At 40.7% G+C, this 72,089-nt stretch overlaps 2 protein-coding genes across 2 annotated transcripts; both read right to left on the bottom strand.

Annotated features, from left to right (window-relative positions):
* Positions 1-19,177: 19,177 nt before the first annotated feature.
* On the bottom strand, positions 19,178-32,901 carry socs5b (suppressor of cytokine signaling 5b). Its single transcript, XM_034122618.1, is given in 3 exon segments — positions 19,178-25,946; positions 25,948-26,968; positions 32,500-32,901. Coding segments are annotated over 2 exon segments (1,698 nt in total). The 5' UTR covers positions 26,950-26,968; positions 32,500-32,901; the 3' UTR covers positions 19,178-25,250.
* A 9,083-nt stretch (positions 32,902-41,984) lies between these two features.
* On the bottom strand, positions 41,985-60,551 carry LOC117476234 (rho-related GTP-binding protein RhoQ). The gene is made up of 5 exons (XM_034122621.1): positions 59,893-60,551; positions 59,529-59,587; positions 50,549-50,713; positions 46,824-46,919; positions 41,985-45,085 (listed from the first exon to the last, which is right to left on the bottom strand). Exons 1-5 carry the CDS (start codon positions 60,032-60,034, stop codon positions 44,924-44,926), a joined length of 624 nt encoding a protein of 207 aa, XP_033978512.1. The 5' UTR covers positions 60,035-60,551; the 3' UTR covers positions 41,985-44,923.
* Positions 60,552-72,089: the final 11,538 nt, after the last annotated feature.

Below are 72,089 nucleotides of genomic sequence, written 5' to 3'. Positions count from 1 at the left end.
CGTTGTTTTGATATTCCGCTGAAGTATACGCTGAGACGTAATAACTCTTCTTTTTTTTCGAGGGAAGGGGGGGGGGGGTCAGAGGGCCTAGGTATAAAAGTCACGGCTCGCCACTGGTGGAAAGTCAGTGTAAGTGCATGATGATACATGGACGTCATGCATCACTGGCTATATTTCGACTACAATTCATACTGTTACTGCTACTGTTCTTCTTGAAAATACTTCATTTGCAATATCTTTTTGGGCTTTAAATCAAATTCAGTTCAAACTTTATCGCATACTGTCCACCTGAGTGGACATATAAAACATTTTTTTTCTAAATTTGAAAAAGCTAGATAAAAATAAACTAAAGTTAAAATCATTTTTTTCATGCCCCAAGAGCAATAAAAACACTTGGTAAAAAAATCCTGAGTGAGGCTTTCATAATTCATGCATGAAAGGGTGATGAATTGGGCTGTAAGAGAGGTTGGTTGAAGGTTTCATTGTTTTCTAATCCCTAATTACCAGAGCAAAGGTGTAAGAAATGTAATAAACCTGTTTATCTGCTCTAATTTTAAAAGTTGAAGTTAAAAATACAAACACTAAAGTAAAATGATATTCTATTTCTTGTTCATGTAGCTTATGCCCAACCAACACAGTCTCACGGCATTTCGTGTTATAGTCACGAAATTAATCTATTGATTCGTGTTCACCAACACAATTTCGCAATTTTTTCCTGTCACACAGAACGATTTTAAAAGCAATGTAAATAATAGCAAATTAAAAGGAAAAACAGATTTAAAAAAATACAGATTTAAGTATTCTGACACAGAACGATTTTAGAAGCAATGTATTTATATTGGTAGTATGTTTCGTGCCTGCACCAAATAATAACAAATTAGAAGGAAAAAAAGATGACAAAAAATACAGATTTCAGTATTCTGAGGCTCTGAGCCATTTCTTTTCCTCGCGGACGGCAAAAAAACTCTGACATTATACAATTTAAAATAAAAAGGATAGGGTTAGGCTTAGGGTAAGATATTGAGTAAGAACATGTTTTTATGAACCACACAGCTTCTGGTATTCCAAGACCCGACTGGACAAAAAGACGTGGTGCAGGCACGAAACATACTACCAATATAAATACATTGCTTTTAAAATCGTTCTGTGTGACACGAAAAAAATGCGAAGATCGGGTTGGTGAACACGAATCGATAGATTAAATTAATTTCGTGACTACAACACGAAATGCCGTGAGACTGGGTTGGCCCAACAACTTAATCATTATAACAAACAGTTATAATCTTATATGTCTTATAAGATCTTATATTGTTCCTTATCATGCCTATAATCAAGCAAAATGTTACTAATGAGTTCATGGTATGATTGCTAGTAGGCCTAGATATCTTTCAATACAGTATAATGTTCATTTTTTTCACCACATCACAAATAACGTTCGTCCACAAGCCTCTCCTGCATGTCTGTACTAGACTCTTGCTGCTTTATCATGGTCATCTGTGCTAAGCCCCGCTCTGACCCCCGGCACGCTACGCTAACCCCATGGAGCAGATGCATGTTCAGCACCAGCCAATCACTGTAAGGTGACACACACACATACTTAGACTCATGTAGACATGCATGCTCTCCAACTTAAGACACATGCATACTATATTTTGCTTAGCAACCTCCTATGTGCTGTCTCGACTCAGATCAGCATTTGCATTCACACTTAATAACCTCGAGACTGGTATAGGTTTTCTACTGCTATTACTGTGCATATTGTAGCCTAGTCTGCAGGCTATTCTTAGGCTATCTATAAGTGAAAACATGAAGAGGAAAGCTGGAAGGATTTTAAAGTCTTTCTATACACTGCGTACTCCAGCAAAACATTAACTTAAATATGTATTGCAGCAAGACAGAAATATTCCTATGCAATCTTATTCTGTTTCTGTTTGTTTTTGACAAAGAGTCTGAGGGTTTGCAAAATGTAAACGTATGTAATTCCAAGTCAAAGGCTGTCATAACGTGGTTTTCCACAATGAATTCTAGCCTCCTTTAATGTCATTTGTCATTATAGCACAACAAGTCTAACTAGCTACATTGCACATCAAACCAAAACCAAAAGCTCTGTTGGGGACATATATGATACAAAATGTAGTGGCAGAGGGAGAGCCTTAGCAATGTTTGCAACACAGGTTAAGCTTTCTTTACCCATCAAAATTCAAAGTAGCCTTATTTTTGAAAAAATGTACCCTTGCTAGCTAGCTAATTAAGCTAATGCTATGAGTTGGTTTGAAACACATTCTCTGCTGTGTTTCAAACCAATGTTTTTTCAACTCAGTTGTTCGTCTTTAAATGAGAAACCTTTAAAGGGGTCCTAAATACACTTAATGGCTACAGCACATAATTAAAAACACAAGTTGTGGCCAACCATGATGTAAAAAGTAGTGGCCTTGTAAGTGGAAGTTTGCAGTATGAAGAGTATTGGAAGTTTCCAAGCCAATCCACAAATAAAACAAGAACACAAAAAAAGAACATCCAATAATGACATTTATCTGCCCCTGTATCAAAACTGACTCTAAACCATTCCACTATTCAATTTGACATTGCCTCTTTAACTCTGCCAAAAGACAATCATATAAAACTGCATGAGGTATTTAGCTTCTAGCATTTTGGACTCAATTCGACTCATAATGTGACCACCCATTATGTGGTCAACAAGGCAGCTTTGCTATCGGTCAACAGTATGCACTTGTATGTAAGAAGTTGAACTCAACATCAAAGCACTGCTACAGGTCCATTAAATGTGAAATATGGCTGTCATAAATGCTGGTATGATTGGTCCTATATATAATCTGCTGTCCCCGTTTAACCCTGCGACCACTGCCGCGGCTATGTTTGGCGGGCAATGAATGGTTCCAATCACTTACAATCAAATAAGTAAACTATGTATTAAATAATACTTTTGGGATCAAATAAAAAATGTTCCCTTTCAGTATCAGAAACTGGAAGTATCAAAAGTTGATAGCAAGGAAAGTGGAGGATTCGCCACATGTTCCATATATAGCAATGAATGGAGACCACTGAAAAACTCAAAGTACCATTACATTACATTACATTTAGCTGACGCTTTTATCCAAAGTGACTTACAATTACCAATTACAGGGACATTCTCCCTGGAGTAACTAAGGACTAAGTGCCTTACTCAAGAGCACACTAATGGTGGTTTTCCTGGCGGGATTTGAACTCACAACCTTCCTATCTTCAGCCCACCTCACTATTGATTAGACTACCACTATCCCATCACTACCTTGTGTAACGGCACAATTGTACTTCAGTTGAGGTGAAGATGGAGGAGATGTATTTTGGCAAACCATGCGCCAGTTTCTGGGAGATGGCAAAAAGTCACCCCCAATCATGATCATAATTAATCATGAATAATCACAGATTATCATTATGATTACCGGGATAACATTTTCTTTAAATTATCCCACATTTTTTAAACTGCTTTTTAGCCTAGAGAAATCCATAATTTTCAATCAAGCTAACAGTCCGTTTGATTTGGTTGACTGTAATGACACTGAGGTGGTTGTCAACAAGTAGCTGTAGTAAATTGATTTGGAATTTTATTTAGTTTAACACTTTTTAGATCCTGCTTGTCTTACACTATTTAAGGTGATGAAGGATAGGACGTCTGGGTTGTTAGTTGTCAGAGAAACCGGTTTCATTTATGTAATTCGGCTCTGGGTAAAAACCTCCTGAACAATGAACGATGAACGATGAAGGAATCCTTACCGGAATAAATTGATGAAGCCAATGACAAACTCCCATGATCCAACGCTACTTCATGACGCCAGCAGAATCTGTCCTTATTGCTGAGAGACCCCTACAGGGCAAAAACATAATGTTTGTTTACTATACCAGAAATTAGTGTAGTTTTATAAAATAGTATCCTTATTTACTTTGATACATGTTGTAAAAATGTGTTGGTGGTACTTTGATTGTCGTATGTTGTCACCCTCTAAATTAAAATCCTAAGTGCACATGAGTTTCCTAACCTAACCCAGTCATTGCTTTAACACACACACAATAACATGTGAGTGTGCCTATATGTCTGTCAACAGCCCGCCTCTTATCTCGCAGCCTCGTCTTCAGCAGTCAATTAATGAGCACAACTTCCCTGAGTTGGTGGAGGTTTCTCGTGGTGCCAGCAGCAGCCACACCCCAACAGCTGGAACCAGGACAGAAGCACACAGCTGGGAGGGAGGGAGGGAGAGCCGGGTGTCAACGCAGCTTAACACATCTAACACCAACAGCAGGAAGAAGGGCTAGAAAACACACAGTGCGCAGGTTGAGAAGCTAAAATGCCCCGCTAATGCTTGCGACTGAGCGTGCACTTTTAACAGCAGTCTTGAGGGCACATTACGAGTGATTCAGAATAGTTATGGCATAAAAAGCCTCAGTGTGTGCGCCAGTGTGTGTGTGAACGGGGAACAATGAGGCCCTTTATGAGGTGAATACCGCAGCCTTTAACAAGGGCCCTTAACATATTAACCATGTGACCCGCTTGAACTCAGAACATGTCTTGAGAGCCCCAGGTCTCCTCATACACCCCTGAAACCAAGAATATACACATTTTGAAGAAGAAAAAGCGAATCCTGCGTGTTTTTGTATTTTTCAAGATATTCTTCACTAAAATCGTTACCTTAAATGACCGTATTCAAGGACATTTGGCCAATTCATCTAAAAGTTTTTCATTAAATGACATCAGGTCTACACATAATGCTAGAGCAAAAAGGGATTAAATATGTGTGAACGAGTGGGAGCAGCCCTGACCTCTGACCTTTAGTACGAGCTGGACCGCCTTTGCCCCATTGAGGCTGTGATGTCACCCCGAGTACAGAACAGCCAGTGCTGGAAAAGAACGATGAACACGGTCCAGCAGAATAATTATATGAGAGAGGGAGTGAATCAGGAAATAGCTCTTGGTTTGGGAAAACTCAAGAGTTTGAGGGAGCGCTGCCATGTGCTAAATGAAAACAGGATTTGAAAAAGAGTAGTGCGAAAGAACACAAAAGAAGACAAAATGTGCTTCTTTTTTTTCGCAGAGGGGTGGGCAGGGTATCCAGTGGTCAGCGAGGAGAATATCCCTCGAACTCCCCTCCTTTGCTTCCTCTCACTTTTCTTTCTACCTTGCCTTCAACCTCCTCCTTTTCTTTTCTTTCTTCTTCTGGCTGGCTGGGTTTGGCCTCTTTCCTCACACGTCTGAATGGGTATCTTCCCAATCACGATTTTTATTGCAGGAAATTTCAGCACACCACATTGCGTGAGTCGAAGGAGCGCTCCATTCTTAGCTCGGCACCGCTGAGTGCCAGGGTGTGTTGAGCTTGCCAGTGTGTGTGTGTGTGTGTGTGTGTGTGTGTGTGTGTGTGTGTGTGTGTGTGTGTGTGTGTGGTGTGTGTGTGTGTGTGGTGTGTGTGGTGTGTTGTGTGTGTGTGTGTGTGTGTGTGTGTGTGTGTGTGTGGGGTTAGGAAAGGGGGAGGTGAACTGGAGTGGTGTTTGTGTCAGTTTGATGCCAACATTACATCCCTCCTTGTCCCCTCCTCCTCCCTCTCTTGGTAACAATAGTGAAGTCAGGAGAAGGAGGTGCTGGAAGTCATTGCGAAAAGGCCCCAAAAAAATAAAAAAGAAGCATGTTGTCCCCTCTGAGTCACTGCAATGTGGCATAACTTCACAGGAATTTTACTCAGAAGCCCCCTCACCCCGCCCATCACCATCATCACCAACTCCCAACCTTTGCCTCAGTTTGTGAGAACTTCAACTCCTCACCATCTCCTCACTTTTGCCCCTGGCAGCCACCTGGGTTTTTCTCTGAAAGAAGGCCGTGGTTTTCGGCCTGCGGTTTAATTGCAATAATATTTGCTGTACTCCGTTGCCTCCCCATCTCTATTCTCCTTCAACAACGGGCATTATTTTTAGCCTCTGCTCCCAGTTCTGTCATTTCCTGTTGCAGGGCTCGCTCTGCTTATGACCACAAGCAGACTCAAACACTCTGTGCTTTACTCCCACCGTCACACCATTCCTCACACGCCCAAGCACAGCAGGTCCCCAGTGAACTGTCCGTGTCTTCACATCCACCGCAGAGATATAAAGCATAAGACACATGGGGCTGTGATTCAGCTCTGCTTTTAATCTGGGACAGATTAATCGTCTTGTAAAACAAGCAGGAAAAAAAACAAATTCAATTATTTCATGTTCCCAATTCAGATTAGCAATTCAGCAGCAAACAAAGCAACTATTTTAACTAAGAGTGTTACAGTGCCATTGAATCCTACTAACTAGTTAAAGGGGAACTACGCCCATCTTCAAGATTCATACATGTTTTTACTATGTTCTAAATCAGTTAAAAGATAAACACGAACATCTGTACCCAAATTGAATAAACAAGAATGCTAAATGTCTAATTTGCGATGTTGTTAAGTATAACATGTGGAGCTGCTCCATAGACAATGAATTGGGAAAGATGTTACAGATGAAATTGAGAGCACCCAGGGGAATGTTCTGAGTATATGGAGACTTTTTCTGTTTCACAACTGAGAACTCTACAAAAGAAGCTCCCTTGGGTATTAAAAAAATAACTAATCACATTCTGTGGGTCCACAAAATCTGTCTCCCATTCATCATCTGTAGAGGAATGAGTCCTAAAAACCCCGGCAATGAGTTGGCATTTTCACACTTCGGGTTCCCTTTGTCTTTGTCAATTGGGGTTTCTAATTGTAGCTTAACGTTAGCATATTACTGTTGGTTGCATTTAAAAAATAGGAAAAGTGTTCATTTTTAAAGATTCTGTTTGAATAATTGTTGTAGCTGCTCTTCTAATGTAAATATTTCCGGCTGTAGTAGCGCGTTTGCACTTGTCGGCCACCGTAGAATCCCCTTAAAGAGTCTCAACAAGCAAACTTTTTTGCTTTATTTACAAGAGTCATTTTATATTCATACAGTTTGAATAATGCACATAAATCTACCTTGACGCCGATCCAGGGACACATTTTTTAGTACAAAATTCTGACCCTGGTTCACCCAAAACACGCAGACTTCACATGCAGAGCAGAGACGGTGCAAGACAAAGTTTGGACAGTAGACTATACAGATCCCTCCACAAATATACATTCAACAGGCAGCAGAATGACTGTGTGCATTCAAGCAGCGTGGTTCACAGCCCAGCTGCAGCTGCAGAGGGAAGTGCAGTGACTGACCTGTGCATGCATCCATCATGTCATCAGGGACTGAATACAGTGCGCTGAAGTACATGGTGGTGTATGCAGAACACTGTGGAGAGAGTCCAAGCTCATGTTCATCCAAATACATGTCACTTTAACTGATAACGCAACGTAATCTACTGTAAGTGCATTTAAAGGATAACATATGGTGTTCCATTGGTAGAATAAGTACTAATGGTTCTGTATGTAATAGAGAAAGAAAAATGGTTGACCTGTGTCGACCGTAAGCCAGGCGCTCGATCACTCTGTGCTGGAAGAATGGTGGTTAACCAATCTCTTGGCCACTGGTTGAAAATGTTTAAAAACTCATGAAGAAAGCTTATACATTTAATGACATTTAGGAAATGTTTTAAGAATTTGTTGAAAAAGTCCTGACATGAAAGTGTTAAATTACAGTAATAAAAAAATGACTGATGGATTGTGAGGAATGTGTGCTGTACTCTGTTCTATGTTCATGAATGTATTCGAAATGTATTTATTTACCTAATTACATTTTATTGTCATTATAAATGTAGGTCCTTTAAAACTTTTTTGTTATTTATTGATTTTTTGCGATATTTTTGATCAATTTGGGGTAAGGTTTCAGTTCATTATGTACAACATATTAAATGTAACAAAAACATCTTGGGAAAGCGAACGACCAAAGGAATGGAAAAAGGAAGATTAGAATTACCTCTCTTTCATTTCAGTTAATCTATTATTATACCCATTAAAGTACTGCTGAGTTCAGGCTGAATGGTAACAACGTCAAAATGAGGTTAACAGTTAAATCTCACGTTTGTTACTTTTTTAATGTGAAACTGTTACAAAAGTGTGTCAAAAGCATGTAAATACACAAAAAGTCCATGTTTCAATATTTTCATACTTTACCATTCATTACTACTGAAAATGCAAATCTTTAATGAAAAACATATTTAGTTCCCTGTTAAACAAAGATAAATCATTTCCTAAAAAAGCCACAGGCTGTAGTTTTGAGCAAATGTATCTCAAACAGGAGTAAATAGTGAATTTGTGGGGGACTATTTTAAGGCATGTATTAATACACACTTGGTGCGCTAAGGAGTATTTGGGGCAGCAGGACGGTGTATGTGGGCCTGACTCAAAATAAACCAGTGTACGTGTGCATAGTAATGAAGCAACATGTCACAGAGTGACATATACTGTAGACAATACCTATTATTACGATACATTAATTTATCAATGATAATAAGGGGTTAATAGAATAAAACAACAACAAAAACAAGTTCATTATGATTCTAAGCTTCAGAGAAATCAATTGCTTACCTTACAGTATTAAACAAGGGCAAAACGTGAGTCAGATTACCTTGGTACTGGGTGGATAGAAAATGTATGATGAAGTCAATGAGGTCACAGGTTCAGATCTGCAGATGCCTTTGAGCAAGTTACCCAACATCTCCAGTGGAGTTGCTCAATGACCTGTGGTAGATTTGGGCAGCTCCCATGCAGGATGTGAAGCCGAGCCGAGAAAAGAACACGGAGCTCCAAGAACCTTTTCTGAGGAAACAAAGATTACAAGAAACAGAAGCTAAAATAACTGATTTCCACTGAAGCTGAAACTATTGCATTGCTTGGTAAAAAAAGTTATTTCTAAAGAGTTAGTAAATGAATATGGTGTACAGAAAGGGGGCATTTTCCCTAAAAGGCTTAGTAAGGCACAGCGCTTGACTTAAAATAATGTAAACATTCCTATATGACATTCCTTCAACATTTATAGAACGTCAAAGGATATCATTCAACACCACTGCAGCTCATATATTGTGTTTCTATCCCTGGAGCGGGGTTATATGTGTCATAGTTGCCAGACAAAATAAAACATGTCAGCAGCATGTAAACAACATAGGAAGGAAATATGTCATCACATTAACAAAACCATTGAACCTCTCACGACCTGGGTGGGTTGCCCAGCTGTGTGAGTCACTGGGAAACAGAGAGGGTGGGGTGTGACAGTTCACTGGTGTCCTAGAAGAGACCCTGGGGCCTGGATGAAGATCTGGGCTCCTTTGTGGTCACCCTTAGCTGATTCACTCTTCTCGGAAAGCCGCTTTAAGAGGAAACCGCAAAACAGCCTCAGTTCTCGCTGTCTTGTCTTGACCTCATCCCATTCTCTTTTTGGTTCTTATTGTTTCGCTCCACGCCTTGCATGACAGTAAAGGGACAGAGCTGCCGGTGTTTTTCCTTGTTCCAGCTCAACATGATAGTTTTGCATTTCGTCACTGCGGTTACAGTTTCTAGCAAATTATTAATTGCGTTTCTAGCACTCTCCCAGAAGCAATGTGCAAAGTACTCAGATCTTTTAATCACTAAAAGTAGTAATACCACAGTGGTAACATTTTTTTTTTTTTTTACTTAGGGTTAACCCTAACCCTAACAGTGCAAAAGCATAAACATCACTATGTACTTAAGGTACAAACAGTAAAGTACTAATTTCAGAATAATATATATAATATTATTGCATTGTAATTATTGATGCATAAATGTGTTTTTCAGGTTACACTTAATTTTTGTTTCCGTACAGCCCATATACTGCCATGCAACTTGAATTTCACCAATGTATCAATCATGTTTTACCTTAACCTATAATAATTAATTATTTGTTGATTATATTTTTAACTATTTATCTAAATCTTCAAAGTAACTAAAGCTGTTAAAAGTACAATATGTTCCTCTGAACTGGAGTGGAGCAGATTACAGTACTACAGTAGTAAATGTACTTAGTGACTATCCATCACTACTTACAAAATAACAGCGCACTCTACATTCTTGTTGTTGGACTTGGTTAAACACATGAAAAGTATTGGTAGTAGTCATGTAAGGAATTACAAAAATAGAACTTTGGGCAGATTCTCAACAAACGTTCTCATGCATTACTCAATTTACTTGTCAGATTGTCTGTTTGGGAAAGTTACATTTTCGGGCATAGTTTACCCCTTCTAAAATGGGTTTTCAGATGCTTTCAGATGATCAAACAGGGACATTGTGTGAATCATCCTGAGGCTCTAGTTCTTGTTTCCAACATTTAAAGTCAGTTTAATTTATTGTGCTGCTTTTCTGTTTTCAGAAAGTGACATCTCTAAATCAACCCAATATGGTGGACTACTGTTGTATTGCTTCAAGGGCTTTTCTGTGACTGTAATTTCACCTCAGGTCAAAGACATAACTGTCTCCTAACAGGGTCATTGTGGGACTGATTTATAATTATAGCTTCATATGTGGTATACCATTATGTGTGGTAACTTTATATGCATCTTAATGCTTTACTTTAGTCTTGATGTGGCTTGGTACCACCAAGTCTAGTTAACACAAAAGCAGGCACAGACCCCTTTTCCTTGTTTTTTTAATATCTGCGGGAGAACCTAACACGCAGTGGATTTGAGAAGCTTATTCATAATTCAATTAATTAAAGAGAGACCAGTATTCCAAATGCCAGTGACCCATGCAGTACCGCGCCGTAAGAAAATACATCTCCACCACATATCCCATAGCTCCACCACAAGGCCTATCTGGACCCATCGCTCGCCTGTCCTGCTGCCTCCATAATGGTGCACCAGCCACCGCAGAGGCCATAGCTCCAGCTCCAGGCCCCAATGGCTGCTCCACCACACTGCCTCTGCCTGCACGGGGAATGAGGGATTAAATATAATGCTTGCATGTCAAGTCTGCAATGCAAGAGAGGGAGCGAGGAGGAAGGAATTTGTCAGAACTCCATAAACACATACATGGATTTGGCTCTCGATGCCAGCGCTCTGAGCGAAGGAGAACTTTCTGGAGGCTCGCTTGGCGACGGGGAGGCCGAGGGTGAGAGTAAGCAGGGCTGCTGAACGAGCCCAGGGTTTACGCAGAGGCCAGCCAAGCAGCAATGATACACTGCACTGCAGGAGAAGGACACAGGGGAATGGGAGAGAAGAAAAGTGGTAGAAATGGGAGCAGAGAAGCAGAATGAGAGGGGAAGAAAAGGATAGATTGGGCATACTAAAACCCAGCAATCTGAGCTGGATGGGTTCAAAATCAAAACATCCCCCTGTCATGTATGTACCATAAAATTGCCTTTAATAGCCCAGGCTTTTATTTGCTTTAAGCATTGAACTCAACTGGTATGTCTTTGGGGGAAAGCAGCAGTATGGGACTGGCCTTTAGTTCCTTTCTCACAAAACTCAGCTCAGCAAAGAGGGAAAATAGTATCAAATTGTTTATTTAAACCATTATTAAAATGACTGGACCAAGACAATTAATAACACATGTTTTACGGCACACGGCATAGAAACATAGCACCTCTCAATATTCTCTTTAAACCCACCTACCTGTTAGCTTCCAGCCTATTTGGCATAACGAAAAGGAAAAGGGGTGAAAATAAATGAAGACTGCAAGGCAACGAAAACAAGCATACCCAACAAAAAGGTGCAGGAAAAGAGAAAATATTGGACAATATATGGATTGCAGTCTTTGTTTGACAAACTAAGTAAGCAGACAGTGAGCACTGAAAATAGTCACAATTTAAAAACAATGCTTGGATTCTTTTGATCGGTGGCCTACGGTGGCCTACACGCGCTACAACGCCCCAAAACATTTGCATTAGGAGAAACAAGCTGCAATTTCAAAAAGGATGCAAATATAAAAACAAAAATGTGCCAAAACACATGAAGAAACATCTTCACCAACTTTACAACACATGAGTAGCATTAAGAAAACATTTACCAACTTGACGAAACATGCACTTGCACAGCGTAAACTAAAAGCGCTGCATAAAATAAACACTATCATCACAAAACGCTCAAAGAAGCTCAAAATACAACTGAAACGGGGACACTTAAAAGTGATGCGCTGGGAGATTATAAAGTTGCCAAACAATAATTTTCACGGGAAAGTTAGCTAATATGTACGTTTTATTGCTTTAAAGGTGGGGTAGGTAAGTTTGAGAAACCGGCTCGAGTTTGAAAAAGATACACTTTTGGTTATATTCCATGGAATGCTCTTAACATCCCGATAGCAATGAATATCTTAAAGCTCCCATGTCATGCTTTTCCGGTTATTACCCATCCCCTTGTGTGTTATGAAGGTTTTTATGCATGTCAACGGTGTGCAGAGTCAAAACCCTCAAAGTACACCCTGTAGCGAGTAAAACTCTAACACAGAAAATACCTCCCCAAAACGCCTCGTTGGAGATACGTCACTGCCCATTTGATTCTTCCGGGTACCGCCTGATGTCATGCGGTACCCGGAACGAAATGGACCAATCCCGAAGAGCCGTTATGTTACGTCCGCGGAGCCGTTACGTTAAGCCCCCGCTGATTGGTCCAAATTGACCGATCCACGGACTTCCTCACACACACATCTGAGCTCAGCTGATTTCTCCTCCCTGGCTGCAGGCTGATAACAGACAGTTGGGATCGCGGCAAAATTCTCTCTGCAGACCCATTCTCACAGCGTTTATCAACCTTTTTCTTACTCAATATCAAGCCACACTTATTGTTTTTACTTCGGATGTGAGTTTGTGTGTGCTCAGGATGAGTTTGGCTGTGTATCCTAAACAAGGAAGCAACACCTCCACGGAGCTCAGCGCGATTCACAACGTCCCGACCAATCAGAGCACACTGTGCTCACAGGGAGGGTGGGGGCTGGAGCTTTTGGAGATACAACGAGCCGTTAAAGGCAAATAGTGAAATTCAGTGAATACAAGTAGTTTACAGAGATGCTGTATGAGAAACCAATGTGAGTTTGGAAAAATGCACAGTATAAATCTATTTTAGTATACCTCAACAATGGAATTATGATCAGTGGAAATGGCCATGACACCTCTCCTTTAAGTGCTTTGACAAAAAATCCATAAAAAAATGTCATCTGTGGAAGCCGTAGTACTGTAAAAAGCACGACCAATCATTTTAGCCGGCCCGGCTAAAATAACTGGATGGCCTACCTGCCTGTCAGCCTTCCATCTGTGCACAAACTTATCTCGTGCCCTCATTGGTCATGTGCACGTTCGTGTGTCTTGGAGGAGGGGCTCTGTAAGGAAGTGGCAGATTTTTTCCGGTTGTGTATTTTCAAATTCTAGCAATCTCGAGCTGGTTTCTCCAAAATTACCTACCCCACCTTTAAATTTAACAATGTGATCGCATGATGCCTTACGATAATTTTGCATATCTGCTGTAAGCTAGCTAGCTAACATAGCTAACCTAGTCATTTCAAATGTAAACAGACTAATGGCGCAGTTCCACTGCAGCGCGGAGCTCGCTTTAAGCGTGCCGTGTCGTGCCGTCCCCTTTTTTGGTTGTGCTTCCACTAGGCCAATTACCGGCGCGGCACGGCGCGGGGCCACTTTTTCACCTCTTTTCTGGCCCTAGAAAATTGTGGTTCTATCGGGGCCAACAAACAGGGCTGAGTCGGGCTGAGTATGCTAAACTAGAGAGAGGAGCGCTGGCAAGAGGGCTAGAACTACAACAAGATGGACATATTTGACCGTGATTTAATTGTAATACACGTTTCAAAATGATGCCGAAGTAACAACATACTGATACCGGTTAGTAAAAACCATGAATTAATGCTTTGTCAAGTCTGCAGACAGACGGCAGGCGAAAAACCTTTTAAAATTCGTGTTTTTCTAGATGGAGATTGGCTAAGCTAACGCAGTATATGCCCCGACCGTCCACACTCACAACAACGGCCTATACAGACATAAATAAAGCAGCGACTGTATTCACCATGACACAGGCAGTCTGTGGTGTGTACTTGTTTAACTTTTGTCGAGTTTCTGAACATATATAAGGAGCTGTGAGCTCTGAGTGCTAACAGCTAACGGCTGTGTTGTGTTTCTGGATTTCTCATTGAAGATGACGTCACGGCTCCGCCTACACTGCGTTACTATAGTAACTACCCCAGTTCCTAAACTGTAATGGAAGCGCAGCATGAAGTGAGTCGGCCCTGTTAAGGCCCAACGCGGCCAAGCCGTACCGAGCCGTACCGAGCCGTACCGAGTGTGGCCGAGGCCGACCGTGTAGTGGAAATGCGCCATAACTGTCTGAAATAGACTAACTCTGCCAACAATGATAGTCTGTGCATCACTTTTTAGTGTCCCCCTTTCCGTTGTGTTTTGAGCTTGCAGTGTTTTTGTATTTACAGAGTGTTGTATTTACAGCGTTTTGTTTATGCAGCATGTTTTGTGAAGTTGATGAAGATATGTGTTTACATTTGCATCGTTTCTGAAAGTGCAGGGCGTTTATTCTTATAGAAATGTTTTTGACCATGTAACGCGTTTGTCAGACTTAAAGGTGGGGTAGGTAATTTTGGAGAAACCAGCTCGAGATCGCTAGAATTTGAAAATACACAGCCGGAAAAAATCTGCCACTTCCTTATAGAGCCCCTCCTCCAACACACACGAACGCGCACATGACCAATGAGGGCACGAGATAAGTTTGTGCACAGATGGAAGGCTGACAGGCAGGTAGGCCATCCAGTTATTTTAGCCGGGCCGGCTAAAATGATTGGTCGTGCTTTTTACAGTACTACGGCTTCCACAGATTACATTTTTGTATGGATTTTTTGTCAAAGCACTTAAAATATTCATTGCTATCGGGATGTTAAGAGCATTCCATGGAATATAACAAAAAGTGTATCTCGAGCCGGTTTCTCAAACTTACCTACCCCACCTTTAATGGCCGCTTCAAATTGATGCATTTACCACTTTCTTCCCTGTTTCTTTCTGTCTTTACCATGCCAGAAATCTGAATAAACTATACATGTGTGCTCACGGATTCTGTAAATTGAGGAAGTAGATTAAATTGCAGAGAACTTAACCAATAGACCCATGTGTAGAGTTTACCTGGCATCAATCTGAGACCTGGGAAGAATTTTCAGGACGTGTATCCACACTTGGCGTGTAACAGGTATTTTGCATTATTGAAGATTTCTGGTACGTACATAGAAACAGACTGAGGTAGGATCAGAAAAGCAGAGAGCTATATAGAAGGAGAAAGAGTGAAGGAGGGGGGGGGGGAGGGGGCGAGGCAGAGGAATTAAAAGGACATGCCCACTGACATTTTCCAGTGTCTCTGCCAGAGAACAACCAAAACAAAAAAGAGGTCAGTCCAGATGCCGTTCACTGACTGTTAGCATGTGGTCCAACTTCTCTGCAGCAGAGGGGAGATTGACAAAGTAAAGAGGTGTCGAAGCAGGAGGTTAAGTGTGTTTGAGATGATGGGGGTGGGTTATAAATGGTGGGTTGGACTTTAATCAGATTTATGCCAAGCAGAACCTGGACTCCATTTGGCTAGCAGATGTTGGACAGGTGGGACGGTGGAGTTGGAGGTCTGTGGGGGGCAAAGGTCATAAGGCTTACTGTAGCCCGTTTAGAAGCTTCCGTGATAGAGATCCAGCTATATCAGATCCAGTCAGAGTTATACATCAAGAGAATTTGACAAGTAAGGACACAATGGAGTGATGGATCTTCCTGCTTAAGCCTCGCTTCTTCTCCAGATGATTGGCCCTGTTGCTCTTGGCCCAGTCGGTGGAAGAGGAGCGACCTCCAGGCCCTCTCAGGCGCTGGGAAGTGAGCTCCGCAGTGGGTGTAAAATACTGTCGGGCGGATATATTTCTGCAATGAAATATGGATGCAAGCCTTGTGTGAGCGCACGCTGGCCTGTGTACGTGCATTTGCGTAAGGTTAACTCGAGGTCAACGCTCACTTTGCCGCCACAGACTTGGCGATGCCCCAGCGATAGAGAAGGAACAGGAGCACACTCGCTCTGTGTGCTTGTCCTCCTCTTCTTCTTCTTCTTGCCAGTGTTGCTGTAGTTTGTGTGCAGATAACATGCAGGCAGCCATGTGGTGTGTATCTAAGTTGAGCTCTGGGCTTAGCACTGTGGGTGTGGAGAGGAACGTGGGCTCAGAGCGGGAGAAGTGAAGGAAATGAAAAGCCTAACTAGTTCACAAGTGAGGCAGGAGTCAGTTGAGCCCAAGGAAATGTAACAGGAGCAAAGTTTTCCCCTCACACACTGCCCATGATTTAAGAAAACGGGGCTGGCCTCACAGGTATTACTGGTTTGCTAAAAATACAAAATATTACTGACCTCACTACCAGATATGTTGCAACTGAAGGAAATTGTTTAGTGTTTTGGGAATTACTTGTATTTACCTGCCAGCTGATAGTTAGAAAGATTGGTACCACTCTCACATCTATATGCCAAACATGATTATTAGCTTTTCCGTTAGCTTAGCTTAACATTAGGACTAGAAACAGCTAACCTGGATCATTTCAAAGGTACTACCAGAACTTTTAACTCTTCCCTCTCAATTATTAATGCAAAACACTGCACTAAAAAGTCCTTGAACCACGTCACAAAACTGAACTTGTTTAGTGAGCTCAAGAGGGGCTGATGTAGGTTTTAGTTATCTCTGACAGAGCTAGGCTAAGAATGAACGCGTCCGAGCATGTTTCAGTTTGGCTAGCTACTGTAACTCAATTCAATTTTGAGCATTTTGTAGCCTATTTCCAGACAAAGGTTGGGGTTAACTCTTCACAGTTCTGGACACAGTCCATGGTCTTGTATCATTTGGTAATAGCTAGCGTGACATCACTGGTGTGTGGACTAGCGCTTTGAAAGCTCAAGTTTGGTATTTTGGCCATCACCATCTTCGTAGCGACAATCTCAAGAAAGCCACCTAAAGCATACTATGCTTTATTTTATACTTAATCTGGATGTAATCATAGTGTACAAAATTAAGATCAAGTTGTTTGAAGAAGACTTTAAATGAAATGGTGGAGCTGCCACCCTGCTGGCTATTAGACATAATGCAGGTTTAAGGAACTTTCCGTTGGATTCACCATGTAGAGGCCAAGTCCACTACTTTGAGTCTGTGGTCATAAAGTTTGACCAGGGATGGTCTAGGGAATATGGGATATAATGGTGTTTGTTACGGGCTGATAAAAAAAAAATGACATAATGGCTTTACAACTTTGTAACTCAATGCGGTGTGTGTGGAGTGAATCATCCAAGAAAAGTTATCTTCCAAGGCTGGATTTAAGTTTTTTTATGACATTTTGAAAGAGGATTTCTTATTTCTAACGATACTTGAAAGTTCCTTGGCCCTGTGTAATGTATAAAGTGAGTAAATTACATTAAAATGACTAAGCTACAGCATTCATGAAATATTTTACTTTACCAAAACATTTTCCATTTTCCCACACACTGGGATATTTAAGTCTGTTGAATAAGTGTACCTAAAAGCAGTGTATTTTTGTGTGAACACTCGTTTTCAAATGACATAAAAAAATGTTGGCATGGAGCAACAGAAAAAAACCCATTTTATCTCGATAGCGGTGTGATAGTTCTCACCCTCGCTGTTTCTTTTGATGCTGCTGTCAACAACAACTGCTTACTGCGGCTCAATGTGCCAACCCGAGATAGAGCCGAGTGTACAGTGGAGCCGGCACGCTGTGCTGATAAGGAGGCGTCTCAGACAGGGCCACACAGAGATGAAATCTGAAGGGTTTGGCCTGCTGATAAACTGAGAACTTCATCATCTGCACTTTCATCCTCCTCCTGTCGTCACTGACCCACATCCATCCTCAGATTCCACAATTTATTGGTTTCTATTATGGTGTGCGGGAGGCTTTAACAGGGGAATTAGTTTTGAGTGTGCTATAGAAAGTTGATATAAGTTCCTTACACAGTTTTCTTGGTTTCTTGTCCTCTCAAGAGCCCACAGAAAGTTTACTCCTCTGCATGGTAGCTCACCCTCACCCGGCCTCCTCCCGTGTGAGCGTCAATTATTCATAAGCCTTGGGTAGCTAACTTGAAACCGATAACCCACATGCTATTTATACTTCATTTTAAATGAACAAATACTTAACTGTGAAGTTCCAGGCAGCTTGCTCGTGTCTGTCGGCAGAGCGGCTGCAGGGCATCTGTCCACGGGGGAGGAAGGCTGAACCAGCGGCTGCAAGGTGTGGGTGAGACTGTAAGGAAGAACTCTGAGGATACTGCACCACCTGTAACTGTACAAAAACTAGCATCGGACATCCATTTTTCAAAGGAATTCTGGCCCTGATGAAAAGTTTGAAGCTTCATTCATAATGTTGACAATTGGAATTTGAAATCCAAATTGTAATCCGTCTTGTTTAAACCGGGGTTTTCTATTTAGACAGAACAAAATATTAAGCTCCACTTGTTTTTAGTATTATACTATTTGTAGAATTTGATTCCAGCGGTGCCTGACTCCTGTGATCCAAAATGTAACTGGTCTTCAGTCAAAAAAAAAAAAAAGGGTAGAAAGAATATTATTTATAAAGATTCTTTACATGTTCTTAACTGATGTGGGGATTTTACCCCAAATACCTGAATTAACGTGGCATTCTAGATGCAATATAACAGCATATTCAATAAGACTGCTGCCTATGTGTATTTGTGTTAACTTATTTAATTTAAAAGGCAAACTCATTTAATATGATAAATCACTTTATTCAAATTGAGGATTTTGATCCTAGAATTGTTTTTGTAGGGTGATAACAATGAGTGCTTCTAGTTGATATTTAAGTCTTTAAATCACTGGCAGTGCATAAAGCTGATAAGGAAATATTCGTACCCCAAGTGGTGAGATGTAGGTCTCATTATTTTAACAGTATATTGCATTGTGTCATATCTGATTTTATAAAGTTATATTGCTTTTTGGAAATCACCCGAAGTTATTGCATTAAGATTTCTCAGCCAGTTGTCAATCAGTTTATGATATAAGGGAGATGTCAGGTTGGAAACTTGGTAGGAGAAACTGCTTGTACTGTATGATGAGATTTGGTTTCACTGATCCACAACAATCAAACACACTCACACCCTAAACTCTAACCAAATCACACCCAACTCACTGCTAGGACACCAAAAGAAGTACACAGTAAAGAAAGAAAAGCCAAAGTCAATATTATATCATGGGCCAGTGTGGATTACACTTAACAGTTTTATTTGGAATATTAAGACAATGAAGCGTAAGCCAAGCACCAAGAGTGACAGCTACAAGTGTCGCATCATACGGCTCTTTAAAATGAACAGGTTATACTGGAAAACAACTGTATTTTTTTTCTCTTTGAATGGTGAAGCAGATACACGGAACAGACAGTGAAATGTGAAACATGATTATGCCATTTACACGCTCCAAATCCTACCTGACAGCAGAAGTAAAGAAAAAAAAGGGTAAGGAAAGAAAAATAAAAGCAAGGAAAAGCAGAAGAAGAAATGGAACGGCGATATTCGTCTGACGACAGCTTGCTCGGCCTGTGGCAGTGGCTGCGGCCCGGGACTTTAGAGGAGGGCTCTTGTGATTGGTCAGAACGAATAAGGCGGTCTGGGAACACGGCGGTGCTGCGGAGTGACAACCATTAGTTCCCATCATTGTCAAGTCCTGTTGCCTCGGCACCCACATCCACACAGCAACCAATGTGCACGTACAGCATTAAAGTGACAGACGATTGCAACCATTGTTACACTACACTCCATTGCATATTAGGGAGAAGTAATAATGAAAAATAATAATTCTTTCATACATGTTTTTCTGTTTGCATATAGCACTTAACTCAGCTTTCTAAAATATGGGAACATGAAAAAAAAAAAAAAAGGTTTAAAATATCTTTTGTTTTGTTTGTCCTCTAAGGGCTGAAACCATGAGTCGTACCTAGGTGGTGGTGGAGGAAGGGGGGTGGTTAAGGAGTCCTTCATGCGGGGGGTGTTGCTGTAGTTTAGTGGGACAGCTAGCGTCTCAAACCAGACCAGACCCAGTGGTTTCTCGCCACAATCGAGGCTCTCATAGTGCAGCTAAATAGTGTCATACTAATGACAATATAAGGTCAAAATAGTTCACGGCAATTTAGTCTTTTTTCCTTAAGAACATAGAATATACACGTAAACACCAGTCTTTGCTCTCCCTTTTTTTGGGGGGGTGGTGGCGGGGAGTAACACAGAAAGGTGGTGCTGGCTAAATGTGGTCCATGTTATACACATCCCTGGCTTTAGGGGTGGGGTGGTGGGAGGGTGTGGATAGAGTGGTGCAGGAGTCTTAAAACTCAGAAATTAGTTAGCATTTTAGCATGTTTGGGTTCCCTCGTCTCAAACTTTTCTGTCTGTGGTTAACACAAGCTTAAGAGATTTGCACATTTTGTTCAACGATGTCAATAAAATTCCCCACTTGTGAATTTCTGATGCTTTTATGCTTGGTGGCTGCTAACAAATGGCTAAACGGGACGACTAAACGAATAGTAGCCACCTTAAGCTTAGCGGTTGTGACACACGGCCAAATGTCCAGCCAGTTTTTTTTATAGCCTTAGGTAAGCCATTTCATTATAGGGATTGAATTTATACTTCAAATATAATACAAGTCTTGTTAATATGTAAAAATTAACCTGCTGAACAAAGTGTGCAAGTATCATAAATGTGTGTTTAGCACAAATCTTAAATTCTGCAATGGAAATATGTCATTGCTTTTGGTCGAGAGAGCTTGTGATGCTAGCTTCCGGGTTTGGCTAACAGAAAACATCATCACTACACCACTCTATACTGGGGGTAGTGCAGGTGTCAGAAGAAGTGTGATAGCATATGTGTGCAAATGTTTTGTGTTCCAGACAGTTAATGCACCACAGAAGATTAAAACTTATTTTCAACCTATTAGATTACTCCATCATTCATCATACATACAATGTTTTTTTTTCTCCTCCTAAATCTACGGGTTATATGGCAAACATGTGCTACGGTTAATGTCAGATATTTCCCATGGGGAAAACTGGGTCGAGAGAGTCCTGGGACTCTCCTTGCAATGGGCCTGCCTGAGAATAAAAGGGTTTTTTGGGCAGAGAGGCTTTGTTCATAGGAGTCACTGTCATCACCCCTCACAGTCCACTCTGCGTCCTCCCTCCACTGGAACCCTCCGCGTGGCTCTGTCCGTTACACTGATACACCCCCACACAACACATGGTGGAGAACACACCTCCGTCGCCACAATGCCTGAATATAAAGTGAAATATCTCAGGACCGCCGGCTCTTTGCTTAACACTCACACAAGTCTCGCCATTTTCAGCTAAAACACAGACAGTGCAGTCCATAAGAGATTTGGACAGTTGGGACATTTTCAGTTTGGGCTCTGTAGTGCAGCATATTGGATTACAATTGACAGCTAAAAATAAAGATTAAAGCGCTTTTAGTGTTGTTTGAATGATTATAACCATCTTGGATGTATAAACCTCCACCCAAAAGTATTGTAAAGCAATGATCATTAACATACAGACAAGATGACCAATAAGGGGCCAAGACAGAATATCTATGATTTGCCAAGTCACCTGACTTCAGTCCACCTGAGGATATTTTTATATTTACCAAAACAAGTAAGACTGAAGAATAAAAGCCTTGCAGTAGGGCTGAACAATTCATCAGAATTGTATCGCATTTTCCATACGGACTATTGCAATGTCCGAATCCTGTCAAACTATATTCTACTACAATGCAAACATGAGCGTTCCCACTGATATGAATCATATCGCAATATCAGTTACAATAATTGAAGATTATAATTGGCAGAACACCACCAGAGCAGACAAATACTAAATATGATGACTTAAGTCTCTGAAAGAGGTACATTTATACAGCAATGTGGATATAGTTGTCACTAAGGATAACTTCTTTTAGTTTAGGTCCAATATGCCAGAGTAAAGAGCCAATACGATGAAACGTGTCACTGTCCGCACACTTCCAGACTGCACTGTAGAACACAATTACACGATTAAAGTGCTATTTACTTCAGCGAATCCCGAGCCTTCTCTGTGAGCCACAACAGGAAGCCATCTTTCCTCCTCCTTAATGTTAACATGGGGTCTGATAAAGACCCCCCCTCCACATCAGCACAGTGATGTGAGGGATGTGGCCAGATGGAGGGAGAGCAGTTGGATAGAATAATACAAATAAAAAAGGCTTCCCTCAGCCACACAGCAGCCATAAGGCAACACAGAGTGGCCCTTTTAGTACCCGGTAAATTTAACATGGTAAAATTAGCCTGTGATTAGTGCCTGCAAGGGGGGGGCGGGTCACTGTAAAGGATGTTATTGCTTTGCAGGAGCATGATGGACAGGTGAGAGTGAGCTAATGTGTGTGGGTTTTCATTTCTTCTACTCGACAGTGTGGATACTAAAAAATCCAGAAAGTGCACATACAAGCAAATGTCTACCTTATTCCCCTCCTCCGCTCAACACTCACTCCTGCCACTCCTAACACATACGCGATATTCAAGCTTTCTGAGAACAAAGTGCAGGGCAACGGAAAATGATCGGGACTCTTACGTGAAGAAATGTTCACAATGCAGGGGAGAACATTACAATGGGTTAGGGAGATATGAGACATGTTAACCTACAGCAATTATCTTTTAGCACCTGCATAAAATGTGTCTTGTTTCCTGCCTGACTAACGAGTGAAAACACGTTAATGGTTTGGCGGGGGGAAGGTTTTTATTTGGCGTTAATTTCAGTGTGTAGGTGTGAGCTCGACAGGGCCAGGTTCTGAATAAATAAAAGCTGTCGAACATACTGTAGTGTGGAGCTAGCTTTCACTGGTTTGAAATACGACTAGTTATTTACACATAGATGTGTAGCAAGAGCTTTGGTCACAGGCTCAGATATTCATGGGAAACATTTGTTCGTGATTCATCCTCACTGATGAGAACTACAATTCTCTAAAACATGGGCTGATGCGTACACACAAACTAAAACATTAACTAGTTTGAGAACTGATTTCAATGTGTGTTTGAGCTTTCATATGAGTTTATACACATCACCTGGTGGCATTCTGTGATCATATTTGTTAAAAAACATGCCACAAGGGCTGCTGGTCTTCCCCCAAAGTCATGTGCAAAATCGTAAAGTAATTCAATTTCTTTTAAACTAAGTGATGTGTATTGTTTTTAGTATAACAAATAAACAAATACTATTTCTCAATAAGTTTAAACCTAATTGCTGACATCTTTCATAAGAGGTTGGATCAAAACTAACTCAAATCGTACACTTTCTTCTGATCTGTATGTCCAGATGTTGCAGATTAGACATTCATATCTTTCAATATGCTACAGTAGGGCTGGCATTGGACCCACTAACAAACTAATACTACGATAACTGGGAGAAAACTGCATGCTTTAGCGAGTGAAAACACATTGAACTAATGAACAAGTTATCGATTCAATAATCCGTCATAGCTTATCCAACATAGCACCGCTGAAATGTTATCAAAAACTTGAACGTGCACCATAAGTAAGTGAGCTTGGAGCTCATGCACCTTTTCATTGTTGTTCTCTTCAGTCCCTCCTGCTGCAGGTTGGACTGCAAAGCAACTGATTATGGAATAAGATAAAGGGTTCTCTTAAAAAGGCACATAGGGTACACTTATTCTCCCCTCCAAATGAGAACCAAACGGAAATGACCGGCTTGCCAGCAGCAGTGTTTTTGTCCCAAGTAACAACTAAAATTATTCAGATGACGTAACTAAAGCTCTGAGTAATGCCAACCTCTCCAGAGTCGAGTGTTAGCCTTTAGTGCTATTGCTATGACTATAATGCGACTGGGCAATAAGGGGATTTGTTAGTGTCTAAACCTTATATATTAATAAAGTTGTAAAGTAGGGGACATTAAGTCCTAAAGGCTACATCACCTCTTTCCTGTTAGTGACGCAGTGCTTTTCATAAAAACACTATTTTAAATGGTTTCATACAAGAAATATAAATTAAGTAGGAAAATGTAATGCAATCAAATCGTGAGTGTTTATGATTTCAACAAGCAGATTCTTGCTAAGTTCTCCCCAATGCATGACAATATGGTGTCCTCTCATGAGACAGCGTATTCCCAGACAAGCCTGAGCAGATCAATTCATCCATGTTTTAAAATCGAAACTCCATCTTTTTGTCTCACTTGCAGCTCATCACACGTGCTTTCAATTCCTGCGAAGACGTGTTAGTATTCCTTACTCTAACAAATGTTCAAAGCAACAGTGTTACAAGTGTCAAAGAGCTTCATTTCATACAAGATGAAATGAACTGTGCGCTCAGAGCGGAAGCATCTGTGGCTAATGAAGAATGAACAGACTGATGTGACAACTGTAACAATGGTAATTGTTAAAAGGGACCGATGGGAGAACATATTTCGTTTTGAAAGCAATGCTGCACAGTGGGAATAAAGTTCAGCTTGCTGACTAAATAGGACACAGTTGACGGATTCATCATTTACTATTACTGCCTTAGGAGGAAGTACTGTTTTTCAAAGGACTAATCTGTAGTACTTAAAAGCACTTCATTTCCCTGATGTGCTGTCCTGAACTCATGGACCCTCTGAGAATCTGCCCCTGGCTTAGCTGATGCTCATTGTGTGCAAAGAGGTGGCAAAGAATGTGCCTTACGAAGCTCCATCCATGGGACAAGCTCTGACTGCAATAAATCAAAACGCATCTCCAGATGCCCTCTCAACCCACACACACCTTAAAACCCTGTCGGGAAGGTGCTACGCTAGGTGCTTCGACAAGCTAAGGAAGAAAAAAAATTGAGAAATCACAAAGTGAACTTTACAATGTAGCCATGTGGGCCTAAATAGCAAATTGCGATGAGTAAGGGAGGCATGCAGGCAGGTCTACAGGCAGGGTGATGTTGTGGGATCAGGCAGACATTTAGCACAAAGCAGGAGAGCAAAGACACAAAGCACTGATATCTGTGCCTTCCCTCCCTGTCAAAACAACCTGTTCAACACAAAAACATGTGCTTGCCAGACAGCGTTATACTGAATATAATCATATGTATTTTCTGTGATGTAAGTAATAACTAAAACAAAGATTAGAATGAATCTTGTATAGCTTGTTACATTTCAATCCCACCCCTCACCAGAGAGCCATGTTAATATAGCCTCTAATTGGCTGATGAAGAATTTTTTAAGTTCTGTAATCCTCCTGCAGTGTGTGTGTACAGGCAATGGAGAAGCCCACCCTATTTGACCTTGAGTTGCGGTTCCCTCTCCAGCCAGCGAACTCGTACTTTCTGTTTATAGTGATACTCCTTGAGAAAGTCCTGCAGGGCAGGGGGCAGCGGCAGAGAGCCTATACCATCGTAAGTGGTCCAGCGGCAGATGGCGGCTCGTGCCAGGTGCTGCAGGCCGAAGGGAAAGGTCCGATGGAGAGGCGCAGTAAGCAGCGGTTCGAAAAACATGCAGGCGCTGGGATCCTTGTAGTGCTCCAGCAGTCCTGTGACGGTGGAAGAGTGGAAAACACAAGGGTCGTGAGCGTCGAAGCTGAAGTTGTGGTTCCACTGCTCGATGCGGGCGTGCAGGGAGCGGTTGTAACGGCGGAAGCTAACGGAGAAGAGGTAATCCTCCTGGGCGGAGTCTCGCAGCAGGAAGGTGCCCTCAGGCCGGCCGTCCAGCAGCGCCTCGGCCTCGTAGCGGTCCATCACGCCCCAGTAGCAGGGTAGAGCTGTGATCTGCATCAGGTCCGGCACCAGGCAGTGGATATAGTCTATCTGAGTGTGAACCTTCCAGGGCCCGGGTTGCTGCCGGCTCAGGTGACCGTCCCCAGAGGCGTGCCTCTGCTTGGGCCTCCTGGCCTGCAGACAGAGGGTGGTGGAATCCTCCTCTGAGTCACAGTCCTGAGCTGACACCACAGCCCCCAACACCTGTGCACAGGCCCCCGATGATCCGGCGCCCGTAGAGCTGCCCGTAGAGCTGCCAGCCCCCTGACGCCCGTCCCTCCCCAGAGGCCTCTCCGGTGCAAGGAGCCAACTTTGGTCCCAGTTTGTAGAGAGAGGAGCCCGGCACTGAGGCCTCCAGGGTGTGGATCTGTGCATTAGGTGGAGGGTCCACACCTTCCTCGATGCTAAGTCTTCGGCGCTCACGCAGGCGTTCCTCCTCGTCCTCAGGTGATGGGTGGGCGGGGTCAAAGGCATCCAGCAGGGCTGTGGAGGAATGCGGGCTGACCGGTGCTGTGTGTTGCTTGATCAAGTGCCACTTGTGAGCCAGGTCGGAGCCCGGTGGAAAGGGGCAGGTCTCCAGCATGAGCTCCGTCAGGTGGATCTTACGTTTGGAGGTGACGGGGTTCTTAGATGAGCGGGGGCGTCTGCGAGCGGGCAGGGGTAAGCACAGCCCGACGGTGTCACTGAGCCGCTGGCGCAGAGAGCGGCCGTTCAGACTACGTCCTCCGGATACGGAGTCGCTCATCTCCTGGATGGAGCTGACTCCATAGCGCCGGTCCCTGCGGCTCCCGCTCCCCCGCAGGCGCCCGGACCGCCTGTCCGTCTCCAGAGAGCTCTGGGTTTTGGTGGAACACGAGTGTTTTTTCTTGCCCCCCCATGGAGCATGACGGGAATATGAGTCTCTTCGGGCCAGGGGAACACCACCTGATCCCCCCCTCACATCCTCAGAGTCCTTGTCAATTGTAATCTCTACTATCTGAGGGATGTCCGATACACAGTTGTGATGGCGCCGTCCTGCTGTGACCATCGGCACTGGCAGGAGGCTCCGGGATGGGCTGGAGGATCCTGATGCCTCCGCCTCACCTGAGCTACCTCCAAGCTCCACCACACAGTGGACGCCATCGGCCTCCACCCTGCTCTCACTGGGTTCTGAGCTGTTGTTGTGAAAGAGTGTCTGGCATCTGCTCTTCAGGTTGCTCCACATGTTGCCCACTTTCTTCATCAATAGGAGCCCCTCGGACCTGGAGATAACAGGAGACAGAACAGATTAAATCACAGGTGACGAAGACTCGAAACATTTAATACAGAGGGTTCTAAAGAATGTCCTCCATTTAAATCCCCCAGACTACTGTGTATCTAGTAATTTGACATGGTGAGTGTATAACGGGGCCAAAGTGTTTGAGAGGTGGGTGAGCTTGAGTAGTTGGAACAGCAGAGTTAGGAGTTGCCAGGCAGACATGCAGGGACACAAGGCCACGGCTATAAATGAACCCAGGATCTGCTGGTATGTACTGTATTACAGAGCCAGTCTAGACCTGACCAAAAACGTTCCCTGTGGCAGAAGCAGATAACGCACATGCACACACACTTTTATACACCGCTACACTCTACTAGCATGTTGACAGGGATTTGGAAGTAGCAGCACCAAACTGCGTTCAGATTTTGCTAATTTTATAGGGAGCGAAGTCACCACAGGTAGGTGGTCTGTAGAACACAAAACACTGGAGGAATAAAAAAAAATGCAGCATTTCTTTCCCTAACTCAGACACTGTTTCTGGATTTATTGGGGTACAAATGCTAGAAAAACCCATATCACTGCATCAAATGATAAGATACTTGAATAACTTGCAAATATGCGAAATATCCAGAAACAATCACTTTGTAACATGTAAGTTTTAGCTATTACTTCCTTAAATAAGTTGCAATACTGCATTTGGACATGTATCACTTGAGTTGTAACTGATTAAATCAAACATTGGCTATATCCATCAGCACAAGCTGCACAATGTACAGTATTTGAAAGAAAATGCACTGAAAATGTGAATCAGTAACCCTGTCAGCATTAATTGTGCTATTCAATGAACTAAAGGCACACAACAAAAGGATTTTGGACCCTCCGTCTCTTTCCCTCCCACTTCTTTTTTGCCTTTGGGCTAAAAGCAGCTATCTGACTTACATACATCTTGTTGATCTGCCTCAAGTTTGTCTCGTAACATTGACAAAAAGACACGATGTCTTTGCACAATCAGCGCTGACAGACAGGGGTTCTTTGATGCACAGGAAACAAAGTGGTCTTGAGCACGTGGCAGATTAAGTGGAATTGCTGAAGGCAGTTCCAAGGCTATCACTAACAAACTCATGACGTCACTGTCATTCCCCACATTGACTGGCTTTGTACTCAAAACAACATATGACGTCGCTCCACTTGACTGACATGTTATGAAGTATGGGATACGTTGCCCACAAAATAACATCTTTTGATACGACAAATGTATCTTACATGACTCATGTTCTGTGGACATCTGCATAATAAGCCTCGATAAGTGTTGCACATTGTCATATTCCTTAGACGTCCTCCTTATGCTCTCAGAAGTACTTGTACAGAAATTCAGATTTTCATCACCATTGGCTTGAAATTAATCACAGTGATGTTAGACTTTAACAAATAAAATCAAGAGAAATCAAATACAAATTGAGAAAACTTGTTCGGTGTTAAGAATCATTTCCCTGATGGATTCCATCCCACAGTAGTAGCATCGGTTTGCTGCAAATTCAAGTTATAACAATAAGGTTGGTACAAAGTACAATCAATAAAATGAATTTGCAATAATTGTTTCAAATATGTTTTAAACTTTAAGTCTGCTATAAAAAATGAATCCCATGTCATCACTGCAACACCCACACACACACACACTTGCAAACTAACTCCCAAAATACTCTGCAGTTGATAAAGTGCTGCAAGCTGTGGCCAGGAGCAATTTTGCAAATAGATTTAATTACATTATGCTTATTAATTCGATTTTCAATTTCTGCATGAATGTCAGATGAATGAACTTATATTTTAAATGCTGTTGTATACTATAACTATGTAGTTGGTATAGCTGATGCAATCAGAGATGAGATTCAGCCTACCCTAACCCTCCCCCCCTGTCTGTAACATAAAGCCGAAATGAATACTTTTTTTGTTAGATTTAGATTAAATTTAACTATGTTTATTTTTATAATTAATTGCTTTGTCAAAACAAGGAAAATTGGTAAAAAAATGTGCATGCACAATCAAATCAAATCAAATCAAATCAAAGGCTAAATGAAATGCTCGTTGATACTATGGGTACTTGTAAATGTCTATAACTATGTAAATGTATCCTGTAAATATAATGTATGATGTCCTTTATTGTTTTATGTTTCATGTGGAACCTATATGCTGCAGGTCTCCCTTGAAAAAGAGATCTATGATCTCAATGGGACCAATCTGGTTAAATAAAGGTTTGAAATTAAATGAAATAATTGATTCTGCAAATCCTTTTACATGTGGCATAACTCAATTGAAAAGATGTTTATGATAATCGACCCCTACATGGTCAATGAAATAGTAGGATACTGAGCAATAGTGAAAGCTGCAGTCACCATGAACTGGTTAGATGCATGCAAGAGGAGCTGCCACCAGTTTACCTCATTAAGGTAAGCAACACCTTTTATTGTTCTATTCGTGTTACATGTAAAACAACACAGGGTCTGATTATAGTTCCTCGCGTCATGGCAACAGAGTAAATTATGAACAAGCTAATGCTATTCAAGATGCTGCAAAACAATATTCAATAACCAATCAGACAATGAAAATACAATAAATTGGCAAACTATTTTGATACTGGAATTTAATGTTAATCAAATGTGTAAGTGTGCTGATATTCTAGACTAGAACAATGACTACAATCTGCCTAATTAAAACTAAAGCAGTTAATCTCTACCACAATACCACACGCTGCAGAGTAAGTGCAATGTTGACAACTCTTTATAAAATCATTTTTGGCCTAACCGAGACAGGCAAGGGAAGGTTTCTTGCTAAAAGGATCAACATGGTTTAAAATGTACTTTTTTGTCCAGCCAATTCGATTTTGGAAAGCCAAACATGCAAACAAGTGTCCCTCATTTGTCAAAGTTATTGTTGGAGCACAAAGTCTTACCAGCCGCAACCTACATTTGCCAACACAAGAAGTGATTCCTAACTGCGAATATAAAAACACTGAACTATCTATCTAAACCGGCATCTGACACCCTGCTGTCTTTCCTCTGAGATGAACTGGAATTGTGAGGCTAACGTTATATCAGCTACATCTCGATAGGCCGGATTTTCCATCCGGGTTGCTGTGTTTTATCCCTCAGTTTGCTAATCGCCTCAAAAACACAAACAAGGAAAAGTTCCAGTGACCCAGACTAAGAGCTAATAGGGGGCAAGGTCTCTAAAACTTAAATGGTGCTAAAGTAGTTCCCACAGTTTAACAATAAAACCATTACAAATAGGCAATAATGGAGGTCCCTGAACAGGAATACAACAAATAAAGTAGCATATCCTTAGCTACCACAAGCTGGATTATACCAGAATTACACAATAACAGTATTTATCAGACTGCTATGAGGATGTCCACTTTAGACACACACATGCATTAAGGCTTCACTGTCAACTGATAATAAAAAGAAAGAATTCAGACGATTAACCCTACAAGTGAGCACAATGAAAGGCTTAAAGTACCATGAAAATTGGTCTATACGAGTAAAAATGTAAAATGTCTCAAAACTCATTACCCAGTAATTTGTAAGAAAAATAAAACGCAAAATGACGGAAAATATAAGGGGTGCTTTCATTGACTATTGACACAATAGGCTTTAACGCAGCATTTTGTAGCGCTTAACATTTAATTAAATGTTAATGTCACTTTTTGTTAGCTTTACTGCATTTTGATCAGGTCGCACACTCTGTGACGTCCAGCTGTTTTGAACACACCGGGCATGGAGCTCGCCTGCGATATGCGAAACGGGGCAAAAATGTTCTTAATGCTTAATCAATTAAAAGTTAGATGTTGAAATTCCTAAAAAGGACCACTAACGGCTAAATACACTTCCAGAGTGTTGGTTAGCTAATCTGCTTCGTTGGCTGGAGTCCATTATTATTACAAATCAAGAAACAACTCCAAAACAGACTTTAATTGCAGTATGGTTGAAAACGCATACGTTCCCTACATGGTTGCATGTACTGTTTTGGTGCTTCACTCCAAAATGTCAATGTTATAATCAAGATTAAATCAATTTTGTTATGTTACCACCTGAAAGTTAAATTGTCTCCAGCAGGACACCAATGCATTTCATATTGCCAATTTCTGCCCTAGAATTAAATATTCTGATTAAATATGCTGTTGCCATGGATAACAATGGCCACACCAAAAAGTGTGATCCAGTCCACAACCGCCTTAAAACAGAACTAGGCTACTTCTGCTGTTCGGCAGCCCAACACACCCATTCTCCTGGGATCATACTGATCTGAGAGAGGGCTGTAGAGAAGACAAGATTAAGAGAGGACGCCTTCTCTGCTCAGACCAAACCAGAGTTAATGAGATATTTGCAGCGTTTTGCATGCTGAAAGATATGTGGGATGGCAGAAAGCAACACAGGGTATGTAAATGACAGATAAATCACAGTCTTACAGATTAGTCTTATAATTCGAATCACAGCAGCAAAAACTTAAAAATAGACAAGTTACTGCAAACTTTTCACTTTTTTCTTCATCAGAATGCATTTTGGGTTAGAAAAAAATCTTACTTTCAGATAGAGGCACAAATATGCACAGTAATACATATTTGTGCAACTAAATATTGCATTGTTATGCATTGACAATGCCATGTTTTTTTATAATCATTACTCTGCACTTTATTAGTAATGTGCACTGAGTAATCATTTAAAAACAATTTCAAATCAGGCAGAAAACTAAGTAAGTCAATTGAAATGAACTGAATAATATACCGTAACTTGGATTTTAAGACAAACGCTTTATGGAGTTCATGTTAACTAACGTTACATTAATCCATCCCTACCATACCAAACTGCCTTTGTAATAATTTGATTTATACAGATTGACGTGGACAGTAACATTTCATTATACTAACGTTTAACAGCATGCCATATTTTAGACATTAGCACCAGTTTAATGTCAATAAAAGGCAACACCACGACCGATCTGACGTTATTATATCTGGTTTATAGAAAGGCCTTTACGTTTCTTGAGGCCCCACTTTTCCCTGCTCTGAGCCAAGTTAGCGGACTTGCTAACACGTTAACCATCCACAGCAAATCCCAACACACCGCTAAATGTAGCCGCGACGATAACGTTAACTAGGCTCACATTTGCCATGTTTGCTTTTTGACTTCAGTCAAATATGATTATATTTTTGAGGGAAAAAAACAAAACTACCCTATGCTGGTTGGAAACACACATAAAACTATCTTAGCTCTAAATCCAGACTGCTTCGCTAACTTGCGGTTCAGGCTTACGAGCTGTCAAAAATGCTAACTGTTAGCATTTCCTAGAATGGGAGTTTCAAGCGTTTTAGTTAGCTTCGGCTAACCAACCAGCTAGCGAGGTTAGCATTTTAGCTTGTGAAAAAGCGACCCCAAAAAATACACAAATAATTCAAGCATTGCTGTAGTGCTTGAATATGCAGAGTAGCCAATGGTCGCATGCTTGACAAGTAGTGGTGTGTTTCTCGAATTCATATCTTACCCTTTTGCCGTTTGAAAGCCCTATTCAACAGCTCTCTTTGTCTGCAAAAAATGGCTATTAAGAGAAGTCAGGCATACATCCCCCTTGCGGACCACGGTGTCAGATGAAAGCACTGAAGGTACGCGAAAACTTGACGGTATCATCCCGATATTTTAAAATGAATTCGTTAAATACTAATCAAATATCTTTAAAAATATATATTATTCTTTTGGAGCCGCGAAAACCCGTTCTTCGTCATGGTGGGGGTCTTCTTTTCTACCGTGGTCGCTGCTGCTTCTAGCAGCCAATATGACGGCGGTCTCAGCAGACAGAGACCCGGAGAGGCGGACGGTGTTACGCGTGATGGAAACCGACTGACAGCGGCTCAGTCCAATGGAGTAAAGGGAAAAGTCGTCCATTTCCGACAGAGCATGCGGAAAGGGAATGCCCCGGTGCTGACTCCGCGTGATGGGCGTCTCGTGTCACCAATGAGCGAGAGTAGAGGATGTGGCTCTCCACTGGCAGCTACTTGGAAACGTGGAGAGGTGAAGTGATGCTAGTGGTGTTACAGCCAGGCCGGTGCTCTGTCTGTGTGCTTCCAAACGACAACGAGAGGTGCTACTTTGCGGTAAATACGATATAACAAAGTGTCAAAATATGTTGCTATAAGTAGTGTAATATAGAAGTGGGGGATTTGAATATTGGTAATATTCTCTATAGAAATACTGAACATATGCTAATACAACACTCTGAGTCTATTCACACAGTGGACTTACATCTGTTTGTAATGTATTAATAATAAATATGAAGATAGTAGAAGGGGCCAGTAGGCTACTTACTGATGTCATCAGAGAGAGAGCCAGAAGCAATGCTCTGCATTAGGAGTAACTGAGAATGCAGAATAAAGAAAATGCTGTTTAATTTGACTATTATTTTATTTACTAGAGATTCTAAAGTAAATAATTGTACTCTTCTCACTCAATGGTCCCCCTGCCATATCAAATTACCCAAGGCTGGATAACCAATTGTCCTGAGGAAGGTCCATGTATTAATAGCATGATTTTGAAACATTTGCTGTTTTCAGTTTTCGCTCCAATGTTTCATATTCCTGAAATACATTTAAATCCCAACATAGAAAAACTGTATACACTGCAAAAGTAAATGGGTTGAGAAGAAGAATTGGAGGATGAAACCCTCTTTATTTTGTCACACATGCATATTCAGTAGAGCACACACAGCGAAATTGGACCTCTGCATTTAACCCATCCTAGTACAAGGAGCAGTGGGCAGCTATTGTACAGCGCGCGGGGAGTGGTGGTGGTGCCTTGCTCGAGGGCACTTCGGCAGTGACCAGGAGGTGAACTGGCAGCTACCAGTCCACACTGGTCCGATTGGGAGGAGAACTGGCAACCCTTAGGTTCAAATACCAAGTCCCTACAGATTAAGCCAAGAGGGACCCATCAAGAAATGTTTTCCCCAAGGCCCCCTATATAGCTGGTTAATCAGGCCATGATCAAACCTGTACATTTTTATTACACAGTTCAGAACAAAGCTGTTTATAAATACAAAAAAGTAAAGAAGTGATAAATCCAGTTATTTGTAGAAATAGTAGGATGGTACATCTAGTGTCCCACATATAGAAACCCTCTAAGTAAAACCCAGACTCTCTAAGAATAAGATGTGGCATTATATATATATATATCAAACCAGTAAATATGTGGCATAGCTAAAACCAAAATAAAAGCTTGGAACAATTAAAATGTCTCAAAGGAGCATTCATAGTCACTCGCACCCACACATGAGGTCATCTCCTGGAGTCTGATCCTTCGCGAGCACATGACACGAGGAGTAATGGGAAGTGGAAGTGGTGTGAGTAATGTAGTAGTTAGCTGGAGCTGAGGGTGAGTTCAGGGGGAAATCACCAGCAGTCCGAACACATTAGCTTTTACATCTCAGAGCTTCTGATCTAATTTGTGCTGATGAGAGGAAATGAGAGAGAATTGCATTAGCACTGATTCTTCTGCCAGGAGTGATTCACACTATTTTAGTCAACATGGACCTCTACCACTAAATCTATGCTGCGTCATCTGCAAACAATGCACAATGAGGATATGATAACTTACTACCGTGGTGGCGATGAGGTGACTGAGTGTGATCTCTGAAAGACAAAGGCCTGATGACAATATCACATCAGTACTGCCATACACAGGAAACAAGTATTTATCTAAAGAGGCTTAAGTATTCCAGCCTTAAAGGTCCCATGTCATGGCCATTTCTACTGATCATATTTCCATTGTTGAGGTCTACTAGAATAGATTTAAATTGTGCAATTTTCCAAAATCACATTGGTTTCTCATACAGCATCTCTGTATAGTATGTGTATTCACCAGGTATTCACTCTCTGTCCTAAACGGCTTGTTGGAGCTCCTGCCCCCCCCCCTCCCTGTGAGCCCAGTGTGCTCTGATTGGTCGGGACGTTGCGAGGCTCGTTGCGAGGCTCGTTGCTGCTCGCCGCTGCTGCAAGCTACTGCGAGGAGCGGACAGGTTTCCGGGTCGGCGATACAGCGAGAACAAGCGAAACTCATCCTGAGCACACACAAACACTCACAGCCGAAGTAAAAACAATAAGTGTGGCTTGATATTGAGTAAGAAAAAGGTTTATAACGCTGTTATAATGGGTCTGCGGAGAGCATTTCTCCGCGATCCCAACTTGTCTATTACCAGCGTTCAGGGAGCTCTATGCAAGTCAATGGGGACTCCCTGCTAGTTAGCCAAGGGATCCTGGTGTGTGAGGTGCTCCGCGGATTGGTCATTTGTTGTTGATTTGGGTGTTCACACGTCACAGAACCCAGGAAGCAAACAATGGAAAATGAGAAATCTCCAACGAGGCGTTTTGGGGCAGCATAGACAGGTCTTTTCTGTGTTAGAGTTTTACTCGCTACAGGGTGTACTTTGAGGGGTTTTGACTCTGCAGACCGTTTACATGCATAAAAACCTTCATAGCACACAAGGGGACGGGTAATAACCGGAAAAGCATGACATTTAACAATCATTTGCAAAAGATTGAAGCAGGAAGTGGAGGAGGTTATTTTACCAAAAATGATCATTTTAACAAGCTTTAAGTGTATACATTATTCCCACAGATCCTTCAAAAATCTTAAAAGTCATTGAATTGATAATCTAAAAAAAAAGGCTTCAGTAGTATTGATGTTGTTTTCAAAAAGTCTTAAAAATGCTAAGACATGGTCAGGATTTAATAATTAGTTTTCTTTTTCTTGCATTTACTTAGCATTTTAAAAGTAATCAGTTGATTTCTTTTTTGAAAAATAGTAATTTACCAATTCCATCTTGCATTCATTTCCCACAAATTCGGTAAGCGCTAAAACTCCCCTTAAAGTTAATTGTATTCCTAGTGTCAAAAATCCAAGTCTTAAAACTATTCTGCCTTAAAGGGGACCTATCATGCAAAGTGCACTTTTTGATGTATTTTATAAATATGTGTCCCCAGTGTGTCAGGGAACTCAAAAAATGTCAGCAAATAAAACCCTCTCTCTTTTCCTCCGTACCCAAATCTCTAAAAACGGGGGTACAATGGAGCTGATCCAGATTTGCGTCTTATATGACGTAAATTACGTCATATCGGACATGTGGACCCACGGCACTATCAGAAAGTTGCTATCAGAAACAATGCCTGACGTGTTTTGGATGTAATATGATCTTTGTTTACATTAGCAAGCATCGCTAACACTCAGAGCTAACCTGTACTGGAGAGAGTGTGTGTAAAGAAGCAGGATAAAAAGGAACTCACCTTGTGGTAAACCCGCAAGAGAAAAAGCATTTGAGCTCCATACTGTTTCAGAAATAATGCTTGATGTGGTTTGGAACATGATGGCGTTTAATCACCTCAGAATTTAACTGTATATGCTGGGTACTTCTGAGCAGGCATTTTTTTTACAAGCTAAGGACCCAAAATCTGCGTTTCTCTAACAGGGCTCAAACAAGCCCCCAGGAAGTGCGCCGGACTCTGAGGAAAATATTCGTTGTGGCCAAACGGCAGTACTACACTTCCGTATCAGTCGCTGGGCCCGGAAATACTTTTTCCCATTGACTAACATTGGGAAAGAGACGTCTGTAAATCGTTGGATAATTTTTTTAAAACTAAATAAATGTTCTACCCATGAACATTTGTATAGCCCTTATTAAAAACATTCGGTTCTCAAGTTGTAAAATGTGCTAATAACGTTATTCTGAGAGTTATTTTCCTCTGCATATGAGCGCGGATCTAACCCACGGGACCGCGCCGCCCGGCACGTTCAGGTGATGTGTTCAGTACTACATGAGTTTTACCTTTACCCATGGATGCACAATAAGAACGGATTATATGATTATATGAATACTTTCGTGACGTTTCGCTCTCTCAAAAGTTGGGCCATTTTGTCTTCATGCGCCAATGAGCAACTCTCATAGGAATGAACGAGGCCCCGCCTCCCACGCTGTATCCAGTTCTTATTATACATCCATGGGCTCACATAGAGGGATATGAGGGATGTCTAAAATGCATGATCTGTTTGGTATTTTGAGCAAAACACATCATAGACATGTTTTTATATATTTGTATATATCTGAGACCCATAATATAGCCTATGCCTAAAAATAGCATGATAGGAAACCTTTTAAGGTTGTTATTTTGAATTAAGAGCAGAGGCATTGCGTCCACATGGCAACGGCAGGCATCTCTTGGCGCTTATTTCACAAACAGTTCAAACAATGGCAACATAGCTGAACGATCTAACAGTATTTACCTGGCGGTGGAACCGGAGGTTGGCCATTACCATTGTCTAACCATGCTGTCAGTCGGGATGTCAGCAGAAACCGCCATAAGTGCTGTGAAGAGTGGCGGTCATTAGCATTAGGCAGCTAGCAGGGCACATGGTCCCATTTCAGACACATCCCCTACACTGAATGTCGTACGCTGTTAACACTTGTATACAGTGTGTGAATTTCGACTGTGTGGTGGTGTCTCAGATCACACACAGTGGCTGTGCCGTCACTGGAAGTGACAATTGCCGCTGTTAGATAGCTAGCTAGTAACATTATTGTTTCGCCTTAGTAAATCATTACAGGTTGCTCAATTAACCCTGTAAAAATCCATGTATAACTTGTATTTTTATAGTGGTGTGTTCCTTCCATTGTGTAGCCAAGATGGCGATCGATGAGTGTGAGAAGTGTCCAGCATTCCACACTCAACTTTTTGACCGTTATGAGTGCATCATCCGGGAACTCATTATGCACTACATTTTGAGATATTTTGCTTTTGAACGCACTTATGCACTAAAAATAGCGAAAGTAAGTACAGAGCTTCGCAAATTGAGACACAGCAAAATCACACATGCACTACATACCCAGCTACGTACACAAAGCACAGAGAAGCTCGGATTACAACACATGCAAAGGGAGAAAACTTAGTTTCTCTCTGCTCAAGTAGAGATCACTCCACTGCAACTTAACACAGCAACAGGTTTGCTGCTATATTAATGCTGATAATATTAAAGTGAGTACCTTTAAAGAACCGTGATAGTAAACTTTAATTTATTGCAGTAGGCTACTCATCTGACATCCACCAAACCATAACAAATCATGTACGTGCTGACAGGTAATGTCGGGGCATGGGCACCCACTCAGTACACGAATAGATTTGGATACTGATCAGTCGTGATATTAAATTGATGGACAGATGCAGACGCTTGGATGAATAGGTAGAATTATTTTGTGTCAAGTTCAGATCACATTTTATGTATAGATTATTATTTAACTTAAGTACTCAAACCTCTAACTGTGCTTATTGAATGTTTGGTGGCATATTTAAATAGAATGATGAAACATCAACCCTTTACCAAATGATGTTAGGGGTCTAATTTATTTTATTTTACCATGTCCTATCTTGTCATTACTATTTCAATTGTTGTGCCTTTTGATGTGACCTCATCCTAAATTATTGGTCGCTTTTGTTTTCCCATTTCACTGCTCTGTTTGAAATTAGAATTACATTTTCGCCTCTAAAAATATGTTGTGCAAAACTGTTGTAAATACAGTCAGTCAGATGCCAATAATATTTCTCCTATGATGAAGTACTTACAGTAAAAAGTAAGGTATTTAATTTAGAGAACATGTACAGAAATAGAATTTAAAATAAAAAAAATGAAAAAACTGTTAAGTTCTACATTTACAGTGGGAGACAACTTTCATAGAGACAAAGGCAAGGTTGCCATCTTGTGGAAAACTAATTGTATTGACATGATAATTATATTTACTGTTCCCCACAGTATTTTGTGTGAGTATTTTTTATAATTAAAACACAAATTATTTTGTAACAAATTATCATTTGGTCTATAAAATGTCTGAAAATAGTAAAACATGTCAATCCCAGTTTCCAGACCAAGGTGATGTCCTTAAATATATTATTTTGTGGGTCCAAATCAAACAATTCTCCCATAAATATAGCATAAAGAGAGACCGGCAGGAAATCTTCACATCTGGTTTCAGACAGAGGGTGAAAAGAGATGCTGCAGCACAGGCAGTATGAGAAAAATAAAGACCTTTTTGAACATTAAAGCATGGAGACATGTCGCAGTAGAGGAACAAAAAATAAATATGAACCTGAAAATGAGCAGAATATATTACTACTTTTTATCACATTAGTTGGCGATTATTTTTCTGTCAACGGCTACTCTATTTATCAATGTGTTGTTCTACACACCTTTTTTGAAACAGTACTAAATCCAACAATGACTAAGACCATATTTTGTCTTTTGTATGACCAGCTCAGACATCATTTTGAGGCAAATTTCGAAATAGTTAGTAAAATAAACATCTCTCAATATAAATGTATTTAAAAAAGTATTCTACCTTTTATGGTCAAGTGTCTTTAGAGGTTTGTTTTGTGCTAAATGTCTTATAAGTGAACCCAGATAGGGTTTGACTGTAGATTCCAGCTTCTCTTCAAAAGCACAAGAAGGGTCAGCAGGGTGAGGTTGGATTTGTGTTAGGATGCAAAATCCAAATTTGATGTACTGGTTTTCAGTCCCTGAGACTGCAAGCGCAAATCAAAACTCAGTAAAGCATATCAAGTGACATTAAAGCAGGTTTACACACCAGGCTGCATGCTTACAGTCATTAAGCAGAGTTTAAAGGGAGTTTCAATGTAGGTAGGTTTAAATGTATTCTCACTTGTAGTAAAGATTCTGATCAGATGGAACACAATGCTTTAAATAAACAATGATTTAATGATGTCCTTCTCCTGAGTCCTGACTCAAGTACAGTTCAGATGTTTATTAGTCAAAAATGTTCTATGAATATTGCTGCCCCCTACAGTTTAATATTCTGAAAGTGGCTCTTCTACTGAAGCGGTCCAGTAAGTGTGAGTCTATGGGATGAAGATTACAATTCCCAAGATTAATGTTTTGTTTGGGCTGGCCAGACTGTTTTGAAGATTATAGTTTTAATTTAAATTTTTTGAGCTTTTATGTGAAATAAGCCAAAGGTTATTGATGAATCATTGTTTGGGAGGACACATGTGCAAATGTTCCTGATTTGTCATGTTTTTGCTCATTTGCATAGCTACGATCAGAATCAGCACTTCTGAAACAGGGCTGATACCATAGACTGTATATATAAAGGCTGATACAGAGGGGATTATGGGATGCTACAATGTATGATCTGTTTGGTATTTCGAGCCAAACACTTCAGAGACATGTTTTGTATACATCTGAGACCTATAATATATTGATGAAAAGGAGTAGGCCTATATTAGGGGACCTTTAAGGTGCCCTGTTATAGCCGAGAAAATAAATTAAATGTGAGGAATATTCTGTACCGGCATGTAGCCAGAAGATGGCGCTCATATACCAGCTACTAATGCTGATGTGGATAGAGGGTATAATGTAGGAGCTAAATACACACACAAAGGCACATGGCAACAAGACCCAAAACACACACACAGAGAAAACACAGAGCAACAACACCACAAACACCTTCAGCATGCATTTCAAATTGTTCACAAAACACAGACACATCGACCCTCTACACACACACACACACACACACACACACACACACACACACACACACACACACACACACACACACACACACACACACACACACACACACACACACACACACACACACACACACACACACCATGTATACATCACTTCAGGGGACATTACATTGACTTACATGCATTTCCTGGAGACTTATCCTAACCTTAACCATAACCAACACATGCCTAACCCTAACCCTAACCAAGTCTTCACCCTAAAATTAATGATTCCCCTCATGGGGACCTCCATTATGTCCCCATAAGGGGGGCGAGTCCCCACACGTGACTGTGTAAACAGATTTAGGTCCCCACAAGGATGGTAATGCTAGGCTAGGCTACACACACACACACACACACACACACACACACACACACACCATGTATACATCACTTCAGGGGACATTACATTGACTTACATGCATTTCCTGGAGACTTATCCTAACCTTAACCATAACCAACACATGCCTAACCCTAACCCTAACCAAGTCTTCACCCTAAAATTAATGATTCCCCTCATGGGGACCTCCATGATGTCCCCATAAGGGGGGCGAGTCCCCACACGTGACTGTGTAAACAGATGTAGGTCCCCACAAGGATGGTAATGCTAGGCTAGGCCACACACACACACACACACACACACACACACACACACACACCATGTATACATCACTTCAGGGGACATTACATTGACTTACATGCATTTCCTGGAGACTTATCCTAACCTTAACCATAACCAACACATGCCTAACCCTAACCCTAACCAAGTCTTCACCCTAAAATTAATGATTCCCCTCATGGGGACCTCCATTATGTCCCCATAAGGGGGGCGAGTCCCCACACGTGACTGTGTAAACAGATTTAGGTCCCCACAAGGATGGTAATGCTAGGCTAGGCCACACACACACACACACACACACACACACACACACACACAGGAAAACTAGACAACAAACACACCAACTTTGATATAGGCACGCCATCACAACACACACAAAAATGTTAACACACTTTCACCATCATTCAAAAAGACCTGTACACAGTGCATGTGTTCATTGTTTTTTACATTTTTGGAATTATGAATTGCACCTTTTTCTTTTTATCTAATCACTACTTCTGCAATATTGTTTTTGTTACACTGCCGGGAAAAAAAAATATTTCACTGAGTAAAAGTAGCAATGATGAAAAGTCACGAAATTCAGGATTTCAAAAAGAAACAGTTAACTTTTAAAAACATCCGATGAATATAAAAAATGTGTTTGTGTTGAAATCGCCTAAGTGTTTAATTCACTTGACCTGCTTATCAACTCAACCAGGTATGTTCGACCCATATTGAACCAGAAGTTAATTTCACAAATGTGTAGCACAGCACATCTGACGCCGTCCAAGTTAAACCCTCCAAGCCGGCTTATTAACACAGTTAACACATTTATTGAGAAGAGAGGAGCATCAACGGGAGAATGCATTGGTGGCTGCGGCACTTTAGGTCCTGTATCCTGAGGGCGGACCGTCACACAACATAAGCAAGCAAAACTGTCCGAGTGGGAAGGCTGCTCACCCCGCAGAGACACGGTTATGCAACGCAGGCTGGGACAGAGAGGAGGAGCACCGTTTACATTAAAGCTTTAATCAATCATCGTATCTCAACACAATATCAACACAAGTCATTCAGCAAGAGTTGGCACCTTTGATTAATATCTCTTTTGAAAAAGTTAGAAAAAGCCGATAAATGCTTAAAAATGAGAAGAGCTGATATTTTTGGATGTTTGGCTTGCAAGAGTCACACACTAAAGTTGTTACCTACAGTAGGCCTACTATGGACATATAGGCTTTAAACCTTTGTTGCATACACTTGTTTTTGGAGATCATAGAGATATATAAAGAACTCCAAATCCAGGTAAACTCCACATATCTCAATTGCTATTGGAGATGTCGTATAATGTGACTATTACACGGAAAATGTATTCTTGGTATGGCAATCTAACTGTTTCTACAGTGTGACTAAAAGATGGGATTAGTATACGTGTGGTTGTCGGACTCACATTTCTATAGATCATATAAAAAGCTGTCATGTGAGGACCTTATAACTTTGAATTAAGCAATCATTTTGATTTAAACTCTATCGAAAGATGAACTTCTGCATGGGGTTGCACCATCTTTTCATTAATCCATCATTAAGTTTGTATGTAAAGTCCTTTATAAGTTCTTAGTGACTATGAGCTAGTTTCAATTTAGTGATTACAGCTAAACTACTGGGCTGATTTTCATCAAACTGGTGCAAGGGTGTAGTATGGGTCAAGGACAAACATGTTACATTTTGAAGCGAATCTGAAACACAGGGCAGATACACTTCATTTTTCACTTTTGTTTTCATTTCAAGATACAGCATTTGGGCATAAAGAGAGAACATTTATCCGAGCAATAGTTGTATTCCAATAAGGGCTATATTTGTATTTTGGGGTGGTTCCGGTGCAACCGTGGTGCGCCGGTCGATTTATAAGCAATTTGTGAGACTCAAGTTGGAGTAGTTGATACACACACATACAACTCCATTGTTTCACAAGTAGCCAGTTTACAACCAAATTTAAAAATAAATAAAAGTTAAATCATCGTCAGACGATAGCCGTTGGGTTTTTGAAATTGCATTTTAGCCTATATGTTTTAATGCTTTTTAATGCTTCCGATAACTAAATCTTGTCATATCTTGGCATACAAATGCAGAATCTGTTCCATTATCATTCTGCTATTGGTGGAAGAACCCTCCTATTTCTGTAAACCAACTCAAACCGTCTGATGACAGGTGGGTAGTTAGGCTAATGCTAACATACAATATTTAACGTTAGCTAGGGATTGAGCCCAGCATTATTGGCTTTTTATGTATTTTTTTCAGGGATATTTTGTTGTTTTGGTTTAAAATACATTTTAATGGACACTTGACACCAAAATTAAACAGATTTTTTAAACATCAGGTCAGATGTGTTGACCATTTTCCATTATCCATTCGAAACGAGTCATGGTTTTTAAGCTAACGTCAGTTTGTTCAGTTGGCTAAGGCTATGTAACACAGTTTGTGTTGTGCACCCCATTTTAAATTGGAGTGAAGTTTGAACTTTTGAACAGCTGATGCACCTTCTTGAGTCCGTGTCTTCCCTGAAAAGCTGAAGTATTTTGGATACTGGATGAAATATGATTGTGCGTGGTAAGTGTGCTATGCTCATAGTTGTGCCTGCTGGAACAGTGTGCATCTTCTGTGCTTCAATCAGCCTTCTCTGGGAGAGAACTGTGTTTAAAGCAGAGGAATGTGCTTTGTTGTGCCGGAAATGAAATGGCACTGACTGCGATTCATGTTGTGCCTTAGATATACAGTATTGGGTCACCTAGCCGCATGATTTTGTGAAAAGTGTGCATTAGATTCTTTGGAAGTCGGATGTGAATCATTCTATAACTTCTTACATGAGATCTCTTCTGAACCTTCTTGAAGTTGATAACATAATAACACATTATTGAAGGATAGCAAAAATCGAACGAAAAGAAAGTTATTATTAGCTGACATGATCATCTCTATCTTAGAGAATCATAAACTCTGGACAATATATATTTAGAAAATGGATAATAAACCTCTTGAGTTCCTGATGAAAAACTCAGCCTGGAACTTGCAATATGTTTTGGCATGCCACACTCTAAAGTAATATGTTTCATAAGGCAAAAGCAAGACTCTTAAACTTTAAAATAATACAGTTAGGTCCAAAATGTGGTTTCTGGGCAGAATTGCACTCGTTGCATTTTGTGTGATATTGTTTGCAGGGCCCAATTGGCATATCATTGGAGACAGACTTACAGAGTCTTCGATTTAAATCCAAAAACTGGGTCCTTATGTCCAGAAATATATCCTGGCCACTGTCACAGTGTCACTTAGGTCAGACTCTCATTATTTACAGGTTGCAGGCTTTCTCTGATTTGCTCTTTTTTTAAGAGAAATGCACAAATGTAGCTTTCAAACCATAGAAATAATATGAACTCTTTGCATGACAGCTTAAGACAAGGAACAAATGATTAAAAATGGTTATAAAAGAAGGTACGTCAGAAGCTAAAAGTCTTAGAAGAAGAGACAGACTTGGGTTTTGTGCTCCTTTGGTAGTAAACTGCATCCTCAACCTGTGTGGGACAGCAGGAGAGAGTTATGGCCTTTCAAGAGCCCTGCAGCATAAAAGTAGCTCTTGTTTTGTCCTTTTCAGTCCTCTTGTTTCTCACTCTGCTGTCTGTGCATTTTTCTTTTGTCTGTCTTTTGCCTGCAGTCCAGGTTTGGTTTATGGTTTGTTGCTGACTGATCTCCAGGAGGTTAATTTATCACGTGATCAGGCAGCAGTTGATGCAGCGGGGTCCCAGTCTTCTCTTCAGCGCTCCTTTCTTTTTCTTGGGAGTCAGGATTGCGATGATGGCCTCGTCGAACACCGTCTTCAGGCCCTTCTGTGTCAAAGCGGAACATTCCACATAGCAACATGCACCAATCTGAGAAGGACACAAATATTAACATCTGTCAAAAATGCAGGTACAATACAATGGTAAACTAGCAGTTATGATAGGTAAAGGAATAGATTGTCTTTCTTGCCAATAGTTAATACGAGAATCTCGTAAACCACTACTTCCTGAGCACAAAATAGCCCCTAATTTTTAAACTTATGAGGTGTCAAAATACAACACGTCTTGTAGCATCAATGTTGTTTCCAAATTAAGACTTTAGGCTCATGAACACACCAAAGCCAGAAAGCAACCTACGGAACCATCTGTGGAGCACCTGAATGCACCATTGGCCTTGGCACTTTCCGAGAGTCATTTGTTAGTGTTTGAGACTTTCACAACGGCAGTACAGTGAGTCTAATAAAAAAAATGCTTTGCCCTATAACTCCGATATACACAAAAGAGGCTAAAAACTCGGGAAAACATCATTTCATTTCTGTTTCATTCATTTTGAGTTTTTTGGGGGGTTTTCAAATCTTTAGAAGGATTTATATGGAAATCAGGTCTAGAAATAATGTCCAAGGTAAAAAACAGTTCGCATTGACAAAAACCTAATACAACCTAATATTTCTTTTAATCTGAAAACGATCTTGCATGGAACTTTTGTGGCCTCAGAAAACTTCATGACTCCAAAAAGACATAAAACACGCCTAAATCCTATCTTACATTGCCAAAAATCCATATTTTAAAGGTCCCATGTCATGGCCATTTCTACTGATCATAATTCCATTGTTGAGGTATACTAAAATAGATTTATATTGTGCAATTTTCCAAAATCGCATTGGTTTCTCATACAGCATCTCTGTATAGTATGTGTATTCACTCTCTATCCTAAACGGCTTGTTGGAGCTCCTGCCCCCCTTCCCTATGAGCCCAGTGGCCATCTGCGAGACAGCGAGACACAGCGAAACCCAGCCCGAACACACACACCCGCAGCCTGGCTGGGAGTTTGTGTGTGTGCTCACACACCGACTAACAGCCTCGCCGCGTCCCACCGTCTCAGGGAGGAGAAATCGTTGGAGCTGCAGCTGAGAAAAGATTGAGTGTGTGTGTGTGAGGAAGTCCGCGGATTGGCCCATTTGGACCAATCTACGGACTTAACGTAACGGCTCCGCGGACGTAACGTAACGGCTCCACGGATTGGTCCAATTGGACCAATGGGCCCTTTTGGGTATGGGCACGTCACTGTACCCAGGAAGAAACCAATGGAAAAAGAGAAATCTCCAACGAGGCGTTCTGGGGCAGCATAGACAGGTCTTTTCTGTGTTAGAGTTTTACTCCCTACAGGGTGTACTTTGAGGGTTTGTGACTTTGCAGACCGTTTACATGCATAAAAACCTTCATAACACACAAGGGGACGGGTAATAACCGGAAAAGCATGACATGGGACCTTTAATACTTTGAGATGGGTGTATAATGTAATTTTTGAACGTTTGACTTTTATTCTCAATTTCTGCCTGACAGGATTGATTAATCACAGGCCACTACGTCAGACAGCCTGTAACTACTTTTGACATCCATGAGGACCTAGAATGTATTTCTGAATTTATTTGAGGCAAATAATGCACAGAGGTCTGATTCCAGACATTCCTACAGAGACTTGCAGGGTCAAAGCAACACACAGGAATCTAACTGGACATGACAGCTAAATCCTACCACACTGACAGTTAGCATCTAGCTCTTTCGTTAGCTACTCATTACTTCTCTTTAGTAGGACAAACAAACAAACCTCCTTTGCTAGTTTCTGTCCTTGCTCAGTGGGTATGGGCTTCTCCTTCATGTCATTCAGTTTGGCAATGGTCTTGGGGTCATCACGAAGGTCAATCTGAAAGAGATAAGGGACATTTTCTCTGAGTTAAGTCATGGATATGAATTCATAACTTTTTTTATATTTTCTTAAAGACTTAATTTCTGATTTGACAACACAAAATCAGGTATTTCTGCACTTTTCTCCACGCTGCTAAACATAGCCGACCTGCATAATTGACAGCTTTCTTTCTCATTTTGAAACCCACACTTCCTGCTCTTGTGCAGAAGCCATTTTACAGCCAACCACACGGTTCGTCACTCTTCTTGTATTCAATGCAACGCTCAGCACACACAACTCATCCCCATGTCAGTAATGGCCATTTATAATAAATGCATCCACCTGCACAAACGGGTGACCTTCATTAAACCTTTTCTTGATTGGTGTGATTTGTGGCTCGCTGTTATGAAGCTTGTGTGCATATCAGCATCGGACTCCAGAGCAGCGAGCAAGTTTTGACGGGTACTGATACAAAGGGCAGTAAACATCAGCTGACAGGAGATAAATCAGACACCCACTCCATCCTCCTCACCAACGCGGGGCCCTGGCTGCATTGGCATTTGGTTGCCAGGGAACACAGAGCGAATTCACCCACCAGTAAGCGGTGTAATCGTTTTTGGACATACGGCACCGACAGTGGGTTTTAAGGCTTAAAGGGGACCTATCATGCAAAATGCACTTTGGTACGTCTTTTATACATGAATATGTGTTCCCGGTGTTCCAGGGAACTCACCAAGTGTCAGAAAACACAACCCTCTCTATTTTCCTCCATACCCAAATCTCTAAAAAAGGGGCTGCAACGGATCTGATAAAAACTGATCCAGATTTGAACACTGTCCTGACGTCAGGATGGTGGCGCTACGGCTATTGGGCCAACTCTACCAATCAGGAGGAGACAGCCACGGCCATTGCCGTTCGAAAGCGCTGGAGACGCTGTAGTACATATGCCAGGCCTGTAGGTGGTGCTGTTCTCACAGAATCAGCCCTTGCAAAAACAGGGATAAAAAAGTGTAAACTGAGCGAAATGAGGCATGGCTAAAATGCATGATCTGCTTGGTATTTTGAAAAAAAGAAAGTATAAATATGCCTTATAGGTAAAAATAGGTATGGTCCTACACTATATTATTAAAATATAGCATGATAGGTCCACTATAAGAAATAAGCTAATACTTAGGATAAGTGTCATCTCTTAACATCTTCATGAGTTTAGTGTTGCTTCTATGGAAGATCAAAAGACATGAGCCCAGATTAAGTATCTTTGCATAAGTTAATGGCTGTTTTAATGATTACCTTTAAGGCACTGAGGACTAATGTACCAAGCCACAGACCTTTTAAACACAGATCAGCCTGAGGTCCCCAGACATGTTTGTACTCGCCAATTCTTTTTTGATTGAATACATTTATTCTTCTTTGCCAAAGGTCAGGTTCAGAGCAACAGGCTGCACTGGGATTTTTTTTTTATCACTTAAAGGGGCCTTATTATGCTAATTTTCACATTTCATATTTGTATTTAGTGTCTCTACTGTGACATGTCTCCATCTTTTTTTTCTCATACTGCCTGTGCTGCAGCACCTCTTTTCACCCTCTGTCTGAAACCAGAGCCCTGTCTGCTCTGATTGGTTAGCTGGCCGCCTCTGTTGTGATTGGTCAACAGCTTAGAGATGTCCTGCCTCTTAGCCTCTCAAGTACAATGTGTTGGAGCGATAGCCAATATAAGCACGAGTGTCAGTGATGTCACCATGTTAGGGGAGTAAACAAAGGAGTCTAATGGAGGCGTTTCAGGCAGAGGGGGTGTATGGGAGAGAAACTCCCTCTGGAGGGAACTCTAGGATTATAGCCTTTGCAGTCCATTGCATGCACAAATATAATAATTAATATTGAATTAAAACAGTTCTCATTCGTTTTGCCGTAAAAAAAATCTTGTTTTGTCTGACCAACAGTTCACAAAATATATTCCAGTTATGGTGATATATGACGAGTAATTAAAGTATCAAGTCATCACATTTTAAAAGTATAACCAGCAAAGCTTTGAAAAACAACAACTGGATTTATCAGAAAATGTTCTGAAAACTAACATTTTGCAGGCTATATGTAAGGAATATATTTGTGAAGTTTGTGATACTCCATGATTATCTCCTGTGCCAAACGAAAGCAGATTCAATGTATATTTGTCTCTAAATTGTAAAAAAGTTCTCTGTTAGCCTTGGTGGTCTCTTGAGGTTGAATTCACATTGTGGCTCAAAGCGTGTGTGTGTGTGTTCCTCAAGTTACAATCTGGATCTGGCCTCAATTGAGACAATTTGTATCATATCAAGTTGATATAGTGTACATGTAGATGTAACAGACATTGTTATTGTACCCTAGAGCAGGGGTTCCCAAAGTGGGGGTCGCGAGATGATTACAAAATTTAAATTAAAAAAAATGTAAAAAAAATTGTATCCATTTTTTTAATCAATTTTCTTTTTATTATTATTAATAATAACGGGTGTATAGACATTTTTCAGGGGCGGACTAGCCATCTGTATAATTTCCCCGCTGCGAGGCTCCCCCTGTTGACAATCCACTAGCGCAGTGTTTCTCAAACTTTTTCATACCAAGGACCACTTAACCAATAAAAAAACCCTCACGGACCACCTAACTCCACAGATATCCAAAAACAATAGGCCTGCTTACCACTCCAACAGTACAAAACAGCCTAATAATGACAGCTTAACCTTCTCTATATCGCCTCATTCACACAATAAATCAAAAATACAAATACAACTACAGATTATATAAGCATTTAGTTCAAATACGATTTAAAATGCTCTCAGGTTTTACACCTCTTATGAAATGTAGACTACATTTATTACGGAGTTTATGTCCGAGCCAACAGACTCACAGATCGTTGGCTACTGAGAGATTATGCAAAATACACCGCATGTAGTACGACACAAACCTCCGCTGTGGATTTTCAAAACAAAATACAGTAAAACTATGGTCGCAGGCCCAAGTTTAACTCTCTGAGGTCTAAGCCATATTGTCACATGTTAGGCTCGCCTGGGCTTTTTTTGTAAAAATGCTATTAAAACATGAACCTTGGTGACCATCGGGCTGGCCTGCATGGTCTGCCTACAAAACAAAAAATAAAAAAACGTTTATGCAGCCCCAACAACAGCCTCTGATCATCAACAGACTTCATACAATGCTTCATTGGATGCATATATTAGATAATAATCTCTATCACACTCCTAAAACATCTAAATCTACTTTCAGCATGGATAAATGTTCATAAAAGACATCCATTGTTTGTTCTATATGCTTCTTGCAATCCTAAAAACACATCGTAGTTCTAGAACAGATTATAAATCGCCTGAAGATGGTACAAACAAGTGGCAATATGTGTGATGAAGGTGTCGCGCTGGGCTATATCATGCAATCGAAAGTGAAACTTAAGCTCGCTCCATTGCGGAGATATTCCCGCGAGTGTGCGGAAAACTTAAATGTATTGATATATGCACTAGCACCCCCCCCCCGTTGACAGGGGTCGCCAACAGTAACTGGTACTGTTATTTTGGGGGTCGCGGACTGAAAAGTTTGGGAACCCCACATATAAGCAGTCATTTCAAGCTGAGTGTAAATGCTTCTGACACCATTGGTGGACTGACCTGGGTGCCAATGAGCAGGTAGGGGACACTGGGTGCATACTCCTGCAGCTCGGGCACCCATTCCTCGCGCACATTCTGAAAACTGGCTGGGTTTACCACTGAGAAGCAGATGAGGAAGACATCGGTCATCGGGTAGGACAACGGCCTCAGGCGGTCGTAGTCCTCCTGGGGGAAGACAGGACAGGAATAGTTAACATTCGGGTCAGGGGAGGATGAGAGGTCAGGACGGTGAGCAGACATGATTCATTTCCGTTTCTTAACATCTGGGAAACGATTACTCGTGAATTATTAAATCGTGTGAAAAATGAGCTCCGGAGCCAGGAGAGCTCCTTGGCTGCTTTATATGAGTGATGTAGACTCTTATGAGGGGAACACACTTGGAATTGACTTATGAAGAGAAGAAAGAAATTACCTTCACGTGAGACTTCAATGGATTATTTGACATTTGCAGTCAGACCAAAGGCAATCACCACAAGACAAAGACAACCAAATGCACTGGCATTGCCCAAATGTGTGAGGTTCAAATGGCTGATTCACAAACACAAGACTGTCCTCTGTGCATCCGATCAAGCGCCGCTTTGTCCCCACCAAAGATAAACCCTTCTGACAGAGTGTCTGACTTGCACACACGCATATTCAAGACCTATCTCACTTCTTCTCCCCGTGGCACGTATTGGGATGGTTCTACGCCGATAGCGCGAAGATACTGGCAATCAATGGATCTCCAGTAATTAGATATGACTCAACCAGACCAACAAGGACCAAGTGAATCAACCTCACTCTGTTGTCTGGGGAATTTATTGTCCACATGCCTCAAATCAAAGCAAATCGGTTGCCACGTTCCACTGTGCCAGAGATAGTTGCAGTGGGAGCGTTGGCATGACAGTCTTTCATTCGGATGCCTTCAGCGAGTCCCATTCTCTGCCAAACGCACACGAAAAAAATCCAATACTATCACACTGCTGTGCTATAACCCCAGAAGCAAGTCCTACTCATGCAAATGAGTGTAATGGTTCTTCATACAGCAATAGATCAGACAGATGAATGTGTCATCTTTTGTTCCCTGTGTAATGAATTTAAAATATACTGACTTTATATTGAATTGGAGTCGATTTTAAGAACGCCATACAAATCTTCACGCCTGTGCTCGTATCGTAGATGACTCTACACTGGAGTGCAGTCAAGTGGATGTGATTCAAATATTTATGAGTTATTCATCCTCTTACTTCCAAATGAGTTCAGTATTCGCAGGGTTCTCACAGACATGGCTCATGCAGAAAACTTTATAATAATTCTCTGTATCTGCTATGAAGTTCCTGAACTAATGAGATGATCGAGTGTTTTCACAGTCACAGTCATTGAAGCAACTTGACTGACAGCTTACCTGACACCATCTGAATTCCCTTATGTGATAAATGAGAGTTATGCATGCAAACCATCTGGTGCTCCATGCAAGCTGAGACAAACGATTAGGATGATTCCCAAACTGATTTTTAGCTTTATAGTTTGAAATATGATGAAAGAACAAAAAAACGACGTCAAAATGATATGAAATTATGTGATACACAGGATATGTAACAAAATGAGTCGATATAATGACGTGGGTTGGGAACCAAAACTTGGTTCAATATAAAAACAGTACCATGTACCTGCTACTAAACCAGACATAATTTTTACCCTGCAGTATGTTTTTTTCCAATATGCAATGAATGTTTTTTTGCCATTTCAACTCATTAGTTTCAGTGTTACCCGGGGGAAATTGAACCATTTCAAATGGCACCAATCAGAATTAACTTGTGAACGAAAGAATAATGAAAAGATTATCATGTTATCATATAAACATCAGTGACCAACACTGTCTGCAATTCATTTACAAATCCCTTGACCTCATGAAGTGAATCGTGAATAAAAATACACATTTGTGTAAAGGTTTTCTTAAAAATGTATGTGAGATAAGCCTTTGACCTCATTCACTTGCTTAAAGAATTGCAATGAAGAAATCAATAAGCAGAAACGCAATCAACGCCGTAATCATTTAAACCCAAACGATTCCTAAACCTAATAACCACAGTTAGGCAATATGCGACAATCCTGCAAATCCAATATTATCTTAAAGCAGCCTACCTAATTGATTTCCAATAATGTGCTTAAGCAACCTGAAATATTGAAGGAATAGCTACACTGGTATTAACGGCATACACACATCTTTAACTGTCAGACCAACTATAGTGTTTATTCAAGTGGTGTCAATCAGTTAAAACATGTAATCGCATTAATCACAATTATAATCTGTGATTAATCACAAGTTTAAAATATGTGTATTTCAGGCTGAGTTAAAACAAGTACACATGTGATGTTGTAATAAAGGGTTTTATACTTAATTATGTCATGATTTCTGAATTATTGGCATGAAGTCCGACCATTTTCCACACAAACCATCAACAAAGCCACTGTTACAGAGTCGCTGTAATAACCCTCTGTTTAATTTGGCTACACAGGGCATATGTTTGTATGGTGGTATTCATATTGCGAGCACTGTCTGTTCCAACAGTGGTGACCCTGAAAGAAATTGGCTAGCCTATGTTTCAGGAAAATGCCTTTCCTCACTATTCACCGCGCATAAAGCTAATGAGTGGAGTCACCTTCTGTCATGGATTAGGTGTACCGTTACACCGAGGAAGTAATGGTTCTGTCTCCTATGTAAGTCTAGTGGTCTCCAGTCAGTGCAATACATTTTGTTCCAGTCCTCCACTTGATTTGCCATGCAATTCATGGTAAACATCTGCAAAGGAACTACGAGAGGAAGTTGGTGTCAAACTTGATAATTTGATTAGTATGCATTCATTTTTTGAACACATTAAGGTTTCCAGATTCATCTCAAGGGTTAAAGCCTTAACATTGACAGCCCTAGTTTACTCCTGTCTGATACCGATGTTATCCAGCTCACTTTACCTTCCTTGGGAGAACATGTTACATCACATAGTGTTTTTGCATACACATAATGTGCTTTCCTCTGCCCCCAAAGATACACTATATCCGTCACATGAGATCAAGTACACAGTGTGTCTGTGCGACCTTTGCTTGCACAAGTATCCCCCCAGTGAGCCACAGACATAAAGGAACACAGTGTAAGCCACTCAGCAGTTTACTGTAAACAGGCCGGGAGCTTCTCCGAGACCCATCTCTGCTTCTATCACCGTTCCCTCAGTACACCCCTGACACATTACCAAAGACAGTAGGCCCGCTAGCCACTCAGAGTGTCCACAGCGAGACACAGACAGAGTGTGTACTCCTACGTACAGCAGCTCACTCGTATGTTTGATCAGTCCAGAAATGTTTACACTCTGCTGCTGCTGTGAACGAATACAAGTTTCCATCAGAAGTATGTCTTACAGTTTTATTGGAATAGTTTAAGAGCACATCAAGACAAACAGTCTTCCCAAGTAGTGCAGTAAATATTATGATCAGTGGAAAGTGATAAAAAGACCAACTTCTCTCCATACATGTCCATACATTTCCACGAAGGCCAGGCTCTGCATCTACGTGTTAGCTCCACCGTGTGACTGCACTCTGTTGACTCAGTGACTTATGAGTGAAATGATATCAGTGATTCATACCCTCCTCCTCGCTCTCGCTTTTCTATCTTTCTCCAGCTCTCCTCCTATGGCCTCCTCAGGGCTCTATAAACTGGCAATGTCAACAGAGTCAGACACGCCTGCTCCAACATGGCCGCCGGCTGGGAGCGCAAGCCCAGACTCAAGACGCTTCTTTTTCACCTCAGGAATAAAATAAAGAAGCTATTTATGCTCATTTCTGTTTTAATAACCCTTTAGTGGTGATTAATGATAATTTATCTTGCTTCGATGCTGAATCACTCAGTGAGAACAGCCTGCCATACTGCATTAAAAGTCTAATTTTGACTTTAATGTCAGCTAATGACAGTGGGTACAACCTCATTTAAGCCTTTAATAAATCATTTAAAGTAGGGCTACAGGATATGGAAAATAATTAAATATTTTGTAATAGATATATATTATTATATTTTATAATTTTCTTGTTTCTTTTTTTTTTTCTAATTATGTTTTAGTGTTTGCAATATATTTTTTTTTTGTCAATTTGTTTCGTATATACTGTGGTAAACGATTATTAAATAAAAACATATAAAGAAGGAAGTAATGGACATACTATAGCAATCTTTTTTTCTGGCGTATAATAAAAATACAGGATTGTTTTTACCAGAAGTCAACACCAAACCTGATTTTGGTCAAATTGAAGCAGCTATTTCTTTACAACTACTGTGATTGGTTGTTCGCTGTTTACAGCCTGCATGTTACTTACTAACAATAAACTCAGTGTATCCCAAAACCCTTAAATCTGAGTAAATTATGTTCTATCAGACAGATTTTTTCATTTACATTAGTTATGTTCAAGTTTGCCTTAAGTTTCAAGCAGCAAAAAAGTTGTAGCAAGACGTAGTTGAGATAATTTGCCTTGCTTGTGCACACACACATTGTGATGCTAATGCTGAAACAATATATTGTGAAACCATAATGTGTAGTAGGGCTAGGCAATATATCAATACAAGGTTATGAGACTAGATATGATCTTAGATTTTAAATATTAATATCACATAATGTTCTTTTAGGTTTTAAAGGCTGCATTAAAGTAGATTGATGTAATTTTCTGAATTTACCAAACTATTCAATTATTTACTTTACAATTTATATGATTAAATCTGAATATTGTGAATATTGTGTGAAAGCACCAATGAGACATAGTTTTATCACCTTAAATTGAAGTAGATGTTTCCATGGAATGCTACAAGTTTCAAACATACAGCTTAAGATGGAAAGATGATGAAGAAGAATTCAAAGAATCTAACTGGGGACAGGCTCCCAGATGGGAAAACTAAATTCCAGACCCTCCCTTTTATGCCTCACCCTAATTCCCACCTGTCACCCCCTCCTCTATACTGGGACGTCTGGGGGTGACTCTTGTTTGCTGAGTCAAAAAGGACTCATCAGACTGTGTCAAACAGAACGGAGGGAGTGCGTGAAGTGAAGTGGAAAAGTGATCAAGGGATGTGCAGTTGAGTGTGAGAAGCACCTGAATGGCTAAGCAAATGAGGAACAGTCAGACGACAACGTGGGGGTTACTAGGGCAGCGTGGCACAGATCCCAGAGGGTCACAACTCTTGAGTTCCTCTCCTTAAAGCGTTTCCATGGGTACCACAGCACTTAACATCCACTTCCTGCTTCCTCCTGCTTCTCTTCAGGCAGCAATGCTAGATGTTTTCTTTGAGTGCAGCATCATGAGAACGAATGAATAAGTAAAGGCTTTCCCCTCGTCGCATTCAGCCAAACAGACTTCGCAGACCTTCCATATGGAATAATTCAATAGGCGGCGGCTGGGGGAGCGACGTGGCAGAGCGCGGATAATAGAAGCAGAGCAGCCGTCTCAACAGCAGACAGTGAGCGGCACTCGGGTCAATGCCGGGCCGTGATGATGTGGCCCTGACATGTCACAGAGACGCGACAGTATGAAATAGCATCTGATGAGGGCATGGCAGCGGCAATTTGCTGCTGATACCCATTGTGGGAGCTGTAGCCCTGCCAGGAATATCAATATTACAGGCAGCCTGAAGCCAAACATGTGTAGCACAGGCCAGAGGTGGAGATGATAAAGGGCAAGTAATAAGTGAGGGAGAGAAAGGGAAAGCAAAACTTAAAGGGGCCCTATTGTGCTCATTTTTGGAGGTTTGTATTTGTATAATATGGGTCTACTCTAGTGTGACATGTCTCCAAGCTTTAATGTTCAAAAAGGTCTTTATTTTTTCTCATACTGCCTGTGCTGCAGCACCTCTTTTCACCCTCTGTCTGAAACCAGAGCCCAGTCTGCTCTGATTGGTTAGCTGGCCGGCTCTGTTGTGATTGGACAACTGCTGGAGATGTCCTGCCCCCTTATCCTTTCACGTACAATGTTTTAGATCGCTAGCCAGTGTTACATAGTGATGTCACAACATTATGGAACTAAAAAAAAGAAGTTCATGAGTAACCACTTTCGGTTCCCTCGTCTTGAAGTCAACGGTTTGAACGTGTTAATGGTTGAAATAAGCTCTGTTTTTTACACATGCCTAAGAGATTTTAACTTTTTGTTCCACAACATAAAATACATCACTAAATACCACACAATGTCCGAAGCATCTATCTGTCGTAAAAGAAGCGGTTGCTAAGAAGTGGCTAAATTAGACTACTAATGCTCATCACGCCAATCATTAGCCGCCTTTAGCTTAGCGGTGGTGATACGCAGCCCTGCAAACATGATGTAGTTTGTTTATAACGTAATTTCAGATTTATTTTCTGCATTATTCCAAAATCCAAAGGAAAAAATCAGATAGCTCTTTGTCGAGGGACCCCATTGTGATGCTAACTTCGAGGTCGGCCTACAAAAATAAGTAATCGCTGCATCACTCCATTTGTTCACTTTCTTAGTGAATTCTACCCCCTCCTCACCCCCTCCGTCACCCCATCCGTCTCTCTCTCCTCCTCTTTCTTCCTTCCTTTCTTTCTCTCTCTTTGGGGCGACGGCTCTTTGATCAGATGTTGAAGCTATAAACATTACCAGCTGGCCTTGCTGCTCCGCATAAAGAGGTCAGCCGAGTCGGGGGCGGTGAGGTGCTCGTTTTCAAGAGCAGTAACTCTACTCTCGAAAGGCCGGCAGCACCCACGGCAGACATCTGGGAGAACTTCTCCATTTCAGAGACACTCTGAATCAGCTAAAAGCAAACCCTGCTCTGAAACACACACACACAATATCAAACATGCCAGAATACACAATAAGTATGTGTTCCTCTTTTTACAACCGGGTAGTAACACCTCTTCCATCTGTTTTGTCGAGAACAGAAATGCAGTGCGGCCACAGGTTGGCTGGGAAGAAGGAGGGAGGGTTGTGATTTGATATTCATGGACATTTAGCATTCATGAATGAACAGAAACCGAGAGGCTGAATATTCCCCGGGTGACCTTTCAGCGCCTCATTTTTGTCTTTCCGATAAACGGATCACATTTCGGATTGTGACTCATTCTTACTTCACACAGTTAAATACGGCCCTGAGGAAAGTGTTAACTATTCAACGTTTGACATGTGTACAGTTTTAGGTTGTTGGAGGTGAAAGGTTTAGGGGCAGCTACACCACTGTTGGCTGTCTTGTAATTGTTAAAGGAAGGCCAAACATAAAGGGGCTCTTTGGAGTTTCCTTTTAACAAACAATTATTTCTGTATTTAGTGTTTTTCACCAGAAAGCATTGTGTGCATTTATCCTGCTGCCAGTACTGTGTTACACTGCCAACTGTTGATCAGCAGAACTGTGTCAAAACCAGCCCCCACACTTCTAGTGGTCCACACTATTTAAGATTTCTGCTATTTAATCAAGACTTCTCCTACAACATGATCATTTGTATATCAATTACTCATTCCGTGTTACTTTGAGTTCTTGAAGAAAAATCACAAGACTCCACCTTGAACAAAGACACAAAAAACGGGGATGTCTTGATGACTTGAAGTCAATTTGGCCTGCTAAACAACGTCAAAACGATATCTTTAACACATAATCTTTTTATAAAACCTTACGATTAAAAACATTTTGAACTGATCTGAAGTTACATGGACAAGTCTGCGCAATTGAAGACTGTTAAAAAAGTGTGTTATTGTTTTGCTTCTGTATCACACAGACCCCATTTACTTCAACTGTTTTAATTATTCAACAACAATTAATCGATTATCAGAAATTGTTGCCGGTTAATCGACGATTGATTACTTGACTAATCATTTCAGTTGGACTCTTATCATCTAAGTTATTACACTTATCAAATGATTCACATTTGTATCCCTAAAACTAGGGCTGCACAAACTATATTTATATTTTGACTTGTGCAACAGACTGTGAAAGATTGCGTCATTGTTCTCAGGGGTTTTATGAGGTCTTTGAAAGACAGTATTAGAAGAAAATGGCACTCATCATTATTTTTTCAGAGGTTCCTTGTGTGATCAGTTCATTTATTCCAATAGAAAAAAGTGGACAATTATTTCCTTTAATTTCGTTATTCATCAAGCAATTTTTAGATTTTTTAATTAAAGCAACTGAGTGCACTTTAAAAGCAGTTTTTTTTTTATTCAGCAAATCACATCACATCTTTTCCTCATTATGTGCAGCCCTACTTAAAACTGTAGTCTGTAAGATCTGGTTGTGAATGATGCAGCATATCTTGCACTCAATGATCTTCTGTCCGTGGTATGTTAACATGGTTTCCTCTGTCTGTGTGTTTACACTGCTGAGCTCTTCTGCTGAGTGGAAACATTAGTGTGTGTGTGTGTGTGTGTGTGTGTGTGTGTGTGTGTGTGTGTGTGTGTGTGTGTGTGTGTGTGTGTGTGTGTGTGTGTGTGTGTGTGTGTGTGTGTGTGTGTGTGTGTGTGTGTGTGTGTGTGTGTGTGTGTGTGTGTGTGTGTGTGTGTGTGTGTGTGTGTGTGTGTGGTGTGTGTGTGTGTGTGTGTGTGTGTGTGTGTGTGTGTGTGTGTGTGTGTGTGTGTGTGTGTGTGTAGCCCATTGGATTACCATTTCAGTTGTAGCTCTTGTCCGCTGAATGGCACATTGTAAAGAAAAAGCCCAGGCATTAGGCAGCCCTATTAACAAACCTGTGACATCACTACTGGACATAGGAGCCCTGTTCTCCACATAATATAACTATTGAAACCCCTTCACTACCATCACTGTCCATGGCACACACCACTACAGGCAGTAAACCCATGTGCGAAAACCATCACCTGTTGCAGCTTAGTGTCTGGCCTGAATATGAAGCCTGTGGGCGTGCTGGATAGATCGGTCCCAGGAGCGCACATGGAGACTGATATATAGAGATAGAGTGTGTGAGTGTGTGTCCTTGACATGCTTGGCACCGGGCCAGAGGGAAAAAATAAACTGTACCTGACCAGCTGTGTCATACAGTCCCAGCAAGTACTGCTTTCCACCAACGTTGACGCTCACTGCAAAGAAATGACAAAGAGCATTTGAGAGAGGGTGAGGTTGGGGAGCAGAAAAAGAAGGGAGGGAGGGAGGGAGTAAGGGAGGGGGGTCCCCAACCCCTCTCTGCTATGAAGAAGGCAAACAAGTGGTTTTGATTATAGCAACAGATGCAAGCCAATGCAGTTGGAGAGGAAGTGGCAGAGGAAATTCACCCAGCAACATTACATTCACTCTTTTTAGAATTGATATTAAATACACACCATTTCTATATGTTTTAGTGTTATTATTAGACGCCCATGACAGATAGAATAATATAAATTCCTACCTGCATAATGATCAAACACTGTGGGTACATACTCCTCTGGAAAGGCGTCATTGGCATAGCTCATCAGAAGACACGTTTTGCCCACTGCACCGTCTCCGACCACGACGCATTTTAACATGATAGTACCGGTTCCGTTAGCCATGATCCCGACTTTACCAGCATCATCATCGGCCTCCCGAGGCACTGTTGTCTCGACTCCCTCCTGCTGCTGGGCGGTGATCCCCGCGCGGCACGCCGGGCATCACCAGCCTCTGAGGCCAGCTGCGCGGCTGACAGAGTCGGGCTTCAACTGCATATTTCCCCCCTAACACCACCGGGTTCGGTACTCCCAAATTTGGCAGTGAAGGAGTTCCCTTTCACGGTTGACAAAATGAAGGATACCCCTTAGTCCTATAAAGTCTTATTACGGAGTTTCCCCCTAACAGTCTTTTCTCCGTAGTGCAGCGGCTATCACTCAGTGCTGCTGCCGGTCCGTCTTCTTGCTTGCTCCCCGGTGTGACCCACGCCTGACTCCCGCTGCCTGCCTGGCGCACTGTGCTGCTGCTGCTGCTGGTGGACAAGGTGGGTGCGCTTGCTGGAGAGGCGGAGCTTGGATTTGAAAGCTAGGGGCTCTGGATAAAGTATAGACCCTCCTGTTTGGTGTGAACTAAGCACTGAAATAAATTACATCATAATGTAGGAAGATGATGCCGACGTAATTTCAGTCCATGGCCTGATATAATAAAGGACTATTTGTACCCTTAGGAAATAAAACAATATACACAAGAAGGGCTTCAACAATAATATCCATTATAAATAAATATTTTGATTGTCTTCTCTATTTATTAATGAGTTGTTTGGCCTATATATTCAAATCTAAGAAGCTGTAAGAATAGAATTAACAATGTTTTTCCTTGAAAAATGTCTCAAACCACTTAATTGATTCGCAAAATTATTAACTTATTGGATAGGTTTTTTTGTGCACGTAAATGGTCTGCAACTGCTAAAATGGTTCCCTCCATAGTGAAATCACTACGTAACACTTGCACTTATATTGGCTAGCACTCAAACAACTTACTTGATAGGTGTTGACCAATCACAACTGAGCCGGCAAGCTAACCAATCAGTGCAGACTGGGCTCTGGTTTCAGACAGAGGGTGAAAAGAGGTGCTGCAGCACAGGCAGTATGAGAAAAATAAAGAGCTTTTTGAACATTAAAGCATATAACCCTGTCACAGTAGAGTACAAACGTGTACCTGAAAATGAGCATAATATGGCCCCTTTAATAGTTGACCCATACTGGTGCAACATTCAACAGTGTGTGGCCTATATAGACATACTATAAGTGTACACAGAAATATCCTGGTAATGTTGTAAGGGTTCATAATTCCCTCATAATGGCTTTAACATCACTGTAAAATCTAAAATGAAATCCCTAAAAAAAGAAGAGTGAATATTAATTTCACTTTGGCTAGACATGCATCTGTTCTACCAGACAGTCCAGCATAATAACATGTAAGACTATCGCCAACTTGTTTGTTTGGATACGGAAATGTTGTAACTTAAGTCTAACTGTAAAATGTCTAAATTTAGGGAAGTCTGTGTGCTTTCACATGACTTTGTGGTTAGAGAGATTAATAGGTGTGTGTGTGTGTGTGCGTGTGTGTGTGTGTGTGTGTGTGTGTGTGTGTGTGTGTGTGTGTGTGTGTGTGTGTGTGTGTGTGTGTGTGTGTGTGTGTGTGTGTGTGTGTGTGTGTGTGTGTGTGTGTGTGTGTGTGTGTGTGTGTGTGTGTGTGTGTGTGTGTGTGTGTGTGTGTGTGTGTGGTGTGTGTGTGTGTGTGTGTGTGTGTGTGTGTGTGTGTGTGTGTGTCCAGGATGGATGGGATATGTGAGAAGGGACCAGGGAGCTGCAGATGGAGGCGCCACAGGAGGAGGTGTGTGTTTGTGAAGGAAGGAGGGGAGGTGCAGTGTTTGACCTCTGTCGTGCAATTGGTCAGGTGTGCGCTGACTGCTTGAATATGTGCACTTAGATTACTGAGATTGCAAAAAAAAGTTAATCATCAATTAATTTGCAGATTATTTTTAAGATTAATTGGTTGATATTTTGGTCTATAAAAGTCAGAAAGTCTTTTTTATATGTCCTTATATTTATTATTATGTCATTCCAGTCAAAGATATTCACTTTAATGTAAAATAAAAGAGAAAAAATAAGCCCCATATGATATAATTACTTAAATGATGAATTGATTATCAAAATATTTATAGCCAATTATTTTTCTGTTCATATTGTTTTTAGCCCTATTTAGAACTTAATATGATGGGAATTAACGTCTTATGTTAATATAATATTTTATTACTGTATTTATATTTTTTAGACTTTTCAGCTTTAATATCTTATTTTAATTTAATATTATTTTATTTTTTAGTGTACATTCTTACTTTTTATTTATATACAAATATATATATATTCATTCATTCTAAAATGGAACAGCTGTCACAAAATCGAATTTCCCCCCGGGATAAATGAAGTATCTCTGATTCAGATTCTGATCTTAATAAAGCACATCTCTGGTCCCATCTACAAATGGAAAGGAATGAGCACACACACACACACACACACACACACACACACACACACACACACACACACACACACACATACACACACACACACACACACACACACACACACACACACACACACACACACATACACATACACATACACATACACATACACATACACATACACACACACACACACGAACACACACACACATATGCCTATCGTCTTTCTGTTCCTCATTATCTGTCTGCTCTGTCGGACAAATGTTCTTAAACCGAGGGCCTGAAACCCCAGGGAACCTAAGAGATGTGCAGTGAGATGTGTAAGTTAGATAACGCATGACGACATTGTTCCGGAAAGAATCAGGAGCTGACTCATTCTGGTTAAATGTCATCCCCATCCCTTGTTATGGCCTTTACATAAAATGCACAGTCCTGAACAAAGGATGTGTTTTTACCCAATAGACACAGATCAGCCTAGAAACAGATGCATTACCAATCAAATCCAAGCATAAGATGCAAACTGAATACATCTTAAGAAGGCCATTTAAATTACATCTGTGAAGTGTTTATAATGATTTGTTTTTTTCACATCTCTGAGATCATTCCTATCCTGTTAGCACTTTCTGATCCTGGAACAGTTGCTATGTTTTTCCCTACAGCTGTCTAAATGAGCCAGATATAGGATGACCAATCGTATTGCACTGAAGTTGCACTCTTCACTGAAAGACAGGCTGCATGATAATCAAGCAAGTCACAGTTAACAGGAAATTAGGCTGCTTCTGATAACTGATACCTGATTCTGTTGCATTAGAGGCAAATAAGGACACATAAATATTGCAAAAAAATATATCAACAATTAAGCTTTAACATGAGCAAAATGTACCAGAAAAGCTAAAAAGAGTAGACTTTTGATGCTTCAGTTTTTATTGCATAATGCCAATATGGGAAGTGATTCTAATGTTTTTAACATTTGTTATTATGATTTCATTTATTCTATCTCAACTTTATTTTTGAATCATATTCTGACAATTCTTTACAAAAAATATAGAGGTTTTTTTATATCCCTGTTTTATGTTAATTCTGTGTATTTTTGAAAGAAACTTAGTGCCATATTCCTTTTAATAGGTGTAACAATTACTTTTAAGTATATTTTATTTTAAAAAGGATAAATATATGCAATACATTCCTAAAAGTACTTTGAACAACATGTTTTTGTTTTCACATTGTGAATGCTGTTGGAAGCTTTCATGACTTTTGAAAACTGTTAAATCTGCTTTTTGATTTGACCAAAAAGTGTTTCAGCAGAGCCACAATAACAATATTCTGCTTCTCTTTTCCACCCTTCCCCTCTGTTTCCTGGCTGAAACTAAACAATGAGTCCATCTATAAGCTGAGCTCTTGCTTGATGGTCCCTAGACGGCTGAGAGCTGTCCAATCAGCTGCAGGGGGCGGGGCCGAGGATCTTCCTGCTATCACCTCATTTGACAGCTGCTGCAGGGGATCACATGACCAAACAACAATTACATCATACATGTAGTACTCCTGCTGAAGGTGTTGCATTGGAGACAGAGGCACTGGGCTGGGCTGCCGAGCAACAAGAGACCTTTCAGCTGACATCACACAAGTCTGCTGGCATGTCCTCTGATGGAAGCACCTTACACTCACTTTAAGACACTGTAACATCAATCACCATGATATGGCTCCATTTCAATAGCTACAGCTATGTTGTTTAATAAAACAGTGGGAGGGCCATAACTTCAGTGCAGATCAAAGTCAAATGACACTGCTGTATATCCTCATGAAAGCAGACTGAATATGTTCTGTTACTGCCTTTCAGACCATGCACATAAGGTCTATACTATTCTGAGGTACATCATGAATCTGTATCCAGTGATGGAAGAAATACTCAAGGTTTTAGTAAAGGTACCACTTTTAAAATACACCCTATAAGTACAAATCCTGCATACAAAAACTTGCTTAAGTAAAAGTACAAAAGTATTATTAGCATCAAAATATACTTAAAAGTAAAAGTGCTTGTTAAAGGTAGGGTAGGTAATTCACTTCAGAAACACTTTTTGTTATATTCCATGGAATGCTCTTAACATCCCGATAGCAATGAATAAATTAAATGCTTTGACAATAAATATATACAAATATATCATCTGTGGAAGCCGTGGCGCTGTAAAAAGCACAACCAATTATCTGAGCCGGCCCGGGTCAGATAATTGGATGGCCTACCTGCCTGTCAGCCTTCCATCTCGTGCACAAACTTATCTCGTGCCCTCATTGGTCATGTGCGGGTTTGTGTGTGTTGGAGGAGGGGCTCTGTAAGGAAGTCTGAAGGAAGGGGCAGATTTTTTTCGGTTGTGTACTTTCAAATTCTAGCTTACTCGAGCTGGTTTCTCCATTCTTACCTACCCTACCTTTAAGCAAAATGGCCCATTATATATTGAATTACACTAGTGCTTTATGATTATTGAGGCATTAATGTGTTCATCACTGCTGGTAAATGTGTAGTTCATTTTAAATATTGATATACTGCTGCTGGATATTTTTAAACTATAATTATATGACAACGTTTTTTTATCAGTGGTTTATATTTCATTTTAGCTAATTATCTGCATCTTTAAAGTAACTAGTAACTTAAGCTGTAAGATTAATGTAGAGGAGTAAAAGTACAATATTGGCTTCTGAAATATAGTGTAGGAAAATATAGAGTAGCATAAATTGAAAATACTCAAGAAAACTACAAGTACCTCAGTGTTGTACTTAAAGTGGACCTATCATGCTATATTTGAATAATATAGTGTAGGACCATACCTATATAAGGCATATTTATACTTTTTTTTTTTCAAAATACCAAACAGATCATGCATTTTAGCCATGCCTCATTTAGCTCAATTTGAAAAATGTTAGCTCTGTTTTTGCAAGGGCTGATTCTGTGAGAACAGCACCATCTACAGGCCTGGCATATGTACTACATCGTCTCCAGCGCTTTCGAACGGCAATGGCCGTGGCTGTCTCCTCCTGATTGGTAGAGTTGGCCCAATAGCCGTAGCGCCACCGTCCTGACGTCAGGACAGTGTTCAAATCTGGATCAGTTTTTATCAGATCCGTTGCAGCCCCTTTTTTAGAGATTTGGGTATGGAGGAAAATAGAGAGGGTTGTGTTTTCTGACACTTGGTGAGTTCCCTGGAACACCGGGGACACATATTCATGTATAAAAGACGTACAAAAGTGCATTTTGCATGATAGGTCCCCTTTAAGTACAGCACTTGAGTAAATGTCACTACATTCCACCACTGTCCATATCTCCATTACTGTGCACTAAGACCAAAGCCTCATGCAAACTATTAAATTACAATAAAATAAATGTTCCATGGTGAAAAGTCACAAGTCTTATCCAATTGTCAAGGTGGAAGATTAGAAGTGTTATCATGTATGTTAGGGGGGAATTACAAGTGTTATCGATTATGTCAAAATGGATAATTAATGCGAATGCTGTTAACAGCATTCCACTATAGTTCTTCGATTCTTTAATCATCTTCTTATTTCACCAAATAGTTTGGCTCTCAATAACTTCAGCATACTTTCAGCTACAGAAACCATTCAAATATCAAACTATTCAGCCTTTTCAGCACATGATGGGAAACTTGCAACTTTTTTAAATATTCAGCTTTTTAGACAATTTTTTTAACATGGGAGGAACTTTCAAATCCTCTTTTAACTACACCATGCGCCAAATGCTACTCCTTCCACATACTTTCAGCTAGAGACTTCATTCCAACTTTCAAATGATCAAAACACATTCAGCTATAAAACCTGTTATTCAGATTTTTCATATATTCTATACTTTTTAAGATATTTAACTTAGTTTGGAGCTTGGTATAGAGGCCTTCTTCAGATTTTAACATTAGTGTGTATTGAGCAGCTCGTTAAGTCTAGAGTGCTTTGATCTAAAAACAGAGTGCAGGAGTGCTTGAAATTCACCCAAAAAATGTTTTAAACCTGCCATAAATCCCAAACCCTACACTCCTTGGATATCATTTTTCATGACAATTTTTTGAAAAAATATTAAACAAAATGCCTCTTGAGGACATGAAGAGACAAAAAGTCCACCTAGCTCCCAATAGACTCCCATGTTAAATGTGTCCGGTTCTTTCTTCAGAACAGAGAGAAGTAAACTTTAAACAAACTGCTCCCATCTCCACATTTTACACACAAAACCCCTAAAAAAAAATATCAGTTCATTGTGGTTCCCTGATGCTCACGGTCTGTTAATTTCTTGATAGGAGCCATAGTTTTTGAACAGGTGGCAAAATTGTCAGATATAATCCTCAATGCATTCTTAATGGGACTCAGTTCTGCAGTTGGTTACCATGGTGTTGCTGGGCAGATTGGGGCCACAAACCTGAGTGACATCATCTAATCAGAGCAGACACGCCCACAGACAGACTGGTACACACAGACAGACACACACACACACACACACACACACACACAGACAGACAGACAGACAGACAGACAGACAGACAGACAGACACACACACACACCAACACTGAACGTCTCTACCACACACACACACACACACACACACACACACACACACACACACACACACACACACACACACACACACACGTTGACATTTTACCGAAAGCAGCTCGTTAAACTATAGTTAGAAATGTAAGAGGTTTATTTCTCCTTCAGAACAATGGAAAGGCTCTCCTTTCACAGCACATCTCCATGGAAACCTTTGATCTCTGGGCTCACGTAAACAGGTGTTTGATAACGTCGTCACCATGGTAACCTCTGATCTCTGGGCTTACACACACAGGTGTTTGTAAACATTAATTCACTACTACTTACATTTAATATCTAACTCCTTCAGCCTACTTTCAGCTACAGAAACCATTCAACTATTAAATGATTCAACTATTTCAGGACATTGAGGCTATACATGTTGTTGTTTATACCTTTTTTAAACCTTTTCTTTTAAATATTAAGCTTCTTCACTATTTTTCCTACTCTTCCAGTTTAACATTTCACTTTCAAGTTTTCAACAAAGTCATTGCAATGCTTTTGAGCTGTAACCATTTTGATTCAAATCATTTCACTTTTCTGCATTTCTCCGCTAAGTTCAGCAACACACACCACGCCTGACGACCTCCACCAAAACCACAGTAAACAATACAACCTTAACATTTCGGAACTACTGTAACTTAAAAAGCCGGGCAAGGTAAATACCATAAACGATGCCACCTGCTTACCGGGAGCGATAAAGCATTTACACCACACTCAATTTAGGGTTCATTGTCTTGCCCAAGGACACTTTGACAAATGGACTGCAGGGGACAGGGATTAGGGGCCGCAGACCTTCAGATCGGCGGACAACTGCTCTACCGCCTGAGACACAGCCGGCCTTTTATGACACAATAGGTTATACTCCTGATCCTATCATGTTTTATGTTTTTTTTTCATCTCCCTGTGTTAAAACTGTCAGTTTCATGTAGTGTATCTTAGGTCCTAATAATGAGTTCCTGATGTCCCCTTACCCATCCAGTTTCACAGCAAAATTCCTATTATATTCCTGTAGGGAGTTATCCATGTTGTCCTTTAATTATTTTTTAAGGACAGTCTTTGAAGGGCACACATTGTGTTCATGCAGTGTGTCCGCTTTATAAGGCTCCTATAGTGTACTGTAGGTTAGCGCTGGCAGGAACAAGAAGCTTCGGGGGAGTTCATTAGAGTGCTGCTGACCTTATTTCCCATGTGGATGATATTTAATATCAACTCTCTATTTCTGTATGGAGCTAAGTTTAAAGGTGGAAGCTTCAATAAAATATATCGGCGTGCAACGATCTGCATCTCAGCATATTCCCCATTAAACAACACGCTTTGTGTGTTCTCCACAGAGACAATAATGGAAATTAAATTGTGCGTAGTATGAATGTGAATGAAAAGACACATATGGAATGGTATAGTATTACATCAGTCTATTTACAGGCAGGCTTGCATGCGGTTTGCTGTTCTATTTAAGGAAAGCCAAACAAATGCAAGAGCTCTTCCCTCCCAGGTCTCTTCAAGACATTATAAGATCCTATAGCAGGTATGAGCACACACACAAACACAAACACACATATGGAGACTTCCTCCCTGTCACTGACAGACATCAATCACAGTGTGGACGTGCAAAGTGGGGATGAGGCTGTGGATGGGTGAGAGTAGCGCAGTGCAATCACAAAGCGCTCAGATGAGATCCTAAATTAGAGCGTGTGGCCGGCGTGGACTCCCTGGGAGGGTTTGGTTAAATTACAGGCCATATCTTTAGTGAAGGCTAGGCTTCATCCCTGGAACTGCCAGCAGCTGAGGACCATCACTCACACGCAGCGACGTGCATTCAGGGGAGGCAGAGCCTCACCTGTCATACTCCAATGAAACGGAAAAACAACTAAAGAAAAACTAAATAGTAATAATAATAAAATGTCTCCACTGATCTGTGTTGTAAGTGTGATTTATGTATGATTCCAATCGCTTTTTATAGTCAAAATCAGCAAATTTGCCGAGCTCCGCTACGGGAGCAATGAGAAGTGAGGCAGGGACGTGCTCTGCCTCTCGTAAGCCCACAGTAACTTGCTGGAGCACGGGCACTAATTTAGCGCGGGAACTTATTTTGTGAGCCTGTGGGCTCACGTGCGCCCCCTTCAGTGCAGCAGAGGTTATGGCTGCCTCCCCTGGTGCTTTTTTCATTGCCGTTGTATGATGAGACCAGCGAGCCTAAATATCATATATACGTGAAATAAGTTATTTAGAGACTATGGAATGGATGGCGAGGATAAATGTAATAAAGGGATCTACAAACATTACATTGGTGACCTACAGTGAGATGGTAACAGGCATGCGCTTAGTGCCCGCTCAAGCCAGTTACTGTGGGGTAAGGTGAGGCACAGATGAGATCTGCCTCACCTCAGAATGCGTCACCCCACAGAAACTGGCTGGAAAGCGGGCCCTAAGCGCATGCCTGTTACCATCTCACTGTAGGTCACCAATGTAATGTTTGTAGATCCCTTTATTACATTTATCCTCGCCATCCATTCCATAGTCTCTAAATAACTTATTTCACGTATATATGATATTTAGGCTCGCTGGTCTCATCATACAACGGCAATGAAAAAAGCACCAGGGGAGGCAGCCATAACCTCTGCCGCACTGAAGGGGGCGCACGTGAGCCCACAGGTTCTTGTTGCTACTGTTATTCTACGCAGAGACGGTAGACGCAAACAACAAACTACACTTTTGAAACTACAGGAAGATAAGGAGGACTTTTACAAAAAAGTAATGGAGATTGTTGTTCAGAAGGATAGCATGGACTTCATCTTCAAGTCAAGGTAAGACTACATTTGTCATGAAAATGGGATCTTACTAAGAAAGAACAATCCAATATTTAGATTTTGGGTATGCTTTTGTTGAACGGTCTGTTTAAAATGAATCGAAGCATCAGACTAAAAAAGCTTTTGAAAATAACCGAATATTTCGATTAATGTCAAAATATAATATTTGTAAATCTGACTCAGTGAGTCAGTGCCTCACCAGCCATGAACCTCACCACACGTCACTGCTCACAAGCCTGTCTGCCCCCAGTTTGTTCAACACTATGACGCTTGTGTGTAGTTGGCGAGCAGCAGTAAAATGAGACCATTCTTTAGAAACAGTTTTATTGCTTTGTGTTTGAGTATGTCAATACATATAATTATTCACCTATAATTTACTGGCTGAGGAGCTTGATAATCAGTCTTGTCCCAGTCCCAGACAACTATAGGCAGAAAAGGAGAGTAGACATGTTGGTCATAAATGTCACTAGTCCTCTGTTGCAACCATCTCAATTTTACTCAAATACATTCATTTTTTTATTCATTTTTTACTGTTAAATTGTGGAAAGGGGTTATTTTACTTTGTTATATAATTAATTAAATCACATGAGCAGGAAATCCTTTAAACGCTTCCTGTTTCCATGGACATGTGACACCAAGAAGGTCAATATCTGAGAGCTCAGAAAAGTTGACTGTGTTCAATATTTAGGCAAAATTCCATTTAGAATACAATTGAAATACTATCTTGTGTAAGATAACTTTCAATGTTCATCATGTTAGCCATCTCAGATGTTTCTTGTCAAATTGTAAAATGAGTTTGTTGCCATATGGCAGTGTGGAAGGGATCTATGTGCATCCAACCTACAGTATTGAATTTTGAAAATGGATTTGCAAAGTATTATGTAATTTCAGATATTGTATAACTGTACCATTTATCTGGATTATAAATTAATCCACTGGCTGTGCTGGTTGAGGGGGAAAGAAGAGGGCACCACCTGATCCCGGGGGACTTTTCCAGATTTCATCAAATACCAATTGCCCCCCATTCAAATATATATATATAGGAAAAACGAGTTTAAGTAGAGAGATCCCTGGTGAATAGGGTATGAATGTTAACAAAGATATCACCGTGAATCTTTACAAGTTTAAAACAATGAGAACTTTTTTTTGTATTGCAAGTTTTATTAAATGTGATGTTTAAATAGGAAAATTATAATGATTTTGGTACATTTACGAGAATCCACAGACACAAATTTAGTCGAACAAACACCTTATGTGTTTTTTGGACGTTTTCTTTCCATTAGTTCGAAAGAAGACATGTAATGGAAGCAAAATGTACCAGTGCAGGATACATTTAGTTTTTGGGTGTATTGGCTTTTGCAATGAAAACGCATTGTTAACATTAAAAGTTAACAATCATGCAACATGTCTAAACACCTCCAACCACACCAAAAACATGATCACATGAAATGCTCAGCTGATTAAGTAGATGACAAAATGTCTGGAGGAAGGCTAATGGGAGAAGAGGATGTATCATTTGGTGACCCTGAAACACTTGACAGACCACATGATGTTACACACTATGTTGAATTCTAGATGTTGAATTTAGAAAAGATTCAGGGAAAGGTTTCTATTGTGCAATCACTGCTGACCATAACAAGGTCAAGACAAGGAGACACTTACAGTACAGGAGGCAGCCAATGAGTACCATAAATATTTCTTCCAAGCATGTTCAATGGGGAATGTCCCATTGACATCAGCATATGACTGTCTGATGGGCCTGCTAACAAGTGTGTTCAGCGTAGGAGTTGTCAGCAGGTAACATCACTTGGCTTTGTTTTTCTCATTGAGGTAAAGAAATATCAATAATCATCCCACTTGTATTTCATAATGAACATAATGGCAGAAATTACATATTTCAAAGACAATATTATTTCATGTTGTTGACAATTAAAGGATTTATGAAACAGATAGAAGTCGCTGCCTTTTGACTCCAAGTTCTCTTTAGTTTATGACATGGGAACATTTCATTGTCATCTGTGCTTTGACATGTTTTTTATTATCTTAAATACACACATGGTTTAAAATATTGACATTACGTTTTTAAGTCTAACCCAGAAGTATAGAGGTTTTATAATAATCTGTGCAAGGGTTTATCAACGCCTGAGGGGTAAATCTCCTGTTAAACTGCTAAATGCTGTATTCACCAACTAGTCTCTAGCTTAACATCATGTACAACTACAAGTAGCCAAGCGATTCTTTGTATAAATAAAATTACT

Source organism: Trematomus bernacchii, unplaced genomic scaffold (genome assembly GCF_902827165.1).
Source record: "Trematomus bernacchii unplaced genomic scaffold, fTreBer1.1, whole genome shotgun sequence".
In the NCBI taxonomy this organism is placed as follows: domain Eukaryota; kingdom Metazoa; phylum Chordata; class Actinopteri; order Perciformes; family Nototheniidae; genus Trematomus; species Trematomus bernacchii.
The sequence above is the reverse complement of the archived record's forward strand: the minus strand, read 5'-3'. Positions and strand labels throughout refer to the sequence as shown.

Bases quoted from the DNA above. Each gene is read 5' to 3' on its own strand.
- LOC117476234 (XM_034122621.1), bottom strand. From the start codon at position 60,034: ATGGCTAACGGAACCGGTACTATCATGTTAAAATGCGTCGTGGTCGGA. The intron at 50,714-59,528 runs GTACAGTTTATT...GTCTTCCCCCAG, and splicing joins TGTATGACACAGCTGGTCAG to GAGGACTACGACCGCCTGAG. The intron at 45,086-46,823 runs GTTTGTTTGTTT...TGTCCTTCTCAG, and splicing joins GACAGAAACTAGCAAAGGAG to ATTGGTGCATGTTGCTATGT.